This window comes from Convolutriloba macropyga, unplaced genomic scaffold (assembly GCF_964194025.1).
Source record: "Convolutriloba macropyga unplaced genomic scaffold, txConMacr16.3 SCAFFOLD_12_1, whole genome shotgun sequence".
Taxonomy (NCBI): Eukaryota; Metazoa; Xenacoelomorpha; order Acoela; family Convolutidae; genus Convolutriloba; species Convolutriloba macropyga.
Window position 1 is genome coordinate 53,149 of NW_027449655.1, and position 72,089 is coordinate 125,237.

Below are 72,089 nucleotides of genomic sequence, written 5' to 3' on the forward strand. Positions count from 1 at the left end.
ATGGCGATTTACTATGTAATGCACGTGCAATATTAGAGAGGGGGGGGGGTGGTGCAGTGACAGTGACAGAAATTTAAAAACACCCGAATGCGTTCAAATTTGTTCTAGTTTTTCCACGAAAGGCATAACTTTTTATAAACGACTCGGGCTATTGTTAACAAAAATTTTATACATCTGCAAAATTTAATGTTATGCTTATCCTGTAACATTTATACAGGAATCGACATGACGACTGTTTATCGTGAAAGATTTTGCAACACAAAGACGAATATGACATCCTGCGTTCCTTGAAAGATTCGGGTCTTTCCCATTATAGCCCCCCCCCCCCATTAAATTATAGCCCTTCCATTGTGGTATAATTACCATGATGGGGTGGGGGGGGGGGGGGGGGCTATAGTTTATCTGACCACTAAGCTGGGGGGGGGGAACTGACTGTGATGTGTATTGGAACTGACTGTGATGTGTGACAGGAAAAATTGGGAAAGAAGAAGTGAAAACTGTGGAAAATGAAATTGTCAAAGTAGCAATGATTCAATAGCCAATTATTAATCATTAAAAATTATTTAAACTTCTTCTGAAACAAGCACAAACTCTTTCTCGTTCAAATAGAACCCAAGGAAATTTCCAGCTGCAGCTTAATTGATGAGTTATTTGCTCCACGAAAGGTAATACACGGGTCTAAAGATATTCGCATCTATAATATAAAATATTAAAAAATCAATCAATGTTCTAGTAATTTTAAAACACCTGTCGATATTTCAAACTATCTCTGATGGGAATTTATTTGCAATGGGAAGCGTTACTTGTATATAAAAGACATTGGGAAACCAAAATTAAATTAAAAATATTGTTTTTATAAATACTTTTACATTACATTATAGGCAATTACCTATGCATGCTTAGAAAGTTATGAACTAAACTGAATCAAAACTGTTCTAATCCACTCCTCAAAATAGAGAACACTGGCAAAGTAGCTTCCGCCATTGCATATGAGGTTTCTGTTTTGGATGTTTCTGTAGAAACTGGCCACCCCGTAGAGACATTCGAGATTAGCGGTACCACACTGCAGGCGATAGAGTGGGCTACCTTGAATCTCCCATTTTCCCACGCTTAATTTCTATCGCAAAAATTACTAATCTTCAATTAATGAATATAATAAAATAAGATAAAAAATCATATAATATGAATCAAACCCGGGTTGAGGAGTTCCGCCAACATTTTGCGGCAACTATCGTTGACAAGTTAGAAAACTCACTGCATTATTCTTACATAAATGCACATCTCTAAATTCAACGTCAACTGATGCAAGAAAGTTGCGGTAAATTTTTAAAATTTTCAACGTTACTTACCGGTTATTCTACAAAATATTGCATTTTTGAGCGTAAATCTTATTTAGTTTGCGATTCTAAGCGTAGATCTTAAATAAATTAGTTTTTGCTATGCGTTGCTCCCCCTAAAAATATTTACCTCCCCCAACATCACTACCTACCAAGGCCTCTCCTATCAATCCCTCCTCCGTCATAACTGGAACGCCAACTTTATTCACCCCACAATTCCATCTAACCCCAATATCACAAATACTACCTCCGGCAGAGCTCCCCTCACCCAACAAAATTACAACACCTCGCACCAGCTGCCTTCCCTCAAATATACTTACTAAAGTACGACCATCCTCTCCAATCTACATACCTAACCTCGGCTCGCCAACCATACTCAATGTCAAATTATGCGAGATTTACGTTAATTTCGCAGCAAAATTATGCCAGATCAACGCCTTATGCAACGCATAACTTGGTAGGGTCAGAGCGTAGAAGCGCAAATCTTTGTAAAATCAACGCTAAATACAATGCAAACTTATGTAATATACAACTTATGTAAACATACAAAAAAAAACAAATTATGTAGGATCAACGCCAATTTCGATCCCAAAATATATTAGATAAAAGCTGAAGTCATCTTCAATTTTATTCTGTAACACCAACTTTATCTTCAATGGAAAGGTTTTTGAGATCTTCATTTAGTAACGCAAATTTATGCAAGGTACAATCTAAATTCACTGAAGAGTTATGTAAGGTCTACGCGAAAGGAAACACCAAATTATCTAAGATCAACGCATGCAACGCAGGAATTTTTAAGGTCAACATTAACTTCATCGCGAAAGGTTCTAAGCTCCACCTTAGGAAACGCAAGATTATGTAAGGTCAACAATAAAATCAGCGCATTATTAAGCTATTCTCGTAGAAACGCAAAGTGATTCAACATTAACACTAAGGTCAAGGCTAAATTATGTAAGATCTACGCTTAGAAACGACAATTTTTTGAGATCAAGATCAATGCAAAATTCATTGCAAAAAAATTAAGGTCTACACTTAGAAACGCAAAAATATGTAAGATCAACGCTAAACTCAAAGCAAATTTTTGCAAGATCAACGCCTAGAAACAGAAAATATGATAGATCAACGCTATGTTCATTGTAAAATGTCTTAAGATCTACGCGTCGATACGCAAAGTAATTAAAAATCTAGGCTCAGGAAGGCCAATATATTTTTTTCATCGAATCAAACGTAGATCTTTCATAAAGTCAACGCAATCACCAAAGTTGTGACCATTTCAGCAATTGACTCTTAAGCCAGGTAAGTTAAGTAATTGTGGCCTGGTTGTGTTAGAGTGATTTTTTTGCTATTCTTATGAGCTGATGTTTGTCACAATTCATGGGGTAAAAAATGTTATTAGCGAATTAAATAGGAAAGAACTGCTTGATCATTATAACCAAGTTAGGTGAAAACCTTAGCTTTCTAAGTTTTAACTAATAACCTTATACCTATGGCTTATGAGTTCCGGAACCGCATTTGGACTTCAGAAAATTTGGTATAGTCGATTTCAAACATCCTGAATCTGGTTTATACCGAAAAAAGCTGCCACTGTAATTTATTCAATCAACTCTCCAAACGACTACCGTTCTATTAAGTTCTGTCTGAGTTTCATAAAAATTCCTCTTTTCATTTGCTGCTCAACCGTACATCATGTTATTCAGATTCTGAGATAAAAGCAAAAAAAGGAAGGAATTTATTATATGATATCTCATCCAGGAGGTTGTTGGCAGAGCAAATCAGCGCTGAATCAGTCTAAAGACATTCTGTTTTTTTTAGGATGACCAGTACTCTGTTCATGTCACTATTTACACTGGCCCTTTTTGAGTTCAATTTACTTCTTGAAAAATATTATGTTCAGCTTTACTCCCGCCAACAAGGTTTGCTTTATATGGGTTTCGAGCTTCCGCGTGTGTACATGTGACATTTAATTTACGTAGCAAGTCGTAACCACTGAGCTAAATGGGCTTTGTGGTAATTGCCTACAATACAGCTTATAAATAGTGTATACTTCTATAGTAAATAAGCTACAAAAGTATGATTTTCTTCTGCTCAGACTTAATTTTGGGGTATGAGTAATTTTCAGACTATACAGGATAAGTTTAGTCTGGGCGAACTCTATGATCTCAATTTAATCATAAGGAAGAAATACTGCACATAAAGAAACTTAAAATAGTCTGGAGATACCATGTTTCAGAAATGAATTAAGTGTTTGCTCTTGAAATGTGGTGGTTGAGAAAAGCTCTGCGACTCAAGTCCGGGATAGGAAGTTACTAAGGTAAGGACGTGATAAACAAAAATCTTTTTAATCTTATAGGGATATATGTTGCACCCGCACCCCCCCCCCCCACACACACACACACACACACTCAACAGGAGTTTTGAGGAGTCTAGCAATTTGAAGAGTTTGACAGTTTTTACGACCAACGAAAACCTTTATTTTCAATATCAAATGCTCACAAAGAATACATTTTTCTGACAAACATCTTCATGCGTCACGCTATTCCGTTTCTCTGTGTTATTATAAAAGTTTTGAACATTACCCACAAATACAAAGTTATGGCAAAATGTGATTCATTCTTTTACAAAGTGATGACAAAATGTGGTTCATTCTTTTACAAAGTGATGACAAAATGTGAATCATTCTTTTCTGGCACGGCAAAATCAAATAAAAAAATTATGAAAAAAATCTTCAGGTAAAAATGATGTATTCTTCATCAATGAGAAAATACTGCGTGAGTACAAATTATGTGTGCGGGTTCTGTTGGGCAATTTTTTGTACTGTTAATAGAATAGAAAGAGGTCAGGGATAGACATTACAGCAGTGAGAAGAACTTTCAGTGAAAAGAAATTTTCAATCCTGTTGACCTCTGACTAACTCAAATATCATTAAGGTCAAAAGTGAGTGAAAACAGCCAGCTGGCTTCTGAATAGCACTTATTTTTTCGAAAGAAATATGCAAGCAACGTATTTTAATCCCGGGTCAAAATATTGGCTATATCTCGTATATTGGCTATATTGGCAATATCTTTTTCGTAAAAAAGCTGAGTGGGCTAAAATTGTCTACGAAATGAGCCGAATATTTGTAAGGCTGAGTCTACGAGTGTACGTGCTTGTCTTTTTTTGTATTCGCTTCTGTGTTTGGTTTTCTATGTAAGCACATCTTTAATATTAAAGCAATTCAAGTGCGTTATTACGTTGAGTTTTTCCTGAAATTCATCAAGAAACTATGTTATATTAATATTGAACAATATTGAAAAAATATGACCAAAACCACTGAAATGCACAAATTATATGTAAGAAAACAACTAGATTTTCAGCGCTTTCCTTTTTAAATTTCGGCGCATTGCATCAAATTTTAACTCTTTTCTTATGATTTGTTTCATTAATATTAATACAATTCTGTTGAAGAAGATTCCAAGACTCAACGTCACAGTGGATTGGGCTATGAACAAAAAGTAGATCAGGGTTTGATGCTCAGTTAATGCAAGAACAGTTTGAAGACGAGCTGGAACTCTTTGAATTATCAACAGATTTCAGCGCTGTTCCTAGAAAATTTCAGCGCATCCAAGTCATTTCCGGTTGTTAAGCTTTTGGTGCTAACAATTTTTAAACATTTTCAAAACTCAGCTCTTTTCAGGTGCGTAGTTTTGTTGCGTAATTATCTGCAATTTTTTCAGCCTTGGTTGATTAATATACTTATATAAAGAAATTAATTTGCAGTCACTTGTTTTTTTTCACAGTTTTAATATAAACATTATTCCTATCAAAAAGCTGAATTTTCTGCATAGAAAAGATTTTTTGTGAATCTCATAACTTTCAACAGTTCTTGTCCTTACATATTTTTGAGCATATATAAAAGATAATTAAATGCAAGCCATTGAAGAAAGTTAAAAATGAAACACGAACAACAAACCAATAACGATTAAACATCAATGAGTGAGTCGGTAAAATGATAACAAAGGAAATCAAATGAGGTTTATGGTTTTCGATATAATATATGATAACATATGAGTGTTTGAGTTTATCCAAAAAAGTGATTTGGAACAATCATTTGAAAGATTTTGATCATCTGAAAAATTGAAACAGGATCTTTTTCTGTGCTCTAGTATCTTTGCCTACAATAAGATACCTTTGTGAGATCTAGAGTATATTTGTTACTAGAGATTAAAAAATCAGGGATTAACCTTACCTCGAGTAGGTGCAATAATATACACAAAATAACCAAAGAAGTACGGTCAAGTCTTAGTTTTTTTTAGCGTTTAGCTTTCATAAATAAAATTATTTTTGGGTCCAATTGTTTTGTTTGCCCTCAATTATTATCAATTTCAGTCTCTTTATCTTTCAGATAAGTTTTCTCTGCTTTTGTTTTGTCTTCATTCCAACCTATTACTGTAGACAAAGCAGTTCAAAATTTTGACAATTTTTTTACAACTTTTGCACCTATGGTCGGGGAATAATTTAGGTTATATCAGCCAAACGGTACATTTACATTTACGGCAAGGGGGGGGGGGGGTTGAATTACATCCTGGAGGTTGGTGGCAGAGCAAATCAGCGCTGAATCATTCTAGAAATATTCTGTTTTTTGAGATGGCCAGTACTCTGTTCATGTCCCAATTTACACTGGCCAGTCTTGATTTTTGTGTGATATTTACTATATGAAAAAAAAAATATGTTCAGTTTAACTCCCGCCAAAAAGGTTTGCTTTATTTGCGACTCGAACTCCCACGTGGGTAATTGTAACATTTAAATTGCGCATCAATACGTAACCACTAAGCTAAATGAGCTTTGTGGTAATTGCTTACAGACAAGATTATTTATAAATAGTGTGTACACTACTATAGTTATTACCAGTTAAAAGCTGCAATTCTATGACACTATTCTGCTCAGACCTAATTTTGGGGTATGAGTAATTTTCACACTTCACAGGATAAGTCTGGGCACACTCTATGACCTCAACGGAATCAGAATGAAGAAAAACTGCACATAATGGAACTTAAAATATTCAGAGCTTAATTAAGTTTCTACTCTTCAAATGTGCTGGTTCAGCGCTCAAATGCTCTGGGACTCAAGTCCGGGATTCTCACCAAATTTTAAATGCTGGGCTATGCTTCATAGCTTCGTCATTTAACAATTGAGCTGGAAAATGAGAGATTCCTTCATCCATGAAACAAATGCTGCCACCATCGATGACTGGATGGGTGCAAACTCTATCCCTGGCACATTCCAATAAAGCGAAAGGAGTCACCCCCTCAAAGTATGTCTCGTGGAGTAATACCTCCTGCAAATAAAATGCTATTAGATATTTGAATACTTGATGCCCAGTTTGGGCATCAATTGGGATGGGGGGAATGTTCAAAAACCGTGAAGCTTTTTTTATTTTCGAAAAATTCTTGTTCAGAAAGGACATTTTTCTGCATTTTTCAAATATCTTAATCTGTTTTTTTTATCGAGTAGTGGGCAATAAACAGCTATCCAGTTCCGTAACTGATGTGTGAGCTCGTGAGAAGACCATGTTGTGTGAAAATTAAACCGTGGTTGACCAATATTGCTCATCAAAAAAACGTGATCTAATAAGAAAAGTAGTGAACAACATTTTGTAGGAAAAGAATTTGATCAACCGGTATCTGATGGGGAAAGGATATTTAGTTACCCAGATCAACCAACCTTTAGCATCTAAAAAAAGAATTCTAGCAATTAAATTACCTTTCGCTCAATTTTCGTACCTGTAGGAACTCAGGAAACGTGACGTCACTTCTGTTTTTGGTGATGGAACCCATGCCACACGTGCCCAAATACGTTCTTAGCAACTGATTAGGCGCAGTACGCTGAGTGCAGAGAGGAATAGCAAATCTTCTGAAGTTTTGGATCTTCTTGAATGTTTGAACCAGGGCTATATCATTTTTGGGTTCCTCGTCCATTATGAATCTAAAGGTATACGTTATTAGTTTGAAAAAGACAAATAACTTTTACCAACTACCTTCAAATCAGAGCCCGGATTATGTCGTCTACGCTAAGTTTATCACAAATTTGCTTATTGCTGTTTCTGATAGCATTTGTTAATGTAGGAATTGAGACCACGACCATTTCGCGCCATCGTTGGGCGCCCATCTGAGCGCCAAGAACGAATAATCTGAATTCCTATTTTACAATTACTCGATACTGCTTATACAAAAATACTTGTAGTTGCACTTAACTTCACTTTATCAAAAATTCAAAATTAACCTTTCTTGTCTCAGTTAGCGCGATCCAATCATAGCAGAGTTAAGATTGTTATTATTAATTATCAGATGGATGCTAAAATTTTTTTTGTTAAGATATGCATGCTTTTTAAGAAACAGTTTTTTGTCTTCATTCACCGAAGTTCTTGCATTATTATATCAACAAACCTTTGACCATGGTTAACCATTTTAATTTTTGATCAAGAGGATCAAACAAGGGCTAATATCTCTGCCTAAGTCTGATTGAAAACTGTATTTGTTTTTAGAAAAATGTTGTGGGTCATGACTTGTTTTTTCTTTTTTAAATTACAGCATGTTTCTATAGAATGGCAGAACTCGAGTGTATTAGCAGTATTGAAAATTTTTCCACGGTTCCATCAATATAGAAGAAACTTAGAATAGAAAGATTCATTTATCGTGTGCAAGCCGCCCGGACCTTGCCCACAGAGCCTTTCAGCACTGAATCAGCACGAATCAATTGTTCCCAGTCCAGAATCATTGTCAATGAAGTGTTAATGAGACAATCCTTCTGTGTAGCAGAATGGCAGACTGTTTAATTGATGCGTAGACGGATTTTCAATGTGTTTTGTCTGCAAAGAATGATTTATTAACGTGCCGGTCTCTGCGAAGAATTATTTATTCACGTGTTGGTCTCTGCGAAGAATGATTTCTTCACGTGCCGGTCTCTGCGAAGAATGATTTATTCACGTGCCAGTCTCTGCGAAGAAAGATTAACTAACGTGTTGATCTCTACAAAGAATGATTTATTACCTATTGATCTACAATAAACAAGAAGCATGAATTAGGTCGAAAAAAGTGTCGAAAGAGTCCCACTGGCGAAGATCCCAACTGACGAAGTCGAAGAACACTCGAAACACCCACCCATACACCCCACCACAGCCCCCCCACCCACCCCCCCCCCCCCCCTCGTGAGTTTGACGAAAAAGAATGGGACAATTAAAACTGAGCTTATTTAAAACTGTGACAATTAAACTTTTCATAATTTAATATTATTTATTTTTAGCTATAGTAACCAGTAAATATATTGTTATCATTTATTTAACCGGGGACCAAGTAATAATTTGTAAATATCGTTATTAATTTTTTCATTCGAAAATTGTTATAGTCACAATTTTCTTTGTCAATGTTAGGGGTATGTGATATCCTAGGATATCATGCTTAGTAATTTACTTAGTGCAGGTCATGTTAATACGATGTTTTAATTTGGTTCTCTTATTTTGCCCATCATAAAGTGTTAATCATTTATTCATTGAATACCTCGTGGTCTGTTTTCATTTCCTTCTTGGTTTCCCGCATCGTGATCAGACATGTCGGATCACGAAGCAGGAAACCAAGAAGGAAATGACAACAGATCACGAGGTATTGAATGAAAAAATGATTAACACTCTATGAAGGGCAAAATAAGAGAACTAAATTAAAACATCGTATTAACATGAACTGCACTAAGTAAATTACTAAGGATGATATCTTTGGGTATCACATACCCCTGACCTTGACAAAGAAAAATGTGACTATAACAATTTTCGAATGTATAAATTAATAACAATATTTACAAAAATTTACTTGGTCCCCGGGTAAATAAATTTTAACAATATATTTACTGGTTATCATAGCTGAAAATAAATACTATTAAATTATGAAATGTTTAATTGTCACAGTTTTAAATAAACTCATTTTAATTGTCCCATTCTCTTTCGTCCGAATTACTTCCTTCTGTCTCAGACGCCGTCATTGACTGAACTAGCGTTGAGGTGTCCATTTCTAGTAGAGGAGGGTTTCGCGAGGCGGATGGTGAAACGTCTCCAATTTGTGGCGAAATGTTGGTCTCTTCAGGCTGACTTTCCGCGATGTGTTGAACCGACTCTACAATAGACTCGGGTGGAGGCTGGAAATTCTTCACGTCACCCGCTCGTCGAAGTCGTTTTGGTGGTGGCAAGATTGTGGAGTCTGGAGATGGGCTTTCAAATCCGTAATAAGAGGGACTTCGCCTATTGCGATCCGACGAGCTCTTTGTTTGAGTCATTGCGGTAGGCGTATTCGTGGAAGAAGTTGTTGGTTTCTCGCTATGCGAAACTGTGCCGGCGTCTGGTTGTTGATTTCGGATAGCGAGAAAGTTGGTAAATTTGGGGATTCGTCCTCGCATCGCGCGTGAGATATTGGATTTTGATGAAGATACCCCGCTGCCCGGATCACGTTTTCGGTGCTTCATCTTTTTGTCCCCGTTTTGTTTTCTTGTGAACTCTTTCACGTGGCTTTGAATGAGTTCCTCTACTAATTTTTCGCTCGATCGTGGTCCCCTGCGGTCCGTATACGCTTTTAATGGAGTTTGCCGCTCCAGTTGTGTACCAAATTTCGCAATGTCACTATTGCGTACCGTGACTACGGGTTTGCCAGGTTGCTTAATCGTTGAAGTGGTCGGGCTAGCCTTCAGAATATGTGAGCCCGGCGCGAGTACTTCATGAAGCCCCTCCAAATTCTTTTTTTGATCTTCTCTTCCCATGAATTTTCCGGGCTAGGTTAAGCTCAACTGCACGTTCCTTGAGGGTAATTGGACGAAATGCCTTGGTTCGTAAAAAGCGTGACTCGCCGTCCGTGCTCGCCTTTTCTCGTTCCCTGGCCTCGTGCGTTGCCCGTGACATCCCAACTTCAACTTCGATGTCACTGCGGTACCCATTCAACCACTTGTCGTCTGTAAGAATTTCTTCCGGCATCACTGTGTCTTCATCTCAATAGTTGTTTACCATGTTTTCATATGTGAGATTTGACAATTTAGGCTTTGTCGATATCACGCTTAGCGGGGTATTAGGTTTTTTTCCAAATTGTGCTTCGAAAGGCGAGATCTTTGTTGTTCTTTTTTTAAATATTCGCAATTGGTGTATTATTATCTTTAATGCGTGCTTTACTTGAAAGGCGTTAATAGACAATTTTTCCTCTTTAATACATGCGAGTCTATTCTTAATTGTTTGGATAAGTCTTTCTACTAGTCCAATAGCACGATGATCGTTCACTGGAGCTTCAATTATATCGATATTATTTTTTTGCAACAGGTCTCTACTTGATTGCCAACTAGACACTTTGCTTGATCTAGACGAATAGAGCGTGGAATCCTGTGATTTTCAACATACATGTCCAAAAACTTTAGGACGTTCGGTGCGCTAGCTTTGTCATAAAAACATGCAATAAGGTATTTAGAAAAAGGGTCAACTGCTGCTAGAAAGTAAACTTCGTTACCCTTTTTATCAACAATTGGACCTCCAAAATCAATTTGATATTCTTGATTTGGTTCAACACACGGTATGTGGGGATTAAATTGCTTAGCCTGATTTAAGGTTCTTAACAATCACCATGCAGGGCTTGCACTCGGTAGCTTTAACAATGAGCTCGCGGTTTATGTATGGCCACCAGCAATGCGTGGCCATACATATCATACCCCATGTACCCGGATGGCTGGAGTGTATGTCGTCGACCATTGGCTCTCGCAGAACGTTCGGTATGGCGACCTTTTCGTCAATACATACACACCCAGAACGTATATGGAGATCCATCCAATAGGAGTGTATGTAAGGGTTTAGGGCTTTGAGGCGGCTCTCGTTGTTTGTCAGGATGAAATCCCGGACCTCTTTCAATACTGCATCCTTGCTGGTCAGTGATGCAATCAATGATTTGTTAAAGATCTTTGATACGATGTATTCCAATGTTGGAACATGTGGGCTGGGTGTGAGAGGGGTAATTGCATTAGACGAGTGAGTCGGAGATGTCGGTGTTGTTATAGTTGGGGAACTTGCTGCAAGGGTATCGTTTGAAGGTTCATTACGTTGATTTGCGGCGCGGGAATTGTTGGGCGAATTAGATCGCTGACTTGTGGGGCGAGTTGCATTTTGGCTCGATGATGGTTGTTTCGCCGTGCGAGATGCGTCGTTAAAGCGAACGCGAGTGATACGCTTTTTAGAAGGCATTATTTTATTGTTTTTGTTTATATAATTTATTTCTGACGATGATTTAGGTGAAATTGAATTTGATTAATTGAAAGTACACGACTGAATTATAGAATGACTAGATTCCAAAAGCACTGATTTTATTTTTGGGTGGTGACTTTTACAGATATTTAAGGAATGTCTCCTAATTGGCGGGATTTTAGATTGAATAATTTATATCTAAAGAGATAGAGTACGACACCGATATTAGTTTGCTAGTACTTCTATAAACATATATCAATTTTCCAGTCCATCACATCCCTTTCTCCAGTCCACTCTTCTTCATCCTCAGCCCCCCCCCCCCCCCCACACACACACACACACCCAAATAATCCGCACCCCCCCCCCCCAATGATAAAAATTCTTGGAATAGTAAATTACATAAAGAAATTTTAATGATTCATCACTGAGTTATCCTGTTGTCGTACCCTCTTTATTTAGAGTAGCTATTTGTGGTGAGGGTACGCTTAAAATTACCTAATTCGTGATTCGCGGAGCGGAATCCTGACTTGAGAATCCTGCAAAGTTAGGAGAATGAAATTAAATGTTGCACAACAAAACGTGAAGGCGTGATCCGACATGTCTGATCACGAAGCAGGAAACCAAGAAGGAAATGACAACAGATCACGAGGTATTGAATGAAAAAATGATTAACACTCTATGAAGGGCAAAATAAGAGAACTAAATTAAAACATCGTATTAACATGAACTGCACTAAGTAAATTACTAAGGATGATATCTTTGGGTATCACATACCCCTGACCTTGACAAAGAAAAATGTGACTATAACAATTTTCGAATGTATAAATTAATAACAATATTTACAGAAAATTACTTGGTCCCCGGGTAAATAAATTTTAACAATATATTTACTGGTTATCATAGCTGAAAATAAATACTATTAAATTATGAAATGTTTAATTGTCACAGTTTTAAATAAACTCATTTTAATTGTCCCCTTCTCTTTCGTCCGAATTACTTCCTTCTGTCTCAGACGCCGTCATTGACTGAACTAGCGTTGAGGTGTCCATTTCTAGTAGAGGAGGGTTTCGCGAGGCGGATGGTGAAACGTCTCCAATTTGTGGCGAAATGTTGGTCTCTTCAGGCTGACTTTCCGCGATGTGTTGAACCGACTCTACAATAGACTCGGGTGGAGGCTGGAAATTCTTCACGTCACCCGCTCGTCGAAGTCGTTTTGGTGGTGGCAAGATTGTGGAGTCTGGAGATGGGCTTTCAAATCCGTAATAAGAGGGACTTCGCCTATTGCGATCCGACGAGCTCTTTGTTTGAGTCATTGCGGTAGGCGTATTCGTGGAAGAAGTTGTTGGTTTCTCGCTATGCGAAACTGTGCCGGCGTCTGGTTGTTGATTTCGGATAGCGAGAAAGTTGGGAAATTTGGGGATTCGTCCTCGCATCGCGCGTGAGATATTGGATTTTGATGAAGATACCCCGCTGCCCGGATCACGTTTTCGGTGCTTCATCTTTTTGTCCCCTTTTTGTTTTCTTGTGAACTCTTTCACGTGGCTTTGAATGAGTTCCTCTACTAATTTTTTGCTCGATAGTGGTCCCCTGCGGTCCGTATACGCTTTTAATGGAGTTTGCCGCTCCAGTTGTGTACCAAATTTTGCAATGTCACTATTGCGTACCGTGACTACGGGTTTGCCAGGTTGCTTAATCGTTGAAGTGGTCGGGCTAGCCTTCAGAATATGTGAGCCCGGCGCGAGTACTTCATGAAGCCCCTCCAAATTCTTTTTTTGATCTTCTCTTCCCATGAATTTTCCGGGCTAGGTTAAGCTCTACTGCACGTTCCTTGAGGGTAATCGGACGAAATGCCTTGGTTCGTAAAAAGCGTGACTCGCCGTTCGTGCTCGCCTTTTCTCGTTCCCTGGCCTCGTGCGTTGCCCGTGACATCCCAACTTCAACTTCGATGTCACTGCGGTACCCATTCAACCACTTGTCGTCTGTAAGAATTTCTTCCGGCATCACTGTGTCTTCATCTCAATAGTGGTTTACCATGTTTTCATATGTGAGATTTGACAATTTAGGCTTTGTCGATATCACGCTTAGCGGGGTATTAGGTTTTTTTCCAAATTGTGCTTCGAAAGGCGAGATCTTTGTTGTTCTTTTTTTAAATATTCGCAATTGGTGTATTATTATCTTTAATGCGTGCTTTACTTGAAAGGCGTTAATAGACATTTTTTCCTCTTTAATACATGCGAGTCTATTCTTAATTGTTTGGATAAGTCTTTCTACTAGTCCAATAGCACGATGATCGTTCACTGGAGCTTCAATTATATCGATATTATTTTTTTTGCAACAGGTCTTTACTTGATTGCCAACTAGACACTTTGCTTGATCTAGACGAATAGAGCGTGGAATCCCGTGATTTTCAACATACATGTCCAAAAACTTTAGGACGTTCGGTGCGCTAGCTTTGTCATAAAAACATGCAATAAGATATTTAGAAAAAGGGTCAACTGCTGCTAGAAAGTAAACTTCGTTACCCTTTTTATCAACAATTGGACCTCCAAAATCAATTTGATATTCTTGATTTGGTTCAACACACGGTATGTGGGGATTAAATTGCTTAGCCTGATTTAAGGTTCTTAACAATCACCATGCAGGGCTTGCACTCGGTAGCTTTAACAATGAGCTCGCGGTTTATGTATGGCCACCAGCAATGCGTGGCCATACATATCATACCCCATGTACCCGGATGGCTGGAGTGTATGTCGTCGACCATTGCCTCTCGCAGAACGTTCGGTATGGCGACCTTTTCGTCAATACATACACACCCAGAACGTATATGGAGATCCATCCAATAGGAGTGTATGTAAGGGTTTAGGGCTTTGAGGCGGCTCTCGTTGTTTGTCAGGATGAAATCCCGGACCTCTTTCAATACTGCATCCTTGCTGGTCAGTGATGCAATCAATGATTTGTTAAAGATCTTTGATACGATGTATTCCAATGTTGGAACATGTGGGCTGGGTGTGAGAGGGGTAATTGTATTAGACGAGTGAGTCGGAGATGTCGGTGTTGTTATAGTTGGGGAACTTGCTGCAAGGGTATCGTTTGAAGGTTCATTACGTTGATTTGCGGCGCGGGAATTGTTGGGCGAATTAGATCGCTGACTTGTGGGGCGAGTTGCATTTTGGCTCGATGATGGTTGGTTCGCCGTGCGAGATGCGTCGTTAAAGCGAACGCGAGTGATACGCTTTTTAGAAGGCATTATTTTATTGTTTTTGTTTATATAATTTATTTCTGACGATGATTTAGGTGAAATTGAATTTGATTAATTGAAAGTACACGACTGAATTATAGAATGACTAGATTCCAAAAGCACTAATTTTATTTTTGGGTGGTGACTTTTACAGATATTTAAGGAATGTCTCCTAATTGGCGGGATTTTAGATTGAATAATCTGAGGCTCGCGCGGCGCGAGAGCTAATTCATTCCGAATTTTGAGTAATTGTTTACTCTTGCTTGTATTTTGCTTGGCGAGAGAAGTGTAAAATGGATTTTGCGACGCGGAACCTACATATTTTAAATTGTTTAAATTATCAGTAGAATTTGAGGCTAGCTTTCGCTGAGCAGGGGAATTATAATAAACAAGTTTGCATACTCGTGCCGCATGTGTGCTAAATAAGTTTATTGCCTTATTATGAGCCTCAATTTTAGGTGTGATCTGTAATGCGGGATTGTGTGTCTCAATTTTAGGTGTGATTTGTAATGGGAGATTATGTGCTTTTAACAACTGGTGTAAATGGGATACGGATTTTGTGTTATTTAATTCTAGTGCATTGATAGATGTAGAATTTTACTTTAACTTTGCTACAATGAATTCCTCATCATATGCTGAGACCTTTTAGCTTTTTGAGACGGGTGTCTAGAAATGTAGTCGACCAAACCCATTTTCGCCCCGGGAAGATGTTCAATATCGAATCAATCTGCTGTTATAAGATTTGTTCGATCTATTTTCTTTCATCGTTGATAGAAGAGCACGACGATCCGTAATCACTGTAAAAGTTTTCCCGTACAAATATTTTTTGAAAAATTCGATTGACCAAACTACGCCCAGAAGTTCAAGTCCAATTACGCTATAACGTTCTTGGCAAAAATTTAAAAACCGAGACGCAAATGCAATTGGTTTCCACCCATCCACTGTTAATTGTTCAAGAGCTGCTCCGAGACCCGAGCGTGATGCATCACATTTCACGCGTGTTTTGAGTTGCGGGTTATAGTGGCTGTTTGCGGTTGCGTTCGCTATGCGATTTTTTATTTCATTGAAGCAGTTCTCATGTTCCGCTGTCCAGATAAATTTTGATGACTTTTTCATTAAAGGATGTAGAGGATGACTAATTTGAGCGAGATTAGGAATGAATTTCCCAATGTAATGAACCGACCCCAAAAATGAGCGGAGTTTTTTAGGGTTTTTGGGGCTTGGAGTGATAATATCACTGCTGTTTTGCTTTCTAGTGGCAAGATACCCGATTGCGAGATATGGTATCCTAGCCAATGAAATTCTAGCTTTCCAAAATGGCATTTTGCAAGATTTATGCTAGGATTTTAATCATCTAAACGTTTAAGACAATTCATTACATAACTTTTATGTTCTTCCAGAGATCCTTTACTAACGATCAGAAAATCGTCTAAGAACAATATGTATTTTTCAGAGCAATTAGGGTGTAGTCCATAGCTTTTTGGAATTCTGCTGGCATATCTGTGAGCCCGTACAATCCTGTTTGATATCTGTAAGTGCCGGTCATGTCACCACTAATGACGATAAAGCTACAAAGATTAGCCGTGTTAGTGTCGAAATTTAATTGACTGTATGCGTATTTCAAATCAATCGTAGAGAAATACGTTGTGTTTTGCGACGCGGGAGCACTTATTTGTTGAGATATGGATTCGATTAACGTATCAAATTTTGGCATCTGATGTTTGTTCTTGTGAATGGTTTTATTTAATACTTTTGAATCCAGTGCAAGCTTTATCGTTTGATCTTTCTTTACAGTGACCACTATTGGTGATATGAAATATTTATCAGGACAGCTTGAAAGTTTTATAAAATGTTTTTCGTCTAGCAGTTTTCTAAGTTCAATATTAACTTTCTCTTTTAATTTAAATGGAATACGTCTACCTTTTTTGATGTCTAGGTTAGAAATCTTTGTGAAATTTAGATCTTGCCACATGATTTTTTTTAACTTCCTATACGCGAAATCAATTCAGGAAAAGTTTTTGCGATTTGTTCTTTGAATTCTGAAGATGAAATGTTGTTGACCCGATTACCTTTTTGAGATGTAGATTGAGTCACTACTTATACAAGTTTGTCAAACAAGTGATGGCCAATTAGGGACTTTAGTCGGTCAGCTACAACTGTGAATATCGCTGCATCACAAGTCCAACCCTTGCTCGTTATTGGTGATTGTATCTTTCCCTCGACCTGAATTTGTTCATTCGAGAATGTCCGAAGTTGTGGAGACACCGTTTCGTTGATCGAGAATGGGCGAGGACTCCTTTGTACCACTTATGATGCGAGTGAACGGCTGAGAATGCTGCATGCGCTCCCAGAGTCCACGAGTAGTGTAGTGATAATATTGCCAATCTTGACAGGCATGCTGAGAGGTTCTATTTTCTCTACCGCGTTTTCGATCACCGGGACCGTATTATCGTCTCCACTACTGTAATCAGATTCATAGAGCTTGGTTGGTTGTAGGAAGTTCACTGAGTCCTCAGGATGCGGTTCTTCTTCCTCGACGCTCACCATCTTTTTCTTTGAATCTTGTGGCTTTGTATTCACGTTCTTTCGCAAAATGATTTAGAAGTCCACAATTGTTACAAGTTTTGCCTTTTGCCATGCATTTTTCACGGTGATTTGGGAACCAAATTCCTCCGCAATTTGAGCAGTAGAGTGTCGACCAGTTTGTCTCGAGGCATTATTCGTATTTTGCCAATACGGGGTTCGAGAATTATTGGCGAATTGAACCGCGTTGACGTTTGCTGGAACAACAATCCTGTTGTGTTGCTGAATTTGATGTTGGTTTCGCATCCCGAGTTCCATAGTGATTGCTAGCTCTAATGCCTGAAGCGGTTCAACAGTTTGTTTAAGAAGATCCTTTTGAATTTCGGGATCCATCAGATTAGTGATGAAGACGTCGCGTATCAGTGTTTCTTCCTTGTTCTCAATTTCGCAATTCTCCGCTAATTCCTTTAATTTCCCATAGAAGTGTTCTACCGTTTCTCCCCTAAGCTGTTTCGTAATCAGAAAGACATGACGATCGAACGTTAGGTTGCGAGGGCGGATGAATGCCTATTCCACGATCTTCCAGAAGTCTAACATAGTGAGAGTATCGATCAGGATGTGCGGGTTCTTGCAATTGAGAATGCGGCGATCTTCTATCCCGATGCTTAGGTAGAGTAGAGATACAGTTTAGCGGTCCGCCAGTGACCGCGGTTTGTCGCCACACATGATACCCACTTCGACTAGCCGTTGGCATTTGTTTTGCCAGTTCAATTTTTGTTGCGCGTTGCGAGCGTTCCTCTCTCCCTCTCCGATTGAGCGGAAGCACCAACTATTGTTTTATCCTATATCGGCTCAAGGGGAAGTTCCACCATCTCGGGCTTGGGTCCAAGCAGCGTATCGACAATAATATTCTCTTTTGCCAACAGTGCCAATTTATATTGCACTCTCCATTTCTCCCAGCGAAGCGGAGGATCGGGTGTAGGTTTGTCCCAGAAACGGTCGTTTCCGAGGGGTGTTCGTTTAGTTGCTGACTGCGCCATGTCGTACTCTATTTATTTAGAGTAGCTATTTGTGGTGCGGGTACGCTTAAAATTACTTAATTCGTGATTCGCGGAGTGGAATCCTGACTTGAGTTTCTACTGCTTACTCGCGGAGCGGGATTTACAAGGAGAATTGTTAAACTGAATTCGAATTGCAAAGTTAGGAAAATGAACGTAAATGATGCACAACAAAACGTGAAGGCGTGATCAGACATGTCTGATCACGATGCGGGAAACCAAGAAGGAAATGACAACAGATCACGAGGTATTGAATGAATAAATGATTAACACTTTATGAAGGGCAAAATAAGAGAACTAAATTAAAACATCGTATTAACATGAACTGCACTAAGTAAATTACTAAGGATGATATGATTGGGTATCACAACTGTTTTTAAACTCCGGGCGGGAATAGAAAGTTTTCAAGAAGATTTTCACTCGATTTTTTCTCCATTGAAACCTGCTATGTTTTGCAACACTTCCAATAATGACCTAACGCGTTTGATCTGTAACGTAAATAGAGATCTGATGAAATTGATCACTGGTCGAGGTGTCACCGCCATTCAACGCCAAATTATGTAAGATAAGCGGTGAATGCGGAAAATTTTGTAAGATTAGCGGTGAAGGTGATGAAATTACATAACCTCACCGCTTAACTTAGTGGTGAACTTACATAAATTCAACGCGTAGAAAACACTTCAAATTTTCTTTTGTTCAACGAAGTTAAGATACATTTATTAAAAGACGCAAGAAAAATTTACCCACAAATAATCATACATCTTTTTGAAACTTTTTTTAAGCGGTGAATTTATGTAATTTCACCACTAGAGTAAGCGGTGAACTTACATAATTTCACCGCATTCACCACATTTCACCGCTAAAATTTGTATTTTCAGCGCTTATCTTACAAAAGCTCAACGCGTATATTTTACATAAAGGAGAGTGAATTTGATTTAAATTCAAAACAAATATACTAGATGTTAGTGAGAAGTGGCGCAGTGGATGAAGAAGTGGCAGACATGCTGGGGGTGAGAAGTTCGAATCCATGCAAGGACGGTAACTTGTAGTAAGCGGTCAAATGTGGTGACTTTTTGTAAGTTCACCGCTTACTCTAGCGGTGAATTTACATAATTTCACCGCATATCACCGCAAAATTATGTACGAAATTTGCAGTGAAAAAACCAACTTTTCACCGCTTATCTTACATATTTCATTGATTTTTTCTCGACACGGGATGGATAGAGCTTTGATGAATACAGCAATGATTCCTGGATGGATTGACTATTGATGGACACAGCAGTAATCATTCAATTTTCTATTTGTTCAAAAGGAATCTTAACAAACATACTATGATCATCGGAAGTTTTCTGTAATCTTTGAAAACCATAATAAAGTTAGCAGTAACATACAACTTTTGAAACTTTTCTTTTGGATTTTTGGTTGGAGCAACTAAGATGAAATTTTCATTTCTTAGTTAGCATATAGGCATTTGTTTGGTGCCCCAGGTCGCATTATAATCTATCTTAGCAAGGTAGTTCAGAATGTTATATCCCCGAAAAGCAAGGAAACTTTTTGGAAAATTAATATATTAAGATGAACTCAATTTTTTGTTCTGAACTAGAGCAGTTTAGTTGTACATACTTTATGTCAAATATTGTTTTGTACCACTAACCATCGAACTGTAGTAATATCTATTGAAATACGATAAAATCGATCGGATTATGATAAAATCTCCCGACAGAGATCTGATGAAAAAGACGCAGATATTTATCGTCAGCTCTGAATTATAAATCCAAGAAGTAAAACCCACTAAAGAACAAAACTGATAAAAACTTAGAACTAAAGTTCAAGTGAGTCTAGTCCTAAAGAACACTGCGGAAAATCGTTTTTACAAAGTTGTTCGCGGGTTCAAACTGTTCGCCGCCAAAAATTGTTTTCCAATCTTTCATTAATTTACCAATCTTCCATTTTACTAATCTTTCAATTTACCAATCTGCCATTAATTGTGGTTCTACCTATTCCCCAGTTTTTTGAGCGTTCGTCTGAAATTTCTGGAAATATCAAAATCTTTTTCAAATTAAGTAATGCAATGCAATTTTGTCCCATTTTTAGTAAAAGTTTTTTGGATGAATGGTGACCCAGGTTTAGGTGGGCGACCCTAGACCGCTCTGATCAGACCATTTGGGTCGCACACCGGTGGCGTGGTGCGACCCAAATCACATGGTCTGGGAAATGCTTGAGTCGCACGATGGTCTGGACAATGGTCGCACTACGGTCTGATCAGAGGGCAAAGTCTGGAAAATGGTCTGGACAATGGTCGCACGATGGTCTGATCAGAGGGCAAAGTCTGGAAAATGGTCTGATCAGAGCGGTCTAGGGTCGCGCACCTAAACCTGGGGAAGCATTTTCCCTATTTTTTCTTTGCAAGAACTTACTCTGGAGCTATGAAAAAATCTGCAATTCTGTACATCTGAGTCATCTTGGGCCAGGAGCTGAAGTCTCCAATTTCCAGTTCAATTTGAGAGGCTGAAAAATATGCAAATTGCCTGAAGGTGTGACTTTTTTCACTTTCCACCAACTAACAAAATTATTGTTCGAAATTGGATTGGGTTTTTATACCAATGAGTCTTGCTATGGTTTAATGAATCGGAAAATGAGATTGTTTTGTACATAAAGCTGACAACGTGCCCCCTCCCCTCCAGTACGTTATCCACGCCCCAATTACAGAGCGCGGCTCATTACATATTAAATCATTATGTAAAACGATTGCACGAGCGTCTCGTGGATGCAAATAATATGCACCCACTAACCTGGGGTACAAACGGAAAAGATCCAATCTTACTTCATTTTTTGGTGGGGGAAACCGAGGGGGGGGGGGGTGGAATTGCGAAAAAGGGAATAGCTTTGGCGCAAGGGTGCGAGCCAGTAACCACTAATTATTTTGGAGCTTCATTTTTTGTCATAACTCAGAGTTTGTTATTTTTTAGAAATATTTTCTTCGCACGTTTTTGCGCATGTTTTTTTTTCAGAAACGTTAATCTTCTGCCATTTACATGTAAACAGGGTATCACAGCTGTTAATGTTGGTGAAAAGGTGGTTCGAGATGAAAAAATCTATTCTTTGCTTTTTAAAATCGAATAATCATTTAAAGATGGAAGCCAACCCGTACTGAGCCTCCAGAGACCATCAGGCCTGATTCAGAAAAAACTCAGAAAAAGTCCCAGGCCTGATTCAGAGTCTGATCATGTCAAATACAAGGCTGCTAAGAGAACACTCCAGAGTCGATCTCTGAGGTTTCTATTGACAGAGAAAAATCAAGACTTGGGGGTCTCTGCCCAGAGAAATCCCAAGTCTTGGGTCTCTCTGCCAAGAGAAGGTCCAAGTCTTTGGTCACTCTGTGCAGAGTACAACCAAGACTTGGTGACCTCTTGGCAGGCAAGAGACAAGACTTGGGATTTCTCTTGGCAGAAAGGATCCAAGACTTGATTTTTTCTGGACAGAGGGTTAGAATGCTGCAATTTCTAGGTTCATGGGCACTTTTAACATAAGTTTGAGTACCCTTATGTACAAATAAAGCACCAAATATGATTATGAATGCTATTTAAACTATGTTCGTGGCTCTTGGTAAGGTATGGTCACCTTTTCAAGGCCAAAGAGGTCCTTAAAAATACAAATTCAATACTCACTGTTGAAGAGAAATGAAGAGCTATAGCTAAAAAGAACCAATACAATACCGAACATTACATATATGTAGATTACAATATATAGATTATCAACATTGAGAGATTGAGTTACCTAACAATCTGTGAAATTCAAAAATGTGCTTCTCTCTATATTAGGAACCAAATGAAACTCAGCTTATAATTCCCCAACCGTTGATACACAAAACACAAAGACTCAGAGGAGAAGATATGCAACAAAAATCTTTGCTGAATTCTTGAAGGTGACAAAGTTTCAAAAATAACTTTTTACAGAAATTAGAACAGAATTAATTTAACCAACCGCGAATGAATTAAACTAATCTTTTCGTTTCGTTACTTTCTTAATAACTTTTGGCTTAAGTTTTAAGATCTATTTATCAGCTGTGTAAGTTTTAAGGACTGTTTATTGTTTAAAAAAGTCCACAAGGTAATTTGATGCAGTTAATCCGCAAACGTTTTTTTTTTGAACTTCAGTTTGCAGCTAATCTTTTGTTGAGACCTAATACATAAGCATGGGTCCTATTTGGAAACACATACGCAGTTTTTACTTCTATCATGGGGATATTTTTATATCAGTGAACGTCAAGAGAAGAAACCGATTCTAAGACTTGGCAGAGAAACCCAAGACTTGGATTTTCTCTGCCCAGAGAGGCCCCAAGTCTTGGGGTGAAGTTCACGAATTTCACCTGCAAATGTTTTTTTTTGACAGAAAACGTATAATTTGGCACCAATTTTATAAAAAAGTTGCCCTTATTAAATAAAAATATCGGATCCTCATGATGTCAACCTTAACTCTGCTCAGAGAAACCTAAGACTTGGGGTCTGCGCTGCCCAGAAACACCCAAGTCTTGGCCTCTCTCTGCCCAGAGATGTCTCAAGTCTTGGCTCCGCTACCCAAGTCTTGGCATCTCTCTGCCAAGACTTGGCCTCTGTAAAATCTCTGCATCAGGCCTGATGGGCTCTGGGGGTTCGGTACGGGAGTGCAAGAAAAATTATGAAAAAATGAATAAAAACAGCTGACCATTATGCAGCTTTTCAATCCCCGTGCCGTACCTGAGGTTAAAATGATACAAGGATTGTAAATACCGAAATCTTTATATGAAAGGGATGTAAAAATCTTTTGAACCGAAAAACCAAAGCTGTTTAAAACTTTCACTCAAAGTTCATAGACCGAAAAACAAAGTGTTATTTCAAAATTTTTCCACACAAAGGGTTATGAGAGGAAGTTATAGTTCGAAATAGAGTGAAAAATTGAGGCGTAAAAAAGTGAGCCGAACACGGTAACGGATAGCTGAAAGAAATTTATGATCAAAAATGAGCCAAAAAATAGCTGAAAACATAATTGAAAGGATCCGGAAAAGAATGAGATGAAAATTCGAAATTGCACTGATTGAATTCATCGGAGAAGAAGGAAAATGAGACGAAGAAGCGAGGACGAAGTCTAAATTAGGAGCCTAGTGAGCCAGAAAATTTGAAAAAGTTTTGCATCAGCTGTAGATTAAGCATGATTGTTTAAGACAAAACGTGTAAAAGAACTGTAAACGGTACTTAACAAAAATACAATAGTCCCCATTTAAATAGTTCATTTTTATTTTCCCTATGAAATCATCTCTCAGGTCGATCTCACTTGATTTTAGTGCCGAAGCTCTTCATAATTTATTTTGTGTGTAAAACTAAACAGACATGATCAATTTTTCTCACATTTTCGGGATTATAACGAACTTTTGTAAACATTATAAAACGATCGCTCCTGTGTGTACCGCGGCATTTACACAGAACACAATCTTCCTTACAAGTTTTCCATCTCATGCTCGACACAAAGGAAGGAAAATACAACAAGTTATAACACTCTTTGGTGGCCTCGAACCGTCGACGAAGAAACAAATTCTGGCGCGGGCTGGTGCCTGGGTAGAGGTGTCACCGCCAAAAATCGCTAAAATATGTAAGATTTGCGGTGAATTTGAAAAGTGTTAGATTTGAGCTCAATGCGACGATTGCGGTGAAAAAAACTTCTAAGCGGTGAAAAATTTGTATTCGCCGCTTATGCGCTGAAAAAAGTTCACCGATAAAGATCGCTTAAGCGGTGAAAAATAATTGCATTGAAAACTACCAGCAGAATTCAGTGAAAAAAAAATCGGCGCTACCAAGATGCGGTGAAAAAAAATTCACCGCTAAAATTTTAAATCTTACAAAAATTTACCGCTAAATTCAACGCTTGTCTTAAATTTACAGGATATATCAGTAAAATAAGTGACAGATGGTGCAGTGGAATAAGAGGTTGTTGCTATGTAGGAGGTCAGAGGTTCGAACCTGTTTAACGCAGTTTCTTGTTTGTAAGAAATTCGGTGAATGCGGTAAAAAAATTCACCGCTAAAAAGCGCAAAAATTCAGCAAATGCAACGCTAAAAGATGCGGGCGCTTGGCGTTTTTTTCACCGCTATTCATCGCTAATCTTACATTATTTTTTGTCCAAACCTCGCTCCGGGTGGGCTCGAAACACAAAAAACAACTGTCATCTATTTTCAAGCATGCAAATAGAACGCGCAAACCCTTTTCTCCTATTGCTATGGAGGAAGTCCCATTAACAAAAATGATTTGTAAATGTGCATCCATTTATTCAGAGTTCCTTTATACTCATTTATTGTATTTTTGTACCCTTTATTAAAAAAGTAAATAGTCAATAAATTTAAAAATTAATTGTTGATGCTTTTAAACGTAGGTGGACTCTTAATTTTACGTCTGTGACAATAATTAGCGTCAATGCCTTGAATCGATTGAGTTTCGTCGCAACTGCACTTTGTGAAAAACAGTTTTGGTATAAAAAATACATATAAATATATAAATAAATACTTTTCAAAGTTTACAAATTTCTCTACTAAAATTGCTTTCAATAACCGTTTTGTATTTTTTTTCGGGAGTGTAGATTAGCCCCAATTCAGAAAAAAAATATATTCTTATTACTTTTCTTCATATAAAACTGAGCAGAACTCTGTCAACAATCTGTCAATTTTTACAAAGTTGTTCAGTCTTTTATTAACCCTAAATTGAATGTAATAACAGCCCGACTTTTAAACAGTTTATTAATTTTTTTCCAATTATTATCCCCAACAGACACACACGAACAGACAAAAACTACATCGACAGATATATACACACACACACACACACACACACACACACACACACACACACACACACATACACACACACACATACACACAAACACACACACACACACACACACACACACACACACGCATACACACACACATACACACACACACACACACACACACACACACACAAACACAAACACATCTAAAGATTCATTTTGACTGACTTTCATTTCTCAACGCAAGAATATCTCAAAATTCTTCACGTTGAAGTTCTATAAAAACAAAATTCATTATAACATTTTGGCTGACAAAAGTCACCTTAGGCGTTGTAATTGATCCCACGTTTTTCAATACTGCATTTTGCATAACTGTTCTATTCAACGCAACGCTTATTTTTTATTTCTTGGATGATCTTGCGATGAAACAAAAATCTATAGCGATGAACTTTTCAGTAGTCGCTACTTTAAGACGTTGAAACATTATCTCATAAAAATCGCCAGCTCACCATTCAAAACCTCAAGTTTCTCAAAGTTCAACGCATTAGCGGAATGATTGACCTAGTACTTTAAAGCATAGCCTTCTAATATTGAGTCTAAAAACAATAATCATACAATTTTGGAGGAGCAAAATTTTTGTATTCTAATTTTTTCAAGTGGTGAAATAGAAAAAAAAGAAAAATTCCTTTAAATTATTTTGTTCTTATAAGAGAGCTTCGATTGGTTATCTCTCTAGGCTCCAAAACTTAGCTTGTGGTTCAAGAATGTCAATGAGTCTCAAATAGGAACTAAAATACGGTTGTTACATCAGATGGGTTGTTATGTTGCATTACTAATTATAAAGCGTTAATGCAAAATTTTAATACACATAGTACCTACAAATAAGACTGCTTTAAGTGATATTTTATCCACGTGAGTTTAAGTTGCTCTGTCGATTTCAACAAAAAAGACGAAAATAGAAACAAACTATATCGTACACTGAGTCTTGAGCACCCTAAATTGATCCCCCGAGTTTTTTTTTAATCTTTAGCTGTTATCATGTCAGAAGCACTTTGTACGCGAGGAAATCAATTATGTAGTGGTTCTTCAGCAGTTTGTGTGGACCTCAAACCGTTGAGATCTAACCAAAACGAGCCCCGCCCTTGTTTTTCAAAACACTCGGTAGACAATTGCGCATTCAAGGTTAATCAGATAAAACGGTTATGAAAACAAGAGACAGCAACAAGAGTTTGTTAGCTGACACTGACAATACTACAGAGCTTATACAGGGGGCAAAGCAATGCAACTTATCTTCAGGATTGACTCAGCAAATGAATACTATAATAATTTTTGACCCCGCTTCCCGCTTTCAAGTGCCCCCCAAAACAACACTTTTCTACACCGTCAAAAAGATAGACGGTATCAGATATCTGTTATTGAACATCATCTCGGAAAAAAAAATTAGAATTGACCAGTGGGGACCGAACTTCGATGAGATGGTGTGCTCCAAATCAATATAGGCCTACTCGCATTTTACGCCTTCACAGTCTAAAGTGAGAAAGATACCACGCGTCTTAGCAACGCGGATAGACGAGATTGTGCATTGCGCGGTTTCAGCAAATCTATCTGCAGCAATTATAAATCTAAATGAACTCCCAGATCATGAAACCATCAGCAGCAGGCATTTTCCTACCATAAGGTTCATTCCTATAAAGTTTCGGGTGAGATGGTCAGATTTACTAACTTCCGTTATCGATGCTTGCATTTCAAACGCGCAAGCGCTAAAAAATTGGAAAACAATCTTCGCATTGAGCAAAAGTGTTCTGCGCGGATCTGATCGTCGAGGTAAGAAGCACAAGTAGCAGCAAAAGAAACAGTTTAGACAGGCAGTAGTAGAGAGCTTAGACAGGGGGCAAAGCAATGCAACTTATCTTCATGATTGACTCAGCAAATGAATAATAAAATAAGTGCTGACCCAGCTTCCCTCTTTCAAGTGCCCCCAAAAACAGGCCTATTCTATCCCGTCAAAAAAGATAGACGGTATCAGATATCTGTTATTGAACATCATCTCGAAAAAACTAAAATTAGATTTGACCAATGGGGACCGTACTTCGATCAGATGGTGTGCTCCAAATCAATATGGGCCTACTCGCATTTTACGCCTCTACAGTCTAAAGTGAGAAAGATACCACGCGTCTTAGCAACGTGGATAGACGAGATTGTGCATTCCGGGGTTTCAGAAAATCTATCTGCACCAATTATAAATCTAAATGAACTCCCAGATCACGAAACCATCAGCAGCAAGCACATTCCTACCCTAAGGTTCATTCCTGTAAAGTTTCAGGTGAGATGGTCAGATTTACTAACTTCCGTTATCGATGCTTGCATTTCACACGCGCAAATGCTGGAAAATTGGAAAAAAAACTATTTTGCATTTTCAAATGTGTTCTACGCTGGTCTGATCGTCGAGGTAAGAAGCAAAAGCAGCAGCAAGAGAAACAGTTTAGACAGGCAGCAGTAGAGAGCTTAGACAGGGGGCAAAGCAATGCAACTTATCTTCATGATTGACACAGCAAATGGATAATATAACAACTGCTGACCCCGCTTCCCTCTTTCAGGTGCCCCCAAAAACAGCCCTTTTCTATCCCGTCAAAAAAGATACACGGTATCAGATATCTCTAATTGAACGTCATCTCGGAAAAACTAAAATTAGATATGACCAGTGGGGACCGAACTTCGATCAGATGGTGTGCTCCAAATCAAAATGGGCCTACTCGCATTTTACGCCTCTACAGTCTAAAGTGAGATAGGTACCACGCGACTTAGCAACGAGGATAGACGAGATTGTGCATTCCGCGGTTTCAGCACATCTATCTGCAGCAAATATAAATCTAAATGAACTCCCAGATCTCGAAACCATCAGCAGCAAGCACATTCCTACCCTAAGGTTCATTCCTGTAAAGTTTCAGGTGAGATGGTCAGATTTACTAACTTCCGTTATCGATGCTTGAATTTCACACGCGCAAATGCTAGAAAAAGTGAAAATAACTCTTTGCATTTAGCAAAAGTGTTCTACGCGCGTCTGATCGTGTGGGTAAGAAGCACAAGCAACAGCAAGAGAAACATTTGAAGAGCAGACATGTGAGATGGAAACCAGTTGATTATGCTGCGCTATGGTACGAGGCGGCCGCAATGAAGCAGTCAAGTAAAACTAGCAACGAGTCAAAAGACACTTTAACAAACTGCGCAAAATCTCTTTGCCTGCAGTGACAGTTTGAGCGGGCAGCGAAAGTTTTGTCTTCTGAATGCGTCGTACTTGACAATGCTACAACGTTGAATGAACTTAAAAAGCTCCACCCTAGGAAAAAAGCAACCTGATCACCATTTTGATCAAGATGCAAACCATAACACATATCAAATTGACGAGACATCAGTATTCATTCATATTGAGTCGCATTCCAAATTTACTGCAGCTGGTCCGTCAAAAATGTATCCCGAGCATCCGCTGCATGCAGTAAACTTCGGTGCCCCCGATCAATCAAAGCGAGCAATAACTAGTTTAACACAATTGGACAACTCAGTCAGCGGTGGTCTTATTGCTGAAATCGTTGCTCCTATGCTATGTAGTGCAACAATGACTGCATTGAAAACGTTGAAATTTTGCGCCCGTCCTATCGCTGTTGGGTAAGTCGTTCGACGTCTTTTTGCTAAATGCATAGCTCGTGAAGCAAATTCAGAAGCTGCTGATCGGTTTAACACAAAACAGTTTGGTGTAGCAGTCAGAAGTAGTGCTGAGGGTATAGTATAAGCAACAAGAATTTCCTTTACAAAAGTACAAAAGTACAAAACTAAAAAACTACAAAAGTAAAAAAAATCCGGAATTATGCACATTGGTTTCAAAAATTCCTTCAATTTGGTGAAAAGAGGCAAATTTTTGGAAGCAGTAGCTAAAATCTTACCTAGTTGTGACCCATTTGCAACATTTTGCTACTCATAACACAGTCATTGCATTTTAACAACAAATATTTATATAGCCAATCGGGAGTACAAGAAGGGGATCCTTTTGGGCTGCTTTTTGTATTCCCTAGCTCTGTGGCCAATCATTAAGGAAATTGAAACAAAATTAACAAATCTAGTACAGCAAAATTGGTATTTGGTTGATGGCATCCTTGCTGGTAGCCATCAAAAACTTTGCACACCACTGAATTTGTTGACTAATTTGGTTGAAGGCTGCGGTTTAGAGCTCAGAATAGAAAAATGTGAGCTTTTGTCAACCGTTGATTTGAATGCTATAGATATCATGATAAAGAGAAATAGCAATGAAGGACTTGGGATCTTGGGCGCCGCCATATGCAATCCAGCTTTGTTGCTGCATCTTTGAGGAAAAGAGTAAGCAATATACAAAAACTGCTCGACAAGCTGGTGTATCCCACATTTTGCACTTGGAGTCCTTCGAAGCTGTCTTATTGCCCTAAAGATGGTATATTCCCTGCAATGTAACACTCCATCCGACCAATCCTCTTCTATTTTGCAGGTTTTTGACAGTCTTCAGAGAAGAACTTTTGAGAATATGTCTGGCAACGTTATATGTGACAAACGTTTGGAAGCAGGCCTGTCTACCGATAAGCAAAACTGGCGTTTGACTTAGACAAGCAGTTGACCAATTGAAAGCGGCGTATTTTGTATCAGTATCACAGTCAGACGCTTTAGTAGAACAATAAACCGGTGAGAAAATAACTGATAACCAAATGTTCAAAAAAACAGTGGAAGAACTGTATAATCTAGAAATTAGCCAGTATACACAACACAAGATTCAGGAGGCACTTGACAATTCTGTCTTTTGCTGACCTTCATGATAATCAGATTTTAATTTGGGAGAAATCTCGTTTGCTTTCGCTAACGTTGCCTTAATCTGTTGCCTGGCTTTCTGCGCATCCAATCCCTAGTCAGGGTCATCGCCTTCAGCCAAATGAATTCAGAGCCGCATTAAAGTATCGGATTGGCGTTCCCTTATACATTAAGGAACGAAAATTTTCTAACAGTCAAAACGGCAGACAGGACAAGCTGGGTGATCACGCTTTAAGCTGTCATGGTCGGGGGAAATGATATCACGGCAGGACTGAGTGATGGATAGAACATTTGCTGCTTGCTTGACTGCAAATCTAGACTCCGTTTTGCTCTGACAAATGCTGACGAAAAGAAATATGAGCAATATGCCCAAAATGTGCCAAATTAGGTATCCAGTTTGTACCACACGCGACTGAATCCTTCGGGGGTTCTCAGATATGGTTCGAAAAACTTTGAAACGTCATTGCTTGCCGATAACAGAAAAATTCAATCAGCTGATTTATCGATAGTCTATAATCGGTTATCTTAACCTGTCTCGGTGACTTTAATGAGAGGTTTAGCCAGAAATCCCCTGTTATGAGACTCATTCGAGCAATAGTTAATTTACAGTCTTGGCTCACTCAAAACTTAGATGCCAGTTATAGCTGTGCACGAATTTTTTTGTCATTCAATGTGTGGGGACAATGCTCATTTCTTTCATTCAACCCGATTGTGTGGGTTGATGTGGAAGCAAAGTTGAAGACCCGATTGTGAGGCTTTCTGGGAAAAAACAAAGGGCAAAGACTCAATTGCGTGGGTACCATGCTGATTTGTCGTACAATCCTGGTCGTAAAAAAACTTTCTGAGAATTGACTGAACTTAAAACTGATTTCAACCAAGAGTTCCCAGAACAACCATAACTTAAATTTATGATTTTGAAAATGAAAAAAAAAGATTCAGTTTTTACCAAAAATGAGATGGGCAAATGATTTCCAAACAGGTCAAAAACATGCTCAAACTGTTATAATGACAGTTGTCTATAATGCCTGAAGATCACCTAAAGGAAATTTGTGAACTATTTTTGGCAGTTTTGGTTACCTGTTTCATCTATTATACAACCTGCTTTAATTTTCTACATGGTGAAAGATTTTGTAATGTTAATTATGGAATTATACTAGGTCTTATAGGATTTGTATGATTCTTTTTTAGTCATAATAAAATCACATATGCTCATGCAAGAATCGTACAAAATTTTTAAAAGCCAAAAAATTTGTTTATTATGTCATTTTTGTGGAAATTGTGAGATTTCATGGAAATTTTAAAAAGTAAAATAAGAGTCAGAATCAACCCCCGATGTGGATTTATCAGAACCGTTGACTAAAAATGCGTCAGTCAGAGTCTATTTTTCAGTTCAGATAATTAAAGAAAAAATTAATTTGACTGCAGGTGAAATTTTTATTTCTTGTAAGTTATCTCACAAGAAATAAGTATCGCACCTGAATGTAAGTATGGCATTTTTTTAGACTGAAATATTGAATGTGACGAGGTATAATTTTTTTTCACTCTTGCTTTTACCTGAAGAACAAAATTTTTACAAAGAATAAATGAAAAAATTTAAAAGACTTAAACAACGCCCTTCCATATTTTTTAACTTTCAGAGGTGTGAAAAGTTATACCCAGTACCAACATTTAACGAAAAAATATTAACTTGAATGAGATAAGCGTTATTTTTCATACGACTTCCAGGAAGTAAAATTTCAGAAATTACAATTTGAAAAATTGGGGTAGAACACCGTAGAAAAATTTTCACGGCCTTATGCGGTGACGCAATGAAATTCATAAATTTTTCTACAGCACGTTCTAAGTCTTAGTAAGTTTTCAATGTTCGTCTGGGGCGGACAACCCGGGGTAGAACCGAATTCTTGAAGTTATATGACAACCTCTCTGAGCTGTTCAGTGTCTCGGTCATTGCAAATTGAATGTTTTTAAGAAGCAAAGTAATTAACTCATACAAAGAAAATTCAATTCTATCACCATTTGGGGGATTAGAAGCTTTGAACTGGTTTTGTTCCTAGTGTCTACATTATCAGCATTTCTCCACTCGGAGTAAAAGTCAAATAGATATAAACACGTTGCTGTACACGGTACATGATCTCTCGAGAAGGATCCCCTCAAACGTCAAAACAGCAACGACGTCAACAACAAGAAGTAATCACTTGCAAACACACACACACACATACAGATACCCTCAAACACACACACACACACACACACACACACACACGCACAAACAAACGAACAAAAAACACACAAACACATAAAAACACACATGCACACACTCTCACAAATACACACACACAACCCCACACACACACACACAAACACAGACCCACACTTGCACACGCACACGCACTGGCACACACACACACACACACACATATATATATATATATATATATATATACATGCACACACACACACACACACACACACACACGCGCACGCGCGCACACACACACACACACACACGCACACACACACACACACGCACAAACAAACGAACAAAAAACCCAAAAACACATAAAAACACACATGCACACACTCTCACAAATACACACACAACCCCACACACACACACAAACACAGACCCACACATGCACACGCACTGGCACACACACACACACACACACACACACATATATATATATGTGTATATATATATATATATATATATATATATATATATATATATATTTGATAAACTATTGATAAACTATCCTGAAAAATTTGATACATTGCATTATTCGCCTTTTGAACTACTGAATGTTTTAAAATCAACAAAAACTAAACTTACGTTTAAAATAATAAACACAGTGCCCAGCTGTAATAGCAAAGCGTTCATTAATAACTGCAGCTCCGCAAAAGCCATTATTGTACACAAGTTTGGCAAAAAATGGACGTTGAAGTGCAGCAGTTCCCTGAACGATTAAATTAGTTGTAAATTTTGCTGTATTTAAAGAGCTTGCTACGACAATAATCTGAAATAAAATTATTATAATTTTGTCAAAAGTAAAAACCATTTCGTCTCTATGAGTTCCTCGGTTATTTTATCACATTCACAATTAGTATTGACTGATAACTAGCACATTTGTTGAATTTATAAGTTTGTATAGTAAGAACAGTAACATTGTCGGCCTTGAATTTGCCAATAAAATTAGCAGTTCAGATTTGAGTGCAATTGTTAATGAGCTTAGAATTCGTTGCAAAAGTTAATGATTTTGAACTTCTTTATTTGAAGTAGAGACCTTGCAAATCTTCTTCTTTCAAATTTCGACTAGCATAATCTTTGAATTTTCATTTCGCAAAATTGGATTTTCCATTCTGAAAAAGATTTTTATTTGCAAAATGATCTTCATATCAATTCGCCAAAAAATAACTTTCCTTCTGCAAATAATTGGTTTTCATTTTGCAAAGAAAAGGTTTCCAATTAACAACTAAAAAATTATTTTGAATTTGGAAAAAAAACTGTTTCCAATTTGAAAAATTTTTTACAAATACAAAGAAAAGGTTTCAATTTGCAAAATTGGATTTTCAATGCGCAAAGAAAGGTGTTCGGTTTGCAAAAGAAGATTGTCCATTAGGAAAAATAGAGGATTTTCAGATCGCAAAGAAATTGAGTATCAAATTCGAAAAAAAAATTCAATTGACGAATGAAGAACTTCCACTTGGAGAGAACATACCTTCAATATTAAAAAAAGGTTTCCTACTTTCAAACAACAATTGATCTTTTCAAAAAAGGTCTATCAATATGCAGAAGGATATTTTCCTTTAGAAAAAAAAAGATTTTCAATTGGCTGCAAACAAAATGTTTCATTTTCCAGAAAGAATTTTCATTACCCAGAAAAAAAATTCTGGTCAAGAAAACTATTTCAATTAAAAAAAAAATAGATTTTTAAAAAAGAAGGATTTTCATTAGTAGAAAAGAAAACAAGTTCGATTTTGCAAAGAAAGGTTTATTTCAATTTGCAAATACAAAGCTTGCAATAAAGAAATTTAGTTGCAGAAAATGTTCTTCAATATGCAAAAAAAACCTTTTAATTAGCACAAAACGGTTTTCAGTATGCAAAATAAGACCTTCTCAGAAAAAAATTCAATTGGCAATGAAAAGATTTTTAAAACTGCGAAAACTTTTCTTCAGTTTAAGAAAAAAATATTCATTAGGAGGAAAAAAGTTTTCGATTTGCAAAGAAAAGACTTCAAAAAATTGTTTTTTATTCGATTTGGAAGAAAAAAATTTTAATTTAGCAAAGAACAGGTTTTAAAATTGCAAAAAAGGCTTAAAAAATAATCATTGAAAAAATCATTTAACAAAGATCAATTTTGTATAATAGCAAAAAAAATTATTTACCAAGGAGAAAAAGGATTTTCAATTCGCAAAAAAATCATTTTTTAAAACAAATATCTTGAAGTTATTTTCAAATTTGCAAAAAATAAGTTTCAGTCTACAAAGAACACATTCGCAATTTACAAAAAATTAACGATTGTCAATATGAAAAAACTGATTTTCCTTTTTCGAATAAAATGAAACAACTTTATGATTCAGGAACAAGGTTTTCATTTTTGCAAAAAAGTTTTACAAGTTTGTAGCCGATGATTTTCAATTTGCAAATGAGATATTCATTTTGCAATAAAAGATTTTCAATTTGCCGGAAAAACGCTTTCAGTTTCCAAAGAGGATCAATTTGCAAGAAAATTTTCCCATAGGCAGCAAGAGAAGTCTTTTATTTGAAAACCGAAAATTTTCCGTTAAAGAATTCAAAATACAAAGAAAAGGTTTCAATTTGTGAGAAAAAAAGTTATTTTGCTAAAAAAGAAGACAATTTCCCGCTAGAAAGTAAAATCGTTCTCCATTTCAAAAAAAAAATCAATTTTCAATTAGACGGCTTTCAATTTGCAATCAAAGACTTCCTATGGGAGAGAATCAATTTAATTAAAAAAATTAATTTTAACTTGCTAAAAATGTTTTCCAATTCCCAAAGAAAAAACTTCAAATTTGCAAGAAAACGTTTCAATTGCAGAAGGAAGATTTTCAATTCGCAAAGCAGACAATGCATTTGGAAAAAAAACAAAAAGATTTTCGATTTGCAAAACATATTTTTTCCTAATTGAAAAAAAAATAGAATTTCAAAAAACTCAAATTGAAAAAATTCTTTCAATTCGTTAAACAATTTTTACATTAATGAGAAGTTTTAATTGGGAAGAAATCAATTCACATAGTTAAATTTTTTAAATTGCCAAAGTAAACTTTTTTCGATTTAAGAAAAAGAGCTTATTCATAAGGAAAAAGAACGGATTTTCAATTTGCTAAGGAAAGATTTTAAAATGTTTTTTTTATTCGAATCCCAAAAAAACTTTTTCAGTTCGCAAAGAACAGGTTTTCTGTTGAAGAAAAGATTTCGTTGGGAAAAAATGATTTTACAAAGAAATTTTTTTTAAAATAGCAAATAAAAATTTTTCGATCAGCAAAAAACGATGTTTCATTAGGAGAAAAAAGGAGTTTAAATTAGCAAAAGTATATGCTAAGTTGAAAATTTTTATTTGTAGATATTCAGAAGCGCAAAAAAAGTTGCGTTCTGCAAAAGACAGATTTTGAAATTGCAAGAAATAAAAAATTATCAGTTAGCAAAAAAATTATTTTCATTTTTCGTCGGAAATGAAACAATTTCATGTTTCAGAAATAGGTTTTCTATTAGCAAAAAATGTAGCAGATGATACGCAATTTGAAAAGAGCAGCTTGCTTTAATCGATTTAGCATTTTTTAAAACAAGATTTTCAATTAGCCGAAAAAAACGTGTTAGGTTTACAGAAAAAGATAATCAATACACAAATGAAGTTTTCGCATTAGTAGAACGAAAATGTTTTAATTTGAAAAACAAATCTTCCAGTTGAAAAACATTCAAAATACAAAAAAAAGCTTCAGTTTGTGGAAAAACTATTCATTTTGCCAGAAAAAGATATTTTCCCAATAGTAAGAAAAAAAATTTTTAATTTGCAAAAAAGAAAATATTTTCAAATAGATGACTTTGAATTTGCAAAAGACGCTTTTCCATGGGATAGAAAGAAGCTTTCAATAGACAAAAAATCAAATTAAAAATTTTGAATTTTAATTGTTTTCTGATTAACTAAAACGTTTTCTGATTTGCAAAAAAAATCGTTAAATATACTAAGCGAAGGTTTCTATTTGCAGAAAAAAGATCTTCAAATTGCAAAACTGACAATCAATTTGCAATAGAAATTCTCCATTAGGAGAAAAGAAAAGATTTTTGTTCTGCAAGCAAAGATTTTCAAATTGCAATGAAAAATTTCAAATTACAAAAAACTCAGTTCTCAAAAAAGTCTTTCAATTTGCAAAACAAGCTTCTAAATTAAAAAATATTTTCGAATTGGGAAAAAATTAAATTAGCGGAGATAAGTTTTTTTAAACTTGCAAAAAAAGACGTTTCTTGATTTGCAAAAATAGAGACTTTCAATACACAAGAAAAACTTTTCATTTTGCATCAAAAAGACTTTCAATTTGCAGAAAAAGATAATCATCTTAGAAAAAGAAAAGCTAATCAAACAACAAAAAAAGTTTCAGTTTGCAAAAATCAATTTTTTATTCGGAAAAACGATTCAAGGAAAAATTTTAAGTAGATTTTCAAAATACAAGAAAAATTTAGTTTAAATTTTCAAATAACAGGTTCTCCTTTTGCACTAAAAAACTTTTCTATTTACGAAAAAACACTTTCAATATTCAAAGAAAACTTTTAATTTTGCGGGAAATAGACTTTCAAGTTTCATAAAAGGGAAAATAAGGATTTTTCAAATTGCAAAAAAAAGAGTTTTCTATATGAAATGAAAAAAAAAATCAATTTGCAAAAAAATTAAATTTCAGAAAACGGACTTCAAACAAAAAGTCAAACAATCAGTTTGCAAACAAAAAATTCCAATATGCCAATGAAGCAATTTGTTCAATATGAAAGGAAAGTTTTTCGACTGCAAAAAGGTTTGAAATTTGAAACAAAAATGATGTTTAATTTGCAAAAAAAAACTTTGAATTTGTAAATAATGCTAATCAACCTTCAAAGATTTTTCATTCGGACAAAAAGGAATTTTCATTTTTTAAAAAAAGAAATCGTTTTGCAGACAAAGTTTGTTCGCATAAAAAGTTTTTCGCTTTTAGAAAAGATTATTCATTAGGAGAAAAAAGTAATTTTTAAGTTGTAATAATACGATTTCAATCGGCAGAAAGCTATTTTCAGTTGGACGATGGTTCAAAATTACAAAAGTTTTAATTTTGCAAAAAATGCAATTGTTTTCAATTGGCAAAGACAAGATTTTTCAAACTGCAACATAATTGTTTTGATTTATTAGAAAAAAATGACTTTTATTTATCAAAGGAAAGGTTTCAATTTGCAAAGAAAATGTTTTTTATCTGTTTGCAAAAAATTGTTTTTCAAAGGAAACATTTCAATTTGAAAAAAAATTGTTTTTCTTCTCAGTTCGTAAAAAATTGTGTTCCAATTTGTGGAGAACGAAATTTCAGTCTGCAAATGAGGATTTTTCATGGGGCCGATAAAATCAAAAAAGATTGTCATTTTTTAACAGATAATTTTCAATTTCCAAAAGGTGATTTTCAACTCGCAAAAAGGGCATTCAATTTGCAAAAAAAGTTTAACATTCGCAACAGGAGTATATTCAACAGGTTAGATTTATTCAAAGAATTGTCATTTTGCAAGAAAGATTTCAAATTTGCTAACTTACATTTAGCAAAATATGGTTTTGTAAATAAAATAAAGATTGGTAAAGAAAAAGTTTTTTAAAATTGCAAATGAAAGGGTTTTTTGCAACCTTTTTAAAATGGAAATGAAAAGGTTTTTAAAATTGCATTAGTTAACACGAAACTAAGCAAAGTGCAAAGGCAAGAAGAAAGATTTTGAAACGACTTTTTTCATTTGCACGAGAAAGATTTTCAATCATCAAAGAACAGGTTTTCAATTTTTGCAAAAAACTGTTTTACAGATTAAAATTTAGGCATTTCATCTGGAAATAAAATCAGTTTATAAATTAAAGAGTTTTAAACTTGCAAATAGCAATTTCCACCTTGTAGAGACTTGATTTTCCAATTTGCGAGGAAAAAATTTCAATTTTTGCAATAAATCTTTTTTATCTGCCCAAAATAACTTTCAAATTTCAAAAGAAAACGAGTTTCAATTTGCAGAGAACAGATTTTTGGAGTTTCAATTTGCAGATAACAGATTTTTGATAAAGATTTCACCATTGAAAAAATTGATTATGATTTGTTGAACAAATTGAAACAATTTTTACTTTCAAGAAGAGGATTTTTAATGTTCAAACGGAAGATTTTCAGTTGGCAGCATATGATTTTCAAATTGCATATCATACGGATAGGATATCCCCAGTGATTGTGGAATTTTTATCGTGTAAGATCTGATAAGATGCTGACTAAGAATTCTTATCGTGTAAGATCTTATCAGAACTTACACGATAAAAATCCCTCTTATCAGATCTTACACGATAAAAATTCTGGTAAGAGGAATTTTTATCGTGTAAGATCTGATAAGACATCTTATAAGATAAACATTCCTCTTATCAGAATTTTTATCGTGTAAGATCTGATAAGACATCTTATAAGATAAACATTCTTCTTATCAGAATTTTTATCGTGTAAGATCTGATAAGACATCATATAAGATAAACATTCCCCTTACCAGAATTTTTATCGTGTAAGATCTGATATGACATGTTTTAATTTTTTCAATATAATCGTATAACGTAGTCAAGGTCCTATGAATGTAAAAAAAGAATCGGTCAGCTAACCAATTATGAAACAAAAAAATGCTTGTTGATTCTGTTTTGGCGGAAGTTTTAGTGTGAGTCTTAACTGTGTACTATGGCTAAACTCAGCAGTCCAAGATAGTTTTGGTCTTTGAAAAAGAATTCAGCCTAGTTTGATAATCACCGCTTCGGAGAAAGCCGCTGCCACTCAAATAAAATCTTTTACAATATCTTATAAGTCTTACAAGACAGTATAAGAAATTTTTCTCTTTGTTGCTCTGACACTTAAGTGTTGCATGCTGTAGCTTTTCGGCTACTGCTTGAGAGCAACTCTGAATTGTCTTCAATATGAAGAATATACCATACTTCAGAAACCTATATAAGAGGAATTTTTATCGTGTAAGATCTTAAACGAGGAATTTTTATCGTGTAAGATCTTATAAGAGGAATTTTTATCGTGTAAGATCTTATAAGAGGAATTTTTATCGTGTAAGATCTTATAAGAGGAATTTTTATCGTGTAAGATCTTATAAGAGGAATTTTTATCGTATAAGATCTGATAAACGTCTTATAAGATCTTATAAGAAGATGCATCCCCTTACAGGCTATTAGCAAGATGGTTTTGTCAGAAATTTGTCAGATCTTACACGATAAAAATTCCAGAATCACTGGGGATCATATCAGACTATCATACGGGAACACCTTACGGATAGGACATCATCGTCATATGTCATATCGTATATAATTCAACTTTACTAATAACAGTAATTTGTTCTTGATACTGTCTGTTCACATCATAAAGAAATTGTCTGTTTCCGTCGTCAATGAAATTATGATGAAGAAACTTAACAATTTGAACTAATTTATAGAAACTTTCATTCCCTCTCTTTTCTCCGCAATCCAGTTGTTCGTTCTTTCATTAATCAAATGCTCTTCAAATCAGTAGCCAAAAACTAAAGTTGTCATTCGCGAGGCAATATCCAACACACTATAAATAAAATATTAGATTAACTAAACTATTCAATCGCGTTGCAAAATCCCTTTCTAATTGCAAACATAACTAGCAAGCGTAGAACATTCGCCTAAACTAGATTATAACACCATGCAACATGTCGCAGTCGGCAAAGGACACATGCAATAGGCAACTGCACTAATACGCTTTTTGAGAGAAATCCTCAGTTACCCAACTTTTGTCTTGGGAGAAAGAGACGACACAATGCAAACTCGAACTTTTGGCAAAAGAAGGTAAACTCTTGGAAACTCTCTTGAATGGTCTATCAACAAGAATTGAACTCCCACTGAAACCAAATTATGAGCAAGTTAAAGAAGGATGTCATACGGCAATGGATACCCTTCATGTATCCATATCCGTATTTTATTTTATTTAGTTGTTGTAAATTACATTTGAAGGGCAAATGCCATTTAAGTTCAGTTGATGTACACTTCCTCCCATTTTAGCAGTTTTTGTCTGTTCACTCTGTCTGTAAAGGAAATACATTCGTTCACGATATAAACAAATCCAAGAGTTGCTTCCGTTATGCGTGATTAAACTTTGAACAAACTTTCTTTCTTAAATTGTATCATTCTTATTCTTCATTCTCCAATTTGCAGCGCTAACGCTCAGTTTAATTTAATTTTTGCAAACGCTTCTAATTTGAGCTCAGTAGTTTCGACTAGAGTCAATCGCACCGCGATTGCCCATTCTAGAAAATAACCATTTGAACGTAACGACTAAACTTGCCATTCGCGGCGCAAGTGCCTATCTCAACTTGTACGAGAGCATTTGCAACTCAATTGACTATACTCATTGTCCATGAGTACAACATGGCGCAGTCAGCAGCGGATTCAAAGAAAACACCACTGCACATAGAAGCATTTTGGGAGAAACCGACAGCAACACCTCCTCTGACGTGGGACAAATGGACGCAGCAATGGAAACTAGCTCTACTTGCTAAGGAAGGGATACAATTAGACACCCTGTTAAATGATCCCCCTGCAACGGTGACTTACCCACCTGAACCTACCTACGAAGAACCGGTAGAAAACCACACACAGGCAACGGAAAGAGATCGTAAAGTTCGAAATCAGCAATTGAAAGTAAACTGGCAAAACCGTTGTAAAAAGTTTGAAGAAATTGGGATTCTCTGTGGAGACAAACCGTGGGGAATTTGTGAGCAGACGACGATATCGTTGCTATATCTGAGCATTGGCACAGAGGGACGGCGGATTTTCAAGAGTAAATACCCTCATTTTCAGATAGAGAAACAACTTTTTAAAGACTTGTGGCGGGCAATGGAGGACTCATTCACAAAGGTTCGTAATATAACTTACGATCGCTTCGTTTTCTACTCGTATAAGCTGCAAAAAGGAGAGTCGGTGGAAAGTTTCTATGGTCGTCTCATAGAATTGGCGGAAGATTGCAGTCTGGTTAGTGAAGAGACTACATTGATCCGTAATGCATTCTTATTGAATATGCTTGATCACGAGACACAGAAGGAATTGTGGCAAATGAAGGAAACAGTAGAAACAACAAAAGCATTGGAGATAGCCATACAAATGGAAATGGGAGCGCAGAATCAGCAGAGAAAAAACCAAAACTTGATGTCAGGTACTGCTTCTGTGAATTTCATTATAGTAACCCAGTACGCAATCGCAACGCGAATGGATCTTCAACAAAACGAGACTTCACACGCTACCCAACTGTCACTCAAAATTTTCAATATACGAGTGTTTGTATGAATTGTGGTCTCCGTTGGAGTCACAATCATAGGCAGATTTGTCCCGCGAATGGTAAGAAATGCAATAATTGTGGTATTTTGGGTCATTTCGCCAGAAAATGCCGCAAACCCAAAAAGTCGCAGCATCCGATACAGAAAACTCAAAAATCAAATGTAAACCAAATCGATCAATCGCCGGAAAAATGTGATGATGAAGAATCCGTCAACTATATAACAAGCTATCAACAATTGTATGAACAGGTGTACGATTCAAACTATGATAGTGATTCAGATGACTATGTAGCGTCGATTTCTTCTGATTCAGTTCATCAATTGGAACCACTGAATGTGGAAGTTCCATTGGGGGAAATAAGAACATCTGCTATGATTGACTCTGGAAGTGCCGTCAGCATCATAACAAAAAGTTTAGCGAACAAAGTCATCCGATCCACAAAATCAGCCAAATGGACAGATACAACAGAAAAAAGGAATTTGAAAACTTTCTCAAACGAACCATTCAAAGTCATTGGGCACTTGGAAACCACAGTAATCTACAATCAATGGAAAGACACATCAGCGATGCTGACTGTGGTAGACGATGGACACAAAAATATCATCGGAAGAGATCTGTTCACTACATTGGGACTTGCAGTTGTTCAACAACAACCAGAAATTGGTAAATGTGTTTATAACATCAATAATTCTACATGTAAAATTAAAGAGACAATCGCGACGCAATTTCCACATCTAGTTTCACGAATTGGCCTATCTAAAACACATGTAGCGAAATCAAAGTTTCATCGAAAGTTTACAGCAAAGCATCAAAAAGTTCGACGTGTTCCGATAAATCTCCAACCTAGAGTGTCAGAAGAATTAGAAAGATTACAGACTGAAGGTCATATCGAAAAACTATCTACATTTTATCTCCACGATCGTAATCACAGTGAAAAAAGATCAGTCGATAAAGCTAGCATCAGATTCTAAAGTACTAAATAAAGCAATACATAAAAATAAATACCAAATGCCTAATATCGAAATGTTAATTGATACCATCTCACAACACCTTACAAATACACAAAACGGCCAACAAGCATATTTCACCACATTAGACTTAAAGTATGCATATAGTCAACTAAAATTGCATCATGACACAGCAAAACACTGTAATTTTAACATCATATGTGGCGAATCTACTGGTACATATAGATTCAAAACTGGTTTTTGTGGACTTACAGATATGCCGGCAGAATTCCAAAAAGCTATGGATTACACACTCATAGGCTTGCAAAACACATACTGATTCTTGGACGATATCATAATCGTTAGTACCGGCACTGAAGCAGACCATTTAGCATACGTTTACAAGTGTCTCAAAAAATTAGATGACGATAACCTAAGAATTAACCTCCAGAAATGTCACTTTGCTAAATCGGAAATAGAATGGCTAGGTTATAAATTTACACAGACTGGAATATCACCTTTAGAAAGCAAAACAGCAGCAATTTTAGCAATGCCACCACCAACAACACTAAAACGACTTAGATCATTTCTAGATTCAGTACACTACATCGGCAATTTTATACCACACTTAGCACAATTATGTCACCCTCTTAAACCACTTTTAAGGAAATCTGTAAAATTCATCTGGACAAATGAACACACGAAACATTTTAATCTGATTAAAGAAAAAATCGCAAACAGTACAGAAAATAGCCATTACAATCCAAAAATGGATGTCCGCGTAAAATGTGATGCTTCACGTTCAGGATTGGGGGCAGCATTAGAACAAAAGACACCAGATGGTTGGAAGCCAATAGCATTCGCGTCACGATTTCTCAATTCAACGGAAGAACGTTACAGTGTCAATGAATTGGAACTGTTGGGGATAGTTTGGTCAATTGACTATTTTAAATACTATTTGTACGGAAAAAATTTTACGGTAGTGACAGATCATAGAGCCCTATTGTCCATTCTTAAAGAACATCGATCTAACAAATCATACAATAGTCGACTATCTCGATGGATCGATAGATTACTTCCGTACAATTTTACAATTGAACATATGTCAGGTGCAAAGATAGGCCTCGTTGACTACATTTCCAGGAACCCAATTGCCAGAGCTAAAAAGATATCTACATACGACGAACATTTTGTTGTAGCAACAATTTCAAAAATCCGTGATTCAATGAAACATTTAATTGTAAATAAACAGACAGCAACTAAAAAATTTAAAAGCTTTTTAAAGTCAAATTTGCCTTTGCAAAATTAAAACGACCATTCGCAACGCGATTACCCACATCACTAAATGTTACTTTACCTAATTGTAAGGAAGCATTTGCATCACGATTAACTACTTCACCATTGAAAACACCATTCGTACCGCAATTAACACTCCCCAATTCTAAAATTAATTCACATTCTGAACACCCATTTGCGTCGCAAATGCCACTTAAAGTTCCAAAATTACAATTTGCACTAAATAATCGTTAAGTCAATAATTCACATTCTTTTAACAAATTCGCTGCAAAAGAGGTGCAAATTTCAGACAGTAAACAATGTGAACAATCTGAACAATTATCCCCAATACAGCCCATTAATGGCATTAAATCAAGTAATCCACCTAATAACACTGAATTAAGCGCGAAAGCACAAATTCCTAAGTAAAAATACCACTTACACAAAAATCAATCGCTTTTTGCCCAAAATCAGCCTACAAAACACTACTTTGTGAATAAACACAATAAATCTCTCATATCAAACAATTCAATAAACAGTACAAAAACAATGTCAAAAGCCAAAGCAACCCGCTCTAAATCAACCCCTACAAAGGCGAGAATAACCTTCTCAGACACGACTCCTTCAACACCTGGATCCAATACATATCACACACAGAAACCCCACCTGATAGTATGATAGAGGAGGCCGACGACATTATGTTTACTGAGACACTCAACAAAGTGTTCAGTAAGAAGTTCTTGGCCATAGTGACAGGAAAGGATGCGATACTAAAAGAAGTAAGGGACTGTGTGATCAGAAACGACGCGCATCGATTACAAGAGATAAGCCCTTATCTCTTCTCATATTGGAGAGATTTAAGCGTCAAACATGGGTGTGTCTGCCTCGACGAAAGAATTGCCATACCCAAATCAATCAAGGACGCGGTGCTGGAAGATATCCACTCCACACACCCAGGAAGTTTCGCCATGCTCTCCCTAGCCCAAAATATCTGCTGGCCCTACATCCACAGAGATATACTGGCAAAAGCCAGTGAGTGCAAAGCTTGCACGGAAATTGGTAAGAACCTCAAATCAGTGAGTGCGCACCGCAAATGGACACCTCTACCTAAATGTAGTGAACCAAACGACGAAATACAATTAGACTTTGGTGGACCAATTTTAAATGAAAAAGGCATAGAGTAAAATTTTATTACAAGTATAGATAGATATTCTAAATACCCTACAGCAGAAATAGTAAATAATGCATCAGGCCCAAATGTAATCAAATTCTTAAATAAATATATATATCAACACGGAGTACCTAGAACAATTAGATTAGATCAAGCTAGATGTTTCACAGGAAAAAAATTTGAGATATTTTGTACTGAAAATAATATTACACCTATATATGCACCAGCGAATGATTATAGAGCAATCGGATTAGTAGAACGTATTATTCAAACAATTAAACGACAATTATCTTGCATGAAATCACAATTAAATAAAAAATTTAATTTAGAAACTTCACTAAAAGCAATAATACAACGATTAAGAATATCAAAACAAAAAACAGTAAATATCACACCATTTGAATCACACTTCGGTAGAAAATGTAACACACCTATATCAAATATCACATCAAAATCTGATAGTAAAAATCTCAATTAGAATGCAATAATTAATTATTATTTAGACAAAGATACAATTCCGGGCCGCTCCTACCTGACAGAAGAACAGTGGGCGGATACGGCTCTATGTTCTGTCACGGAGATTGAGCGTGTCATTTGCGCCGCAAGTACCCTTGCAAGAACTGAGCAAGAGAAACGAAACGACGGAGAAGAACGTTTCATTTGTTCAGACGCCGTTTGCCGCCCAATCCCTTGCTCGGAACGTAGCGTGCAGGTGAAGTTAGCTCGCAAGCTGCACGATAACCAACGTCAAAAGAAGAACCTGGATGGCCTATATGAGGTGCTAGCACCAGGAAGCACTGTGTGCAAAGTAAGCCCCACGACGAGTGTGATAAAAGAGCCACACAAACAAGAAGTACGGGTTAGGAACTCGGATATCGCTAAATTTGGGACACGGGCTGAAAGAGAAACGGAACTCACACAATATATAGAGCGACGTCCGAAAAAGATCAACGAAAAAACCCTCGAACAAAAAATCCAGAAACAAGCGAGATCTTATTCGGAAAAACACTGGTGACAAAAAGATTAAACGTAAAAAGAGACAAACGGATGATGTGAGTGTTGTTTCATCAGGACGGTCATGTATCTCTACAGCCAGTAATATTGCAAGATCGCTAAAAATGAGAATTCCAAAGAGAAATCCGAAACACGACGAGACATTCCCGAATAAATCCGATCTAACGCAAATACTTAGATTTAGCCCAATCGCACCGCAATTGGCTACATCAAATACGGCAGGACCATCTGGGGCGCAAATAGCCTCATCAGTGCAACCAAAGCCTACACCCATTTTGCGGAAAACTTTAAAACGCCAACTCACAATTAGCGACACATCAGATTCCGATACTTCTTCAATCCGGAAAAGCAAGCGAACCTTGAAGAAAAAGACCCAGAAGTCACAAACGATTATTGAAAAAGTTCGAAGCAGAGAAGGTTACACCGATAATCAGGACATTGGAGTTGCGAGAGATTCTAATGAATGGGTTGAGGAACCCCAAAATCTGCCACGGGAGATGACTGTTCTCCAGGCAGAAAATGCAGAAAACAGCGATAGTGAATAAACTTGAATAAAGCAAAACTTTCATAAACTTTTATTTTATCTATTATTTAATATTTTATTACTTAGTAACCGGTGAATATTTATTAATTTTCTGATTTTAATTAGTAATTTATTTTCTCTCCAAGAGGGGGAAATGTCATACGGCAATGGATACCCATCATGCATCCATAACCGTATTTTATTTTATTTAGTTGTTGTAAATTACATTTGAAGGGCAAATGCCATTTAAGTTCAGTTGATGTACACTTCCTCCCATTTTAGCAGTTTTTGTCTGTTCACTCTGTCTGCAAAGGAAATACATTCGTTCACGATATAAACAAATCCAAGAGTTGCTTCCGTTATGCGTGATTAAACTTTGAACAAACTTTCTTTCTTAAATTGTATCATTCTTATTTTTCATTCTCCAATTTACAGCGCTAACGCTCAGTTTAATTTAATTCTTGCAAACGCTTCTCATTTGAGCTCAGTAGTTTCGACTAGAGTCAATCGCACCGCGATTGCCCATTCTAGAAAATAACCATTTGAACGTAACGACTAAACTTGCCATTCGCGGCGCAAGTGCCTATCTCAACTTGTACGAGAGCAGTTGCAACTCAATTGACTATACTCATTGTGCATGAGTATAACAAAGGACAAACACAAGCTGACTGGAAAATCAAAAATATCCAACTAAAAGCGAACTGCAGAAGAGATCTAACCAGCCGAGGAGAACGAAATGCTCTGTGGCAATAAACCGTGGGAAGTTTGCGATCAAAAGCAGCATCCCTCGTGTCTCCGTGTAATGAAAACGAAAGACGTCGCATTTTTAGTAGTAAACACCCTCACTTCCTTGTTGAAAAAAATCAACGAAAGACAGGGAAAGCAACGGAGGATTAATTCAACATAACAAGGACCATCATTTACGACAGATTTGTATTCTTCTCCTCCAAACAAAGAAATTTGACTCAGTTGAGAGGGTCTGTGAGCTAATAATTGAAAAATCCGAGCATAAGTACATTGCGGCTATTTCAACGAAAAAGCTACCAAACTAGGACCTCTGAACAAAAAAACATCTGATGCATTTCAATTATTGATTGTGGTAGTGAATGGGTTTTTATCACCAAATGCCTCGCAAATGAAACGCTCGAAATTAATTCCACAGCTCATTTCATCAACACCAAAAGCGAAAGATATATGAAGACTTTCTCTGGCGATTCCATAAAAGAAATTGCTAAACTGGAAACAGACATCACGTACAATTTTTGGACATGTGAAGATGCAGTCGTAGGGGTAGTATATTAGGGGCACAAAAGCGTAGTAAGATGGAACCCTTTTGATAAACTCGGAAACGTAATCCTACAACAAGAACAAACAACTAAAATTTAAATCAGATAATGATATACACCATAAATCCACATGCAAAATTAAACAAGCAGTCGATTCAAAATTTCCCTTCATTTGTTTTGCAGATTTGAATTACCGAACACACAATTTGTTAAAATAAAAAATGATCCGAAACACTTGAGTCCCAGTCATTCTAGAAATAAGAGTTACAGAAGATCTCAACAGATTAAAAAGAAGATCCCACTAAAAATTATCAAACTGCTTGGATTTAAACTTCTTTTCACCAATCGTAATTACAGTTTAAAAAGATCAACCCCTAAAACTAGCATCAGATTTGAAGTTCTAAACAATTCCATTCACAAAAACAAATACCAAGTGCCAAGCATATAAGTGTGAATTGACTCTATCACAACATTTATCAGAAACACAAAACGGTCACCGATCGCATTTTCTAACAATCAGCTCAAAGTACGCATATAGTCAATTACAATTATATGAAGATACAGCTAAAAACTGATGTTTTACTTTCATTGGTGTAGAATTAACAGAAAATTATACGTTTAAAGCCGAATTGTTTGGGCTAACTGACCTGCCCACAGAATTCGAAAGAGCATTGGATTTTACATCGATAGGTCTCTAAAACACATATTAATACTTGGATGTTATAATAGTAGTCAGTACAAATTTATAAAGATAAAACATCGCATAATACTATCATAGGGAAATATCAAACGGATAGGACATCATCGTCATATGTCATATTGTACTTAGTTCTATTTTATTTAGTACAGTCTATAATTTTTTCTTGATTTTTTGTTTCTAGTTTTAAGATGTTCAAATGAATAGACAGGATACTGTCTGTACACATCATAAACAAATTGAGTGATCAACTTATGATCAAAAATGTTGACAATTGGAACTCAATTTCGAGAAACTTCCATTCTCTTCAATTTCTTTCCAGACTTCAGTTGTCAATTCATTCCTTAAAAAAAGTTTATCATATTAACTAAGCTAGTCAATCGCGTTGCAAACTACTTTTCTAATTGCAAACATAACTTTAGTTGAGCATTCCCCTAAATTAGATTACTGCACTTCACAAATTTGCAAAAGACTGTTACCAATTTGCGGAAAAATAGGTTTACCAGTTGCAAAAGACGGTTTGATATTAGGCAAAAAATTATTTTCAATTACAAATGGAGATTTTCCAGATTGTCATTCTGATAAATCAATTTTGAAAGGAAACATTTTCAGAATTGCAATTATTTTTTTGATACACAAAAAACTTTCAATATACAAAGAGCAGGTTTCAATTTGCACAAAAGACACTTTAGAATTGCAAAAAGAAGAAAATCAGTTTGCAAAATAAGAAATAAATTTCAATTTGCCAAAAAAACGAATTTCAGAACAATGGAAAAACTTTTCAAATTGGCAAAAGTTTTCATTTTGTAAAAAGATATTATTTAGCAGAAACTTTAAATTTGCAGAAGAGAACTCAAATTGATCATTGGGAAAAACTCAAATTACAAAGATAAGTTTTCATAACTTGCAAATAAACTTTTTTCGATTAGCAAGTGAAGACTTTATATATACGTATAAAACTAATTGTTTTTTGCAGTAAAAAGACTTTCAATTCGGAAGAAAAATCGTCAATTTGCAAAAACGTTTTTCAAAGCGGAGTTTTTTATTTTAAAAAAAAATTCCTGGGCATTCTAAAAAGTTTTCAGAAAAAGTTTTTTGATTTGGAAGAAAAGAGACAGGAAAAAAATTTTTTTTTAATCTGCAAAGCAATTATTTCATTTTGCAAAAAGTGTTGTTTTCCTATTAGCAAAGAATATATATTTTCGCTTTGCAGGAAAAAATAGTTTCAATCTGCAAAGACTAGATTTACAATTTGCGAAAAAAGTTTTTAATGTGGGTTTTCCAAGAGAAAAAGTCAATTTGCAAAGATCAGGATGTGCAAAAAATATTTCGAAATTCAAAAATAACGCTTTCAATATGCAACGAGAATGTTATTTTGCAGAAAAAAAGCTTTTCATTTAGCAGAAAACTTTACTTTAGGAAAAATAAAAGTTTCTCAATTTGTTTGAAAAAAAGTGTTTTTAATATGCGATGAAAAAATCTCAGAAAACTGTTTACAGTTTACAAAAAATATTACCTTTCTCAAAACGGACTTTCCCTTAGCAAGGGAATATTTTGAGTTTCCAAATAATAGAGTTTGCTTTGGAAAAAACTATTTCAGATTGCCAGATATATTTTTTCAACTGGAGAATAAGTTTCAAATTTGCCAAATAAAGACTGTTAATTTTCGAAAAAAACAACTCTCAATAAGTAAAGAGATTTTCTAATTACAAAATGTCTTTTTCGTTAGGACTATGAGATTTTTTTGCAAAGAAAGATTCTTTGCAAAAAAATTAATTATCAAAAAATTTTTGCGGAAAGAAAAAAATATCAATTTCCACAAGCAAGATATTCAAATGGCAAAAAAGGACTCTCAAACTGCAAAAAAAAAAATTCAGAATTTGAAACGGAAGGATTTTCATTAGAAAAAAAACCAATTCCATTTTGCCAAGGAATATGTCACTATGCAAAAGAAAGATTTTTTCGATTTGCAATAAAGAAATTTAATTGCAGAAAAAGGTTTCGATTTGCAAAAAAAATCAATTTTCTTCAAAAAAGGACTTTTACACAGAAATAAAAAATCAATTGGGAAAAAAGGATTTTTCAAATTGCAAAAATTTTGTCGACTTAAAAATACTTTTTCAGTAAGCATAAAAAGATTTTAATTTGGAAAAAATATATGCTTTCAATTTTCTAAAAAAACAATTTTCAGCTCGCAAAGAACAAATTTTCAATTTGTAAAATAGGATTTTTGATAGGGAAAAAATAACAATTTGCTACCAAAAGATCTCTAACCTTGCAAAAAAAGTTTTTAGATTTGCAAAAGAATAATTTTTATTAGGAGAGAAGAATATTTTCAGTTTGAAATGTAGAAATTTCAAGTTTTAGATTTATCGATTTGCAGACAAGTTCTTTTAATTTTCGAAAACCAGATTTTCAATTTGCAAAAAAAAACAAGTTTCAATTTGCAAAAAAAACTCAATTTTCGGAAAAAAAGAAAAGATCTCTTATTTGTGAAGGAAGGTATTGAATTTGCAAAAATTTTTTCAATTTGTAACAGATAATTTTTCAATTAGATGCAGAGGTTCTCAATTTCCAACATAAGAGAATTTCGATTGGCTAAAAACAGTTTTTTCAGTTGTTCAGTGTGCCGAAAAGTAGTATTTCCAATATGCATCAGATGATTTTCAATTTGAAGACAGGAAAAACATATTTTCAGCTCGCAAAATTATGTTTTGAGTTTGCAAAAGAAGATTTTCAGATAGCAAAGAAGAAGATTTTGAATTTTAATAGTTTTATATTACTTCTTGTTCAGTTCTTGAAGGCGCTGTTCACAAAAGATTGTTTCGACCGGACCGCAGGTTAAGCTAACATCGATAACCCATTTTGAAAACTATCTCTTATAGCTTCATTTTTTGTTGAGTTGCGAGAAAGGACGATCAATGATCGCAAAAACAATTTCTGGTTACTGGTGTCTTTGGCCCCAAACCTTAATGCGGTTTTCTTATAGCTTTTTAGATGGTTTTTAAAATTTTTACTATTTTGTGTCTCGAAAAATTTCTTAATGCTAAGAGCTCCAAAAAATCGTGTAGACTGAAACGAATGTCGACGACAGAGGAAATAGAGTTTGGACAGATTAATGAAAAACATGATGGTTTTAGCTCAAGGTTAGATTCAAGAATTTAGCTCCCTCTCCAAGAAGACGCTCATAGCCCGGCAAAAAATAATCTGGTAAAATTGTGATAAGTTTTCAGAAAATAAGTCATTTTTTAGAGCTAAAAGAAATCTCAAGCGCAAAATTGGCTCAGTTTTTGAAATTTTCCATGGTTTACAATTTCAATTGAAAGCAGAAAGCGCTCTTAAAATGGTTGCATCCTGTATTGAGGTTATCAAAGCATGCCTGCACCGAGGCGGTTACTTCTCTAATGGCCAAATTTTCAAAAAATCGAAAGTCTATACACGCGTTTGTCATATTTTTTCATTAATCAATTTTTAAGATTAGAACTCTAAGCGTTTTTTCGGAAACTAGTTGAATTGGTTTTCACGTCACCCTTTCAACAGTAACAGTGTTAAATTACTGAAGTGAAAAAACCCTAATTGTTGATTATTTTCGGATATCTCCCTGTTGAAACTATTTGTGGATTAGAAAGGCAATGAGCGCTTTTGCGCTTATTCCCTATTGTGAAAGTTATTTAAATTCGCCTTTGTTCACATGGAGCACGTAATGCATCATCAGGCCAAAAACCCAAACTTCAAGCTATGCCCAGTCACAAGGAAGCAAAATGTCGTGAGGTCTCAACCGTCAATCAATTAGTATCTGAAGCAATTGTATGTTGGAACTCATCATATGATTCCTTTCGGTTCCTTTCTGACTGACTTAAAAGCTTTTCTATTCTTAAACATTTGTTGAAATCGACAACCGGAAATTTTGTATGTTTACAACAAAGTATGCTCGTGGTCCTGGTCCGGCCTTCGGGAGAAAATGCCCTTGACATAAATATTTGTTTGAAGGAAACCGGGTTAATTGTTTCCAAATCCTTTTCGAAATAGCCCACACAACACTGCAACTGTCACCGTTTTAGGAACTACTTTATCTATAGTTGTTACAAAGTGACAAACTTCATGAAAATTAAACTTTTTTTTGGTTAGTGCTAAAAGTATCCCAGCGGAAAAGGAAGCTGAACAGAAAAGTTCTATATACAATTACATCTTCTTCGAACAAAAAAAAGAGCGCCAAACCTGCATAAAAGTCACTTATAAAATCTGGTCTTCAAATTGTCGGTTTGGTTTTTTTTTAGTTTGTGAACTTGATTGAGCTCTCCAGGAACTGGTTGAGCATAAAAGTTTGAAACCCTTGTTAAAACTAAGAAAACTAGAAACTAAATCTTGACCTTCAGAGCGAATTAATCTCCAATTAAAGTAAATGTTGTTCGCCGTCATACTTAAAACTCGCTCAACTGATTTGGATCAAAAACTATTTTGTGTGTAGTTCTAAAGGAAAACACAAATGAAAATCACTTTACAAAATGAATCGTACCATTTCCTGCAATTTGTTTCGAGGTAAATACTCCATGATTTAACAACATTATAAGAAGAACGTGAAAATCTTTCCCACACTTCTTATGGGGTTTGTTCACATCAAGTTTCAAAAGAGAAAAAAAACATTCGTTTTTATTGTAAGTTGCGCTAATGATGAAGTAGTCTGGACTAAAATTAAGCAATAGTCGTGGCTAAAAATTTAAAGAAACTATTTTTTGCAAGTCGATGATTCGTAAAAAAAACAGTTTCATGAAATTATTGTCGAAGCTAAGCAAAAGAACTATTAGGAACTATTGTCGACACTAATAAAATGAACTCTATTGTCGAAATTAACTATAGTGAAAACTTATCAAACGCTTACATAAAGAAATTGCGTCAAATGTAGGTAAAATTAGCCGCAAAGCACCGAAAGTTTAGAGCTGAACATCTACTAGGGTGTAAACTGAAAATATTTGCATCACGAATACATTTTTAATTGCATACAAAATCCTAAAGCATTTTCTAAACAGGGACCCACATATCGAAAAAAAATTCAATCTCTTTTTTGCAGCTTTTCAAAGGTCTTGTTTCATTTCTTTTCCAAATTTTGTGTGAAAAACCATTGAAGCTTTAAACTTTTTTAAATTAATTATTATGGTAGAAAGGAAATTAAGTGTCACGTTATTTTATTTGTGTGATAAGTGAACAAACCTGGTGAAAAGCAATCATTGAACTGAAAAAAAAAACATTCTAAGTGGGGCTGATAGGTGCGTATCTAATCGAGTGCTGTTTTGGCGATGAGAAAAATATATGCTTCAGTTTGCTGTCAAATTCTGAATGAAATTAACAATATTCAACGCAACTTAAAACATATCACCAAGCCTCAGATAAGAATTTGTATTTCCTATCTTCAGCGCCTTTAAATTACACATATGCATAATTGAAGAATGTAAGGATGGCCGCTTATCACATTTTGCATCCTTTCCTCGATTAAATTTCTTGACCTCAACAACGTCACAATATTTTTCATCGTTTTGCCTTCAATTACTTTCTTTTACTCACGTAAATTATTTTTTATGAAAAAGTTTCAGTCCGTCGTCTAGTTAAAAAAGGTTACACAAAAGTTATTGCAACCTTTTTTCTCATTTTGAGAACCGGCGGTTTCTTCAGTGTAGCTCATTAGTTTGGCTAACCGAAGTTGGTTAGCCTAGAAAATAGCCTTGAAAATTAAAATTTTCTTAATCTTCTTAATTAAAATTTTAATTAGGAAAATTAAAATTTTCTTAATCAGAATCTACTAGAATGAAAATTTTTATGAGAATTAGCCCAGACTTGCAAAATCGTGAGTAAAGAATGAATGATCGTAGCTCTTCGAATTTTTTCCCTAAGATTGCGAAGTAGAAAGACTGGCATTTGCTGCAACCTGCCATCAAGAAACTTCAATGCGAAAGAAGCACCAGAAAAACCAATAGTTTCCACAAAATTTACAAATAGTAAAAAAATCAGACCTTGAAAATATTTCTATTCATTCACAGTTTCAACCATTTGCATAAAAGTTTTTGGTGCAAACAAATGACATCTTATTCAATTTTTAAAAAAGTGATAAATTTACGAATCCAAAACAAAATTTTTTTAAGGCACTTTGGCGTTTATTTTGATTTTACTAAATGTACAAACTCTAGTCGACACCAAATTATTATATTTGCCAGAATTTGTATGATTCTTGCAAAATATGACTGCGATGCATTATCTTCCAATCTGCTGGCTATCTTGCAAGGTCTTGCAATACGAATGGATATCTGGTAAGATTCATGCAAATTTGTTCCGGTCGCGCTCTGCTCTCCTTGGCTGTTATAGACCTATTGCGTTCCTTCAGAGCAAAAAGTTCCTATAAATTAATTGAGTGAACTTTAAGAGATAATTTATCAAAAATTACATCAGCTATAGATTAGTATTTTACTAAATTACAAATTAATTTCAGTCAACTAAAGGTTTAAGGTTTCGGTGAGAAATACAAACACAAATATAGACCTCCACAAAACTTTTATACCATTGTCTATTTCTTTTAGTTTTCCGCAAAAACCTATTTCATTTTTTTTTATTTTTTGGAAAAAGTTAGAGTAGTTGATATTAATGCTTAATCTTATCAATTATTTATACATTTTCGCATTTCACCATTCTTGTTTTGTAAAACAATACAAAATATTTTCTTAAATTACTTCACATCTTGGTTTTTGGCAGACGAAAAACATCATTGATTATTATCGTGGTCGTAAAACTTCGTAATAACAAAAAAGTGTTTGCAAATAACGCTCCCGTCTCATTCTGATAATGTTCAATCATGTTCCATTTCTTTGCATTTTTCCAAGAGGATTTTTTTTGCAAGGTTCATGCAACACAAATGATTATCTTGCAAGATCTTCAAGATTATGAAAATCGTGCAGGGCAATCTATCATCTTAAAAATTTCTGCCCGAACTTTACAAGATCTTCCAACATAACCAATCGAACTCGACTGGGATAGTGTCTTCATTGTCTAACAAAATTTTTTTAAGCATATCATATCAAAGATCTGCTAAGACTTGCACTAAATATGATACAACATATGTCAAGTCTTGTCCCAAACTCGACTCAGAAAAAAAAGGTTCACTTCAAAAAGTTTTTACCAAAAATAGGAAAATTTTGAAATTAAACGTGATCAGCACCTCTTTGCTACCCCAAAACGTGGATTTCAATGAAGATATTCTGTTCAAGGCCTGAAAACACACGTTAGAAGCCTTACAAATTGAAAACAGAATCCAGCTCGTCCTGCTTAATTTATAATAATAGGCGTTGCCTAGTATTTTTCAATAAATAATTATGTAGCCCGCCTTCACATGATTACCTCAAAATTTATTTTCCCGGTCAAACAGACGAGAAGTTTTTCTCTCCTTCCAAAGGCGCATTGATGAAAATTAATCATATGAAAATCTGAAATCTCGCATGAAAAAAAGACTTTGAGAACTTTTTTGATGGAATTCGTACAACTGAGAATTTTTAGTTCAACGTAGCAAAATTGTTCAAAAATACCTTACTTTTCATTATTTATTTAACTAATTTTCATTGTTTATGTTGCGGATTAGTGTTGTTGTAATCCATTCTTGAAGGTAAACAACACTTGCAAAGTAGCTCCCTCCGTTACAAACTGCAGTCTGGTCCTCATCTTGAATATTTCTGTAGAAACTCGCAATTCCATAAACACATTCAGTTTCTCCTGTTATGCAGTGCAGCTTGTATAGTGGACTACCTGTGACGTCAAACATTTTGATTTCTTGTCACTTCTTCACAATTATGTTAACAACTTTGCTATATATTGTTATCTCTCACTTAAATCTAAAATTTAAAAATCACCTGCTGTTTAATGCAGGACATGTTGATATATGTCACAAAAATACAAATAACACATTTTTTCTTCTTAAAATAAAGCTACATAAGGCGCGCTTTTCTCAAAATAATCTATGTACAAACGTGTTGTCTGCCGTCTTGAGGACGAGTGTCTTGTTCGCGGCGTTGTGTCAATTATGAAAAAAATAATCCTGAGTGAGAAAAATATGAACAAGTTTCAGTAGAAAGTTGTGTGTTGTTATTGATTTTATGTTGAAAATGAACGAATCGTTAATGCGTTCAAATTGCATAACATCAAAAAAGCTAAAAAACTATTATGAAAATTTTCAAATTTCAGAAACAAGTATAAATTTTCAAAGAAACAAGAAGTTAAACTAACGCAAAGTTTTATTTTGCGCTTTCCCGTAAGCAATTCATCTTCTCTGATGAAATTTTCATATTTGTATATTTTATATTGTATAAGAATCACACTTTTAGGAACATATGTTTTATAAAACTCATACCTGTAAGGGCTCGCTTTTTTCATTGGAACAAAACTATTTTGATTTTCCTCATAACTTTATATACTCAGGAACTCACAACAAAGATGGCTGATATTTTCATTAATTCTTTAGTTTCATCAGATACAGAAACCATAATTTTCATATTTTATATTTTTCAGCTTATATATTGAATTTTTTATCAGTTGATATTTAGTCAAAACAAATCAAATCAAAAACAAGCTCAAAGTCATTATAAATCTCAAAAAGCTGTTTTATGAATCGAGGGCAACTATTTCAAAAGTAATCCTAATCAAAAAACTTATTTTCGTTTGTTAGTTTTTTTCAACGTTTAATACGTCAATGCTCTGTATTGTTTAAAGGGTATTTGTAAATAAAAAAACTGTTTTGGTGAACCATGAATTTCTTGTGCTGTGATTTATTCAGAGTTGAAACCATTCAGTTATAAATAATGTCCACTTGATTCAAAAAATTAAGAGAATGTTTGCTGTAGAATAAGATTTGATCATAAAATGATAGCTCTTAAGATGGGACAATTATTTGAACAATTGAATTTTTTAAAGAAGCCAATTTTGTTCCAAGAGACCATTTATCTTTTTTGCAGTTCAAAAAAACCAAGAAAATGTCTCCTGAATTATTACAATTTCAGGAGATGACAAATCTGAATGAAAATAGTAACGATCGCCTGGTATATGATTACGTGAGAGATCCGCAAAAAGTTCTAAAGAATCCAAAAGTAAGTAACAAGAAACTTTGAATCGTGCCTTCATCCATAGCACATATACTGCCACCATCTATTACAGGATGTGTGCATATTCTATCCATCGGACACTCGACTAAACTATATGGAGTCACGCCTTCGAAATGTGTTTGATGAAACAACGTCTCCTAAAACGAAAAACACTGGGCTATCCAATGAAAACTTTGCTCGCAATCGGAGTCGTAATCCAGGCTGAGTTCCAGGCCGAAATTAAGCTATTAAGCTAAATTAGGACGTGCGCTCTAATGAATAGCTGTGTGTTCCCATACACCAAGATTACCGGGTCTCGAAAACGGTTCGTCTGGACCATTGTCTGATATGGGTCTTGTCAGTCTGATCACAAAATATTTTGAGCAGAAAACATATCGAGCGCAGTTTTTCCTTTTAGTTTTTTTTTGTAGTATTTTTGATGTTGGCTCCACTACGAGATAACAATAAAGCAGGGTTCTGATCAGAGTCATCTGAATTCTGATAGTGCTGATCAGAACCAAAGAGTCCAGCTGGATGAAAATGCTGTTTCCCTTTACAAGTAATTTTGAATAACTGCAGATCAAGACGTTTGTTGTGGAAAGCTGTCTTCGTTGGTCTATCTATTTAGGAACAAGCAACAATGCCATATTAAACGAACTATATTTCAAAAACCCGTTGATTTTTTTAATAGCATTATTCTTGTGGTGGGCTGCTCTTTAGTTGAATAGAATATACTGCTGAAAACATCAACTGGATATATCACTAATTTTCATGAAATGGCCATATTATAATTGTTTTCGTTCTGGAAAGTCTGAACATAGTCTAGGCATATATCTAGACAATGCTCTGATTTTGAGGCTGATCATAAGTGCACTATGGTTGAAAATATGTTCTGTGTACGGTCTGATCAGAGATCATTTCCTTCTGGAAGGTCCTATAAGGGTTCATTTCGGTCCTGAAATTTTGATCAGAGGTCTTTTCCGTCTGGATAGCTGATCAATCTGGACCATCACTATAGAATTAACCAGCGTCTTGATGATTGACTCCTTGATTTTTTTGTATTTTTTTTCTAAATCTGGGATTACAAGTAGGGCTGCGCAACACAATTACTTTGATGCAGTCCGTTCAACATGTCGCAATTTCTGGGTAACTTCACTTTTGTTCTGGATTTCATTGCGTCTGAAATTTCTGCTTGTTTTGGTTTATTCAGTGTGATGCCGAAATCACAATTAGTCGATAAAAGACCGAAAAAATTTAAAGGTCTGCGTGTTTGGTCTTACCCAATCTCTCATCGGCAGTAATCCAGGCTGCCCACCTCAATCGAAACTTCAAAAATTTTCAAATACTTATACGATGCCGTAGAAAACATACGAATCTTAGTATACTAATTTTGTTGATAGTTTTTCTACGGCAATGTAACCAATTTTGGCGCTTTCGAGTTTTTTAAGTCTGAACTCCTAAAAAAGATATGAAGAATAACGCTCATTTCTGCATTATTTCTTATCACTTGGTACAAGTTTTCACGCAACACATCAAGTTTTGTAAGACTTCTGAGGTACTTTTTTCAGGTCTTCGAATTATCAAAATTTAACCCCAATGATCATAAAACTTTACTTCAAAAAAGTTCAAAGTTACAAATCTTAATACGGTGCCGTATAAGTATGGTATTGTTTTTTGGTGTATAAATGTAAAAGGGCGCGGTTTAAGTGTTTGCTCGGACTTACTTCTCCTTTAAATATTTCAGTAACTCTGCCACTGCCCCCCCCCCGATCCAGAGTAAAAAAGGGGATGGAAAACAAGAAACTTTCCCGGAAAACCTCAAAATTTTAGTTTTTAAGCTGACTAGAGAGTTTTCCACCACTTGTAAGGCCATTGTAGGGCAATAGTACGGCTCATTGATCCTTGATCAACATTGATACGGTCTTAGTTCGGCAGCTTATTAACCTGGATACAGCTTTGAAACGGTAGAAATTTTAGTGCTGCCCTACTACGTACCGTAGAAAAATCATCAACATCTTATTACGGTTTTATTCTAAGACTTACATGGTGCCTTAGAAGGGCCTTACCAAGATATTCCTGTTCGGACAACCTGGCAACGTTATTTTTCATCGAAAACCCAGATAAACAACTTTTGTATCTTGAAAGACACCTTACAATTATTCTTCGAGAGCGGTTTATGTTATTTTTGTTTCAAAGGAACGAGCCGAAAAACAGTGTGTTATTTTTTCCGTAAGTCAACAGCACAACAAAAAACATCTGTGATTATACAAAACAACTTGGATTGGAAAAGTCTAAAAATTCTGCTGAAACCCGTTAAATCCAGATTGTGGGTTGCAACTTGAAGGAATTCTTGCCAACTTTCAAAACTTTTTGAACACTAACAGGAAAAAAAGGATTTTTAGATGGAGAATGAGATTATTTCTGGAAAATTGTTCAGACTTTTATATACTTTGTATCCCGTAAAACAAGCTTAACTCGACATCTTTCACTATCTTCCTCATAACAGATTCTTTTCCTCTGCAATTGTGACCCGGTTATTTAAAAAACAAAAATAGATAAATGTACATAGCGCGCCAGTAAGCAGAGTTTACTTACTAATAATTACTGATCTAACTCAGGTTTAGACTTTTTCAAAAAATATGCGAGGAATCAACCGAAATGTGCTAATTTTTGTAATTTTTGGCACGAAATCATTAGATGAGTGTTTGTAGAAATGCTTTGAATCTTTTGAACAAATTTGGATGAAAAACGCTGATTCTTGAAAATTGCAGCTCATTTTCAAACTGTTTGTACATTGCCTGTGTCTAGAAACTTTATTTATTAATTTATTATTTGTTTATTATTTTATTAATTTTCACCCAATTTGATTCTATACTAGTAAGCTGTTTTGTAAGGTATATTAATAAACAATTAATAACTTCAAATATTAAATAAGACTAATTTAGGTGGCAAGAGTTCGGGGCAAAAGGCTGACAAAATTATGCCCTCGAGGCTGCAAAGATTGTGTATGAAACGCTCTGAATGACACATTCCTGAAAACACTTGCATGATCACACACATTCAAAATGCAATCACACATTAACGAGTTGAAAAACATTGTGTAATTATTTTTGCCATGATCAAAAACACGACAACAGCAAATCATCTGCGATTATACAAAACATCTTGTAATGTAAAAGGCCAAAAATGCTACTGAAACAAATATCAAATCCAAAGTATGGGTTGCAGCTTGAAAAAGTTGCATGCCAAATTTTAAACTTTTTCAATTACTAACAGAAAAAAATGGATTTTTTAGTGAACAATGAGGTTAATTTTTGTCTCGAAACTTCGTCTATTCTTTATTAACCGTCACCTATTTAACTGTATACTGATAAACGATAGTGTAAGCATGCCATAAAACTATGTAAAAAATATTGCGTATTGATAAATATTAAATTAGATAGTAAATCTTCAGGGCAAAAGTTTACATAAAAATGCGCTGAAGGCCGCGGAAATTGCGAACCAATGACACTTCACTGCACACACTCACACTCTTAATTTAGTAATTATTTATATAATGAAATCTTTCAAGATAGAAAAGACAGACCATCTGATTTTATAAAGATTATATTTTTTGTGAGAAGTGTGATATATGGCGCTGAATTTTTGCAAAGGAAGCGAGGAAATTTTGAAAGAAAGTCGCTGAAAATTTGATTAAAAAAAGTTATTTGGGAAATAGGCTAAGCGCTTAACTTTTGCAAGAAATGTGCCGCATTTTTAAATTTCGGCACTTTGGCAACTTTCCATAGAATAAATGCGCTGAAATGCAGCTGATATCTTGGCCTAGTAAAAAAGTTCTATCATAAGCTTCGATTTTCATGTGTAGGTTTAAAAATCTGTATCAAAAATGTAATAAAAAAGAAAAACTGTACAGCAAATGTTATATTTGATGAATCATTGTTGTCGTGACAAACTTTAAGTTATAACTCAACACATTTTCCGTGCCATTCAGCCTTTCACACAAACACAAACTCTTGTTTTTTCAATCACTTGATTTTTTCAAAATTTTTTCTCAGAAACACGATTGTAACACAAACAAGGAAACAGGAGAGCGTAAACATTGTTTGTAGAAACGTCCTGGTTTCTGGAAATACCCAAAAGTATCATGTTTGACTATGGCTAGATGTTTTAAACTAAATCTAGCACATCCGTGGATCACTGCAGTTAGTGAAGTACTCAGTTCTATTCATAGACCAGTATTATTTTTAGCTGCCATCTTCCTTGTCGTTTTCCTAACATGAGAGGGTAAACATTCCGCGATATCGGGAAAAACTAATGAAAAGTTTCATTGAAGCATGCCATTCTCGAATCGAAAAAAAAATCACTCAAAATTTTGTCACAAAAAATTGTCCCTAACGACTAAAAAAGATCATTGTCCCTAACGAGTATCATTTCAGTTTGTGCCCCCCCCCCCCGCTTAGTGGGTCCATACTATTTGCAACCCCCAGACGCACGTGCCATATTTTTAAAAAAAGTGATATAACGTGTAAGGACAGGTGTCCTGTAACTGGGGGGGGGGCACAAACGGAAAAGATCTAAAATATATTATGATTTGCAAAAAAACATCTTAGATAATCACCAAGGTGAAACGAGCGATTACAATGATAAAGCCAATGAAACAACCTGGAATTAACTGAGAACTGCGTAGCGGTTCCGGATCAACAACCCTCCCCCCTCCCCCCGCCCCAAAGCTTAGTGGGTTCATATTTTTTGCGCCCCAAGACGAACGTGGTTTGTTTTTACATGCTAGTTTTCTAATTATTGGCCTCTGTTCGGTTACTGTAGGAGCATAACGTACTGGGGGCTAAACGGAAAAGATGACTTCAAATATGTGGCTTCGTATATGCGAGTTTGTCGAACTGAGACACCTGTTCCTGCTTGGAGAGGGTAAACATGAGAGTGTAAACAACCCGTTTTCCCCAACATGAGAGGGTAAACATTTTTTCTAACATGAAAGGGTAAACATTCCTCGATATCGGGAAAAACTAATGAAAAGTTTCATTGAAGTATGCCATTCTCGAATCGAAAAAAGTTACTCAAAATCTTGTCATAAAAAAATGTCCCTAACGAGTAAAAAAGATGGTATCATTTCAATTTGTGCCCCCCCAGCTTAGTGGGTCCATACTATTTGCACTCCCCAGACGAACAAGCCATATTTTTAAGTATTGATTTAACGTGTAAGGACACGTCTCCTGTAACTGGGGGCTGAATGACGTACTGGGGGAGGGAAAAAACGGAAAAGACCCAAATTATATTATGATTTGAAGAAAGCAGTTTAGATAATCAACAAGGTGAAACGAGCGATTCCAATGATAAAGCCAATGAGACAACCTGGAATGAACTGAGAACTGCGTAGCGGTTCCGGATCTACAATTCTCCCCCTCCCCCCGCCCCAAAGCTTAGTGGGTTCATATTTTTTGCGCCCCAAGACGAACGTGGTTTGTTTTTACATGCTAGTTTTCTAATTATTGGCCTCTGTTCGGTTACTGTAGGAGCATAACGTACTGGGGGCTAAACGGAAAAGATGACTTCAAATATGTGATTTCATATATGCGAGTTTGTCGAACTGAGACACCTGTTCCTGCTTGGAGAGGATAAACATGATAGGGTAAACAACCAGTTTTCCTAACATGAGAGGGTAAACATTTTTTCTACAATGAGAGGGTAAACATTCCGCGATATCGGGAAAAACTTATGAAAAGTTTCAATGCAGTATGCCATTCTCGAATCGAAAAAAAGTCACTCAAATTTTTGTCACAAAAAATTGTCCCTAACGAGTAAAGAAGATGGTATCATTTCAGTTTGTGCCCCCCAGCTTAGTGGGTGCATACTATTTGCACTCCCCAGACGAACGAGCCATATTTTTAAGTATTGAATTAACGTGTAAGGACACGTGTCCTGTAACTGGGGGCTGAATGACGAACTGGGGGGGGGCAAAAACGGAAAAGACCCAAATTGTATTATGATTTGAAGAAAGCAGTTTAGATAATCACCAAGGTGAAACGAGCCATTCCAATGATAAAGCCAATGAGACAACCTGGAATGAACTGAGAACTGCGTAGCGGTTCCGGATCTACAACTCTCCCCCCTCCCCCCGTCCCAAAGCTTAGTGGGTTCATATTTTTTGCGCCCCAAGACGAACGTGGTTTGTTTTTACATGCTAGTTTTCTAATTATTGGCCTCTGTTCGGTTACTGTAGGAGCATAACGTACTGGGGGCTAAACGGAAAAGATGACTTCAAATATGTGGCTTCGTATATACGAGTTTGTTGAACTGAGACACCTGTTCCTGCTTGGAGAGGGTAAACATGAGAGTGTAAACAACCCGTTTTCCTAACATGAGAGGGTAAACATTTTTTTCTAACATGACAGGCTAAACATTCCTCGATATCGGGAAAAACTAATGAAAAGTTTCATTGAAGTATGCAATTCTCGAATCAAAAAAAGTTACTCAAAATCTTGTCATAAAAAATTGTCCCTAACGAGTAAAAAGATGGTATCATTTCAGTTTGTGCCCCCCCAGCTTAGTGGGTGCATACTATTTGCACACCCCATACGAACAAGCCATATTTTTAAGTATTGATTTAACGTGTAAGGACACGTCTCCTGTAACTGGGGGCTGAATGACGTACTGGGGGAGGGAAAAAACGGAAAAGACCCAAATTATATTATGATTTGAAGAAAGCAGTTTAGATAATCAACAAGGTGAAACGAGCGATTCCAATGATAAAGCCAATGAGACAACCTGGAATGAACTGAGAACTGCGTACCGGTTCCGGATCTACAATTCCCCCCCCCCCCCTCCCCCCGTCCCAAAGCTTAGTGGGTTCATATTTTTTGCGCCCCAAGACGAACGTTGCATGTTTTTACATGCTAGTTTTCTAATTATTGGCCTCTGTTCGGTTACTGTAGGAGCATAACGTACTGGGGGCTGAACTGAAAAGATGACTTCAAATATGTGATTTCATATATGCGAGATTGTCGAACTGAGACACCTGTTCCTGCTTGGAGAGGGTAAACATGATAGGGTAAACAACCCGTTTTCCTAACATGAGAGGGTAAACATTTTTTCTAACATGAGAGGGTAAACATTCCGCGATATCGGGGAAAACTTATGAAAAGTTTCATTGAAGTATGCCATTCTCGAATCGAAAAAAAGTCACTCAAATTTTTGTCATAAAAAATTGTCCCTAACGAGTAAAAAAGATGGTATCATTTCAGTTTGTGCCCCCCAGCTTAGTGGGTGCATACTATTTGCACTCCCCAGACGAACGAGCCATATTTTTAAGTATTGATTTAACGTGTAAGGACACGTGTCCTGTAACTGGGGGCTGAATGACGTACTGGGGGGGGCAAAAACGGAAAAGACCCAAATTATATTATGATTTGAAGAAAGCAGTTTAGATAATCACCAAGGTGAAACGAGTGATTCCAATGATAAAGCCAATGAGACAACCTGGAATTAACTGAGAACTGCGTAGCGGTTCCGGATCTACGACTCTCCCCCCTCCCCCTGTCCCAAAGCTTAGTGGGTTCATATTTTTTGCGCCCCAAGACGAACGTGGCATGTTTTTACATGCTAGTTTTCTAATTATTGGCCTCTGTTCGGTTACTGTAGGAGCATAACGTACTGGGGGCTGAACTGAAAAGATGACCTCAAATATGTGATTTCATATATGCGAGTTTGTCGAACTGAGACACCTGTTCCTGCTTGGAGAGGGTAAACATGATAGGGTAAACAACCCGTTTTCCTAAAATGAGAGGGTAAACATTTTTTCTAACATGAGAGGGTAAACATTCCGCGATATCGGGAAAAACTTATCAAAAGTTTCATTGAAGTATGCCATTCTCGAATCGAAAAAAAGTCACTCAATTTTTTGTCATAAAAAATTGTCCCTAACGAGTAAAAAAGATGGTATCATTTCAGTTTGTGCCCCCCAGCTTAGTGGTTGCATACTATTTGCACTCCCCAGACGAACGAGCCATATTTTTAAGTATTGATTTAACGTGTAAGGACACGTGTCCTGTAACTGGGGGTTGAATGACGTACGGGGGGGGGGCACAAACGGAAAAGATCAAAATTATATTATGATTTGAAAAAAGCACCTTAGATAATCACCAAGGTGAAACGAGCGATTGCAATGATAAAGCCAATGAGGCAACCTGGAATTAACTGAGAACTGCGTAGCGGTTCCGGATCGACAACCCCCCCCCCCACAGCTTAGTGGGTTCATATTTTTTGCGCCCCAAGACGAACGTGGCATTTTTTTACATGCTAGTTTTCTAATTATTGGCCTCTGTTCTGTTACTGTAGGAGCATAACGTACTGGGAGCTAAACAGAAAAAAATGACTTCAAATATGTGGTTTCATATATGCGAGTTTGTCCAACTGAGTCACGTGGTCCTGCTTGAAAAACACTAATTGAAAATGTCAAGTCTGGCACTTTATAGATGAAAATCTGGCGCTACACAGATCGTGCAGCTGCACATGAAAAACTTGTAAAAGTGTCAAAGTTGAAAAAGCGTTTCAAGAGGTGCGTTTTGATTTCTGGTATGAGGTTTGTCGAGTAAGTTATTGCGATGAAAAAAAACTCGCTCCCAATTAATTCAATGGGGCGCGAGGACACATGAAAAATTTATAACATGGTATGAAAATTAAAATGTGAAAATTTTTCAAATAATAGAAGGATATGCTTTGTTAGGATCTATTCTGTTTTGCCACCACCCCCCCCTCCCCCAGCTTAGTGGGCTTATATCTTTTACGCCCCAAAGGCGCTAATTTTTGACATAGTAACGTGCTATATAACAACATATATATTGTATCGGGGGTGGGGGGGGGGGGGGTAAAAGCAGAATAGATCCCTGTTACACCCCACGTGTTGTTAAAATAACCAATAATTACTCTGAGCTTAAAAGTGTTCTGCCATTTGGGTCGGATTTCAACTTAATCTATATCATTTACAGAATTAAGTTTTAGAAGCTTGAGAAATAAATGCAGGAAAGAGCCAGAGATTTGCCAGAAAAGCATCAAAGATATAGAATTGAGACCTAGTTTGGAATCTTAGTGAAGATTCTTGAAGACAGAGAGGCTGTTCTTATTCTGCAAAGAGACAAACTTTCTCTGCATCAGGTAATTTTAAGGTAATTATTTAAGGTAATTTTAAGGTAATTAATTAAGGTAATTTTAAGGGAAGTTAGAGTAAAATTTAAGGTTTTTTTTAAGGTAGTGAGGCTTTAACTTTTCAGGTAAATTTCAGGTAAAATTAGGCTTAGTTATGGTGAGTTAAGGAAAGGCAAATCTACCTTAACAGTTAAGGTGAGTTAGGATGTTTTTTAAGGTAAAATTACCTTAACTTTATTTTGTGGTGTGCAGCAGCCCTTATACCTTTAAGTCACGTTTTTAAGACCGGAGCACGTTTTTTTGCCGCAATACCAATTTTTTTTTCCCCGTTTGATTGGCTAATGCTTTTAATTTTCATACATTTTGTTATTTGAAAGAGTAGGGGGTGTTTTCTCGGAAGGAGGGGGGTGGGTTATCTCCCTCATAAACAATTAAATTGGTTTTTGAAAAAGAAAAATTTAAACTTCCGACCCAAAAAATAGGCTGTTATGGCCTTATTGTTCTTGATCAGATTTGGTATTGATCAAAACGATCAGTACCAATCACCGTATAACAAATTCGTTTTCAGATTGGTTCTTTAATCTTTGAAAATTGTGATACTCATTTATTAAGTCCTCGAGAATTTAATAAATGATTATAACAATTTTCAAAATTCTTCATACCTACCTGAAGAGTTTCTGGGAAAATTGGTTTGCTTTTGTTTCCGAAAACAGAGCCCATACCACATGCTGCTATAATGGTCTGAAATAATTGTTCACGAAGTGTCGCCATTGTGCAGATAGGTAGAGAATAGAACTGGCTCCGCTCAATTATCCGGTCCGTTTTGATAAGAGCCAGGTCATTCACTGGTTCGTCGTCCATGATGAAGCTAATCGAAAAGGGAAAACTTAAATTTTGTAGAAATATGAAACATCGCATGTGGGAGGCGGGATTTTTACGGTACTCAATTGTTTTTTATAAAGTTTTGGTTGTCACTGTAGTCGAATCTGGAAAGATTCTTTGCCAGATATTTTCAGAGAAATGTTTATCAGGTTTTCCAGATTTATTCCCGTGACCCATCACATTCTAAATGGTCTCCTCATTTTTAGCATTGCAACCTAGGTGGCTTTTTTTGAAAAATTACAGCCACGTTGTTCTCGCAGAGTTTTAGTGCCTTTAATCAAATTAGTGAAGTTAATTTTACTGCCTTGCATTTTCTTCAATCATAGTTGAATCTGCATTTTTACAGTTCACTCTTGATTTAGTTTTGTTTCACACTTGTTGGATCATTTTCTGCAAAAATTGCAACGAACTTAAATTTGACAAAGAACTTCCCACTCATTTGGCGAGACAGCAATAAGAAGTTTATAGTCTTTCCTATTATAGCCCCCATGATTATATATATTGATAGAATAACCATGGTTGGGGGAGAGGCATAGGTTATCTGATCACTGAGCTCTGGGGGCTATAATGGGGAATACCCAAAGTTGAAATTCCGCACACTAGCATTGTGTTACCGAATTTCAATAAAATATCGACAAAAAGTTAGCACCCCTATTTTTACTCAAACTCAAATTCAAATTTTGAAAACAATTGTTTCACTATTGATTCTCCCCATTACGATGCAGAGGTATACCCAAATTGTCACGGATAGATATGCCCGATGTGTGTATCTCGTGTTCGTTTTTACTATGTTAATACATTGAAAGTGGAAAAATATTGCGGAAAACAGCTCCTTTAGCAGAAACCGGCAAAATGGAAGGGAATATCGTATCCCGTGTTTGCAAAAGTATCCCAATTTAAGCCGCGAAATACAAGTACAAATTTAATAACCTATTTTTCGCGCGAGTTGTATCACGCATCCGCTCCAATTATGTATCGATTTTTCGCACGCAATGTAGCTCGATTTCACATATAATCCGCAATTAAGCCTAACTTAATTACTACTTATTTAGTTAGGCCTAACTAATTACTATTAGTAGTACTTTTTTACTACTTTATTACTAATTATGGTACTTTATTACTACCTATTACTACTTATTAGTACTATTTATTACTACTTATTAAACTCGGCCAGTCCCATATTGATATACAAAGCCTTTGATCTGCGAGGTATTTTTCGGAAAAAAATCAGTTTTTGTAGTTGCATGTATTTAAAGCACTTTAAAGCTTTTAAAGTTTTAATTAAAACTTTATTAAAGTTCTTATTGCATGCTCAAAATGCGCTCGAATAATAGATACCTAAATTGAGCGGAAACGTGCTACAAGATTTGTTGCCTACTTTTTGCACCGAATTTTCTTTTATTTCGCAAAATTCGAGGAACCCTTTTTGCGAAAAGTAAGATACAAAGGATGTCCCCTAATTTCGTTCATTGTATGTATCTAATTTTCGAGCCAATTTTACTAAGGCGGAAGTTTTGGTGTAAATTCTGCAACGTAATGCCCGCTGGTCTTCTCACCTACCTATGAACTTCAGATGAAAAACAACGTTCAATTAGCGGAAATCCCCAATAAAAAGTTGATGAAGTTCATCCGAAACTTACAGTGAAAATAAAGGTATGACCTAAATGTGATCTCGCGATGAATTTTTTTCGTTGTTAGACTTAAATGCATTCATCAACTTTACACTAGGCTATCCAGTGAGTTGACTATTATTCAAATTTCACGGGTAGGTAGGACTACTCGCGTAGGGGATCATCAATTTAAAAAAAGTTTTTTGAAATGTGATTAAGAATTGGAGTAATAATGCATCAAATACTATACTTTTCCCTTCGTTAAATTATGGGCTGCTGACTTACTTTTGAAGTTCAATATATTTACTTTGTAGTCAGCTAGGCAGATGATTCTGAGTCCATTTGGCTCTTTCAGAGCGTGTGAGTAATTCCAATTGCCAAATAAATCTACAAAAAAACAAAGTTTTCTTGCAAATCAGAGCAAGGCGCAGAATACTCTATCCAAAGTCACGAGTTGGATAGAATTACTTTATTTTTTACCAACAAATTGTTTTTCGCTGAATTTCCCCAATTCGCTACAATCAGTTTCATTCACTTGACAATTTTTCGATAAATTAAAACAGTCCTAGATATCTCGGAGAACAGGCCTTGAGTTGATTTTTGTATTTAAAAAAAATTGAGTTAAAACATTTTGTCAGCACATTTTTTGAAGATGAAATTGAAAGACCTCATTGTTCTTGAGACCAGAGCAAGTTATGTGTAGATATTAGTTACCAATTCTCTTCACTCTTTTTCCGAGCAAACACAGTTATATTGAAATCCGTATGCGTTTACATCCAAACCTGATGCAAGTTGTAACTAATTTGTAACGTGTTTGCTCCGACGCTTATATCTCCTCTACTCCCCATGGGCCTTGGAAAACATTAACATCACCTATTAAATTTTTCCAAAAAATATAGCAGTGGACGCCTAATGATATTGGTTTTTATTTGATATCAAGGTTGAAGAAATGTTGTTTTCTTCCTCGAAATGTTTTAGCAAAATTTGGAAAATTTTTTTTCAAAAAATTTAAAAAACAACATCAAAAAGCTTATTATGTTTTTTTAAAAAGATTTAACAATAAACTCAAAAATTGGGTCAGAAAATATCAATTCAGGTAAAAAAAAAACGAGTCAATTAATTTCATAATGCGCGAGTTTTCCATTTGTTTTACAAGGAAACCTGTGATTAGAGACTATTTTTGGTGATTTCACATCTGTTTTTAAGTGTTGCAGAAAGTGTAAGTATTTTTTAGATGATTATATTTTTTTGAAATATAATTTAAAAAGCTCAAAAAAATGGAAATGTTTTCAGTGGCAAACATTTTAGAAAATTTTAGGTAAATATTAGCAGTTTTTAGCATTGATGCCTGGCAAAGGTTTCTTTTCAGCCTTTCCATCCGTGACATGTGCTGAAATTGTGATCGCCTAAACTTTGTTTCAGTTGGGATCAAATCAAAAATCACTGAGTGCATTGCAATTCTAACGGAAACAGTTTGTCTTTTCATGTAAAAGGTCGTCTATCGCCGAACAAGCGACCAAGCTGTGTTCCAGGATTGGACTGGACCTCTGACCGGACTCGCGCAAGCCCAGAGTACTACAAAACCCCAAGGACTGGGCAACCTCAATAACTCCGGATTGCGTGAACTCCGGATTGCGCGGAAAATAGCTACTTTTGCAGAAACTGGCAAAATGGAAGGGAATATCGTATCCCGTGTTTGCAAAATTATCCTAATTTAGGCCGCGAAATACAAGTACAAACTTAATAACCTATTTTTCGCGCGAGTTGTATCACAGATCCGCTCCATTTATGTATCGATTGTTCGTACGCAATGTTGCTCGATTTCACATATAATCCGCAATTAAGCCTAACTTAATTACTACTTATTTAGTTAGGCCTAACTTATTACTATTAGTAGTAAATTTTTACTACTTTATTACTAATTATGGTACTTTAATACTACTTATTAATACTTATTAGTACTGTTTATTGCTTCTTATTAAACTCGGCTAGTCCCATATTGATATAAAAAGCCTTTGATCTACGGGGGATTTTTCGGAAAAAAGTCATTTTTTGTGGTTGCATGTATATAAGGCACTTTAAGGCTTTGAAAGCTTCAATTAAGTCGTTATTAAAACTTTTTCAGATGAAAAACAACGTTCAATTAGTGGAAATCCCCAATAAAAAGTTGATGAAGTTCATCCGAAACTTACAGTGAAAGTAAAGATATTACCTAAATGTGATCTCGCGATGAATTTTTTTCGTTGTTAGACTTAAATGCATTCATCAACTTTACACTAGGCTATCCAGTGAGTTGACTATTATTCAAATTTCACGGGTAGGTAGGACTACTCGCGTAGGGGATCATCAATGTAAAAAAAATTTTATGAAATGTGATTTAGAATTGGAGTAATAATGCATCAAATACTATACTTTTCCCTTCGTTAAATTATGGGCTGCTGACTTACTTTTGCTTTGTAGTCAGCTAGGCAGATGAATCTGAGTCCATTTGGCTCTTTCAGAGCGTGTGAGTAATCTCAATTTCCAAATAAATCTGCAAAAGAAAAACAAAGTTTTCTTGCAAATCAGAGCAAGGCGAAGAATATTCTATCAAAAATCACGAGTTGGATAGAATTACTTTATTTTTCACCAATAAATTGTTTTTCGCTGAACTTCCCCAATTCGCTACAATCAGTTTCACTTGACAATTTTTCGATAAATTAAAAGAGTCCTAGATATTCTGGAGAACAGGCCTTGAGTTGATTTTTGTATTTCAAAAAAAGTTGAGTTAAAACATTTTGTCAGCACATTTTTCTGAAGATGGAATTGAAAGACCTCATTGTTCTTGAGACCAGAGCAAGTTATGTGTGGATATTAGTT

The 72,089-nt window shown here is 35.8% G+C and overlaps 2 protein-coding genes across 2 annotated transcripts in view; both read right to left on the minus strand.

Moving 5' to 3' along the window:
- Nucleotides 1–6,453: 6,453 nt before the first annotated feature.
- On the minus strand, nt 6,454–32,876 carry LOC142355222 (uncharacterized). Its single transcript, XM_075407453.1, has 4 exons — nt 32,843–32,876; nt 20,805–20,895; nt 7,097–7,298; nt 6,454–6,651 (listed from the first exon to the last, which is right to left on the minus strand). The coding sequence occupies exons 2-4, from the start codon at nt 20,846–20,848 to the stop codon at nt 6,454–6,456; spliced, it is 444 nt and encodes a 147-aa protein (XP_075263568.1). The 5' UTR covers nt 20,849–20,895; nt 32,843–32,876.
- A 23,097-nt stretch (nt 32,877–55,973) lies between these two features.
- Nucleotides 55,974–72,089, minus strand: part of LOC142355224 (uncharacterized) — a 21,921-nt gene continuing 5,805 nt past the window's right edge. Inside the window, exons 2-4 of the mRNA XM_075407455.1 lie at nt 67,405–67,606; nt 57,614–57,737; nt 55,974–56,251 (exon numbers count right to left, since the gene is read on the minus strand). Coding sequence (XP_075263570.1) covers nt 56,058–56,251; nt 57,614–57,737; nt 67,405–67,599 — 513 coding nt within the window. The 5' untranslated portion in view covers nt 67,600–67,606 and the 3' untranslated portion in view covers nt 55,974–56,057. The remainder of the gene's footprint in view (nt 56,252–57,613; nt 57,738–67,404; nt 67,607–72,089) is intronic.

Bases quoted from the DNA above. Each gene is read 5' to 3' on its own strand.
- LOC142355222 (XM_075407453.1), bottom strand. From the start codon at position 20,848: ATGACTCAGATGTACAGAATTGCAGATTTTTTCATAGCTCCAGA. The intron at 7,299-20,804 runs GTAAGTTCTTGC...GTATACCTTTAG, and splicing joins GATTTTTTCATAGCTCCAGA to ATTCATAATGGACGAGGAAC. The intron at 6,652-7,096 runs GTACGAAAATTG...TTTTATTTGCAG, and splicing joins CGTTTCCTGAGTTCCTACAG to GAGGTATTACTCCACGAGAC.